This window comes from Bufo gargarizans, chromosome 4 (genome assembly GCF_014858855.1).
Source record: "Bufo gargarizans isolate SCDJY-AF-19 chromosome 4, ASM1485885v1, whole genome shotgun sequence".
Lineage (NCBI taxonomy): Eukaryota > Metazoa > Chordata > Amphibia > Anura > Bufonidae > Bufo > Bufo gargarizans.
Genome location: NC_058083.1, coordinates 112,300,531 through 112,372,619, shown reverse-complemented (window position 1 = coordinate 112,372,619; position 72,089 = coordinate 112,300,531).

Genomic DNA, 72,089 nt, shown 5'->3' with positions numbered 1-72,089 from the left:
TTTTGGTAATTGCAATTTCTGTATAATTATCTTATTCGGTATGTGTTATAAAAAAAGAGAAAAGAATGTTGCCAGCGGAATTTCTGAACATACTGGTTCTGAAAGGAGAAATTTAATTAGTCACACCTCTTTACACAAAACTCGCTCAACATATAAGACATGTCTATGAAAATGTTGTCATGTCAACACTCAGCCATTAAAAAGCCATCCTTGTGGAGATACAAGACTAATGAGGTTAACCATACTTGCTTCAGCAGCTAAATTGTTATTTCTCTCCTATGTCTAAGTATATGAATAGATAAGAATTTATTAGGCTGAGCATTACTGTGTGTCCCGCTGAGCTCTGATAAATACTGATGGAACTGACTGTTGATATTTGTTGAATGCTTTAGACACTTGAGTGATTAGAACTTTTTCACGTTAACTGAGCAAAATAACAACACCTATAAAAGCCTAAATGATATAATACGAACCATTCCACTGCACAGAACTAGATCCTCCAATGAAAAGGAAAAGATTGATCCAATATTACAACAAAAATCCATAGTTTTATTAAATCCATACAAAAAATTATATGGGTTTAATAAAATATGCATAATGTCACCACTTCCAGTACTTAAACACACCTGACTAAACATATAAGGGAAAGTAATGGATATATAAAAATCTAATTATCTAGATTCTTTTGAAATTTACACAACTTTTTTTATTTGTAAGCACTGTCTCTTCATGCAGCTTCAGGGACAGGGGGGTTAGGAGGGTGTTAGCGATGGGGGGTGACTTGTGCGCCAACATATGCCAACCTTTACCTGGGGTGTGGGAGAGGGAGGTGGTCCAAAAACTGTCGGTCATGACTTAGTGTTCTCATGGCCTGGATTAATGTTGAGAGAATCCAAGCCAAACAAATTGACCTTGATCCAAATTTCAGGAATTCAATTTGCTGCGAAGCCGAATTTCCTCACGCTTCATGGTAATGAATCTATTTTTCCTGAAATGGCAGCAAAAAATAAATAAAAATACTCACCTCATCTATTTGTTCGCAGAGAGACTGTCGTGGCCATCTTGATTGAAGATACTGCACAATATGTTGCCACCGTGCACTGCCAGCGTGATGACGTCATTGCTCCAGATTTCAGGGGATGTCTTCAATCAAGATGCTCATGATGGCCTATCTGAGAACAAATGGATGAGGTGAGTATGTTTTTTTTTTAAACCGGATTAACCCCTGAAAGGCCTTAATTTTAATCTCAGATGCCACGATCAGGGATGAACGTGGCATCTGAGGGGTTCAATGACGTGGGGGGGGGGGGGCGGTGTTCCCCATCATTGTGCCAGCTACATACAAAGGAATGCTCTTCGTGACAAAGTAATTCTTCACGAATCGAAATTCTTTGTGAAATTCGATGAAGCAGGCAAATCTAATTTTTCATAACTTTTTCATAACGCACAACACTAGTCTGGATATATGGATTACATTTTGTTCATCTGGCAGGCACCATGTCGCATTTAGTGAGAGTTTAAATTCTAATGAATGGAATGTCAAGCTTACCTGGAAGATCACCCACTCTCGGCTGGATTTTCTGGATATTTTAATTAAGAAAGATGAATGCATTTATTTCCACTGATATTTACTGGAAATTAACAGCATCCAATTCACTTCTGCATGCCTCATCCTCACACTATCCGAAAATCAAGAAAGCCTTTCGAGTCAGTTTCTATGTCTTCGACGCATCTGCTTCAATGATATAGACTTTGAAAACCATGAGAGAGGATATGGTTTGTGGACTATCAAGCAAGGATATAGTCGAACAAAATATTTGTTGCGACTCTTGGGATCCATTGCTGGTAAAGGATCATAAAGGAGGATCAAGGAAAAACTTGTTATAACATGACCTTTAACTCCTGTTGGGGAGAAATAAGGGTGATTTCTCAACTCTATTGGCCTACAGTATGTTACTCACTGATATGGATTTGACATCCTACTTCACTCCATATCCATCTAGTACTTTGAGATGGTCACGTAATTTGGGTGATATATTAACATCTATTCATTATGTTCCACAGTAAGAGGTCAATATATGTGACAGCAAAGGCCCCAAGTTGGGTTCTTTTTCCTGTGATAATTGCTCAGCTTGCTAATACATGGCCTGGGAAAATTCTATACAATAACACTTATAACACTGAATCTATGATTTCCCCCCCCCCACATGTCCCTGTGAGCTTATTTATATTGACGTCGAGTCCATGTTGATCAATTCTGAGACCCAAGCTGGGGAGAAGCTGTTGAAAAATTACAAACTATTCCCCGTCATTTCCAGGATTTTCATTTTTGCAACCCCAGAGGGTCTATGATGAGGGACATTAATCTGGTTATATTGAGGTTCCGAGGTGGGGATCTGTTTTCTTGTATTTTTTTTAGGTTATTAAGGGACTATTACTTACGTATGTGGGATAGATTTTTGTTTCAAGATCTACTAGTGAACTTTTTCCTCATCACAGATTTATTGGTGTTACATGATTCTTTTTATAAAAATTTTGGGTGCTCACCATTTATTTGCACACTTATATATTTTTTCTATGTAATATATTTTATGCATATTTATACACACATTGTCATGTATTTTGCATCTTTTATTATGCAATGCAATTTTATCACAGTACTCTATATGTATTTTGTTGTTATACGTTATTGTAATCATGATTTATACACTTAATTGAAATGTCATTTAATTCTTCTTATTCACTATGGGTTTTATCATGTTTTATATGTTTTTACCTTTCACAATTATGCACAATATACTTATTTAATTTCTTCTCACATGAAACCCTCTTGCTGCTCTCTATGGTATTTGATTCCCTATAATTGACACACACACAATCTAGCCATGGATTTGCGTCAGGTGGGGATGCCGATGGTTTGGTTTGCTGCTAGATGAAGACCGTCTGACGTCAATTACCTGCGGCATTTCAGGCGGGCGTTCTAAGGACGATGCAAAGGATAATGTCGTATTTGCACTGATTTGTCAATATCAGGTGAAGCTCTGTTCATTAATCACACATTTCTATATAATCCCTCAGTTTGTAATTATTATTTACCTCCTGACAAAGCCAGAGGGTGGAACATGCATAAGGGGTTTTACTCCTCAATATCTTTTTGCATAATCGCCATATTGTAGCTTGATATAGCATTCAATTTACTGCATTTGCTACATATTCTGGTGATTAGTCTCTGCCTTTTACTTTTTTTTATGTCATGCTTATTATTTATTCAGAACTAGGTCATCCCTCGATTTATGTACCAATTTTTACTTATTTATTGCCATTACATACTATGCCCTTGACTGTTTGTTATATTGGGTCTATTCCTTATATTGGATATACAGTATATTTATTTACTGCTGGTCAGATATGACACAGTTTTTGCATCTTTCCCTTTATTGTATGGACAGTTCTATGAACTTAGTTTTGAACTACCACTTTATTGTGCACCCTGTTTGAGGGTAAGTTGCTCTATAACCATGATAGATGGGATGCATCATTTAAGTGCCTTATTTTGCTATATATTGAGGTGATTTTACCATGCCCCTTTGTTACTTTTGGCCGTTCAGCCGTATAATGATTTTTATTCTTAATCACATTATTTAGGAGCACAACCTTCCCCCTTATTTTTCATTTCTATTTCTATTTAGATGTTTAACACCATTTCCCTCACAGGTGCACAACTCTTATTTGTTATCATCTATCCACTGCGCGGTTAGATATGTTATAACTAGGGATGAGCGAATCGCATAAAACTTCGTTCTAATACTGTACGGAGCAGGAGCTCTGTACAGTATTAGAATGTATTGGCTCCGATGAGCCGAAGTTATTGCTAGGAACCGAACTGTGTTTTTTTTTACAGTACAAATAAATTTATGAAGTTATTGCAATAACTTCGCTCATCCGAGCCAATAAATTCTAATACTGTACGGAGCTTCTGCTCCGTACAGTATTAGGCCTAGTGCACACGGCCGTGTTTACGGCCGAGAGCGGGCCGTGAAAACCCTGCCGGGATTCCTGCTGACTGCTGGAGCCCACGGCGTCATGGGTTGCTATGACGCCGTGCGCTTCATGCAGCCGCTGCTGGACAGTAATACACTAGTATAGTGTATTACTGTCCAGCAGCGGCTGCATGAAGCGCACGGCGTCATAGCAACCCATGACGCCGTGTGCTCCAGCAGTCAGCAGGAATCCCGGCCGGGTTTCCACGGCCCGCACTTGGCCGCAAACACGGCCGTGTGCATTCGGCCTTAGAAAATCCGGAGATGTGGTGCGGATTGCGGAACAGAATAGAAGCGCGGAATGGTACCCTACGGAAGCACTACGGAGTGCTTCCTAGGGTTCCATTCCATGACTCCGCACCGTAAAAAGATAGAACTTGCTCTATCTTTTTGCAGAACTGACGGATCGTGGACCCATTCAATGGGTCTGCGATTCACATGCGGGCGGCCCATGGTCGGTGCCCATGGCATGGAGGGGCAATGGTTGTGTGAACAAGCTCTTACACTGATGCCAAAGTAAAGAATTGGTGGATAACTTGCTGTCAAATGGGTTGTTTCTATGTGATGGGTCCAGTAAATACTTGCTTTATGCAGAATGTCGATGACGTTACAGACTCAAACTCTTATAACGTCCTACACATAGTTAAGAAGAAAGGCCATCTTTACTGTCATTGATAATGTGGTCCTTTCTACACTACACATGAGCAAATTTATTTTAACCAAATAAGTTCGGGTTGCATCCAAATTGTTGGAGATCTGATTTTCTGAGGGATAGAAAGACAAAATAAAAATAAAAAAGTAAGAGAGACTAGAGAGACATCAGAGTGTCATACATGAATTTTCAGGCCTATTGAAGCACTTTCGATTGGGGTAAAATTAAGTAGGACCCCATATTGCAGATTTGGGTTTGCGGTCCGCAGCACAAGTACAGCGGCACCATGGTCTTGTGAATGTGGCCGAACTCCTTGGATCAACAACCATTCTTCTAGAAATTGTACCATTATTAAATCCCAATAATACATACAGGCCTCTCTTAAACTCTTTTAGTGAGTTCATCATCACCACCACCTCCTCAGGCAGAGAGTTTCAAAGTCTCACTGCTCTTACAGTAAAGAATCCTCTTCTATGTTTGTGTAGAAACCTTCTTTCCTATAGCTGCAGACGATGTCCCCTCGTCACAGTCACAGTCCTGGGAATAAAGAGATTGTGAGATAGGTCTCTGTATTTATACAAAGTTTTTAGGCCACCCCTCAGTTGCCTTTTTTCTACTTTTTAGACTAAATAATTTATTTTATAATCTTTTATGGCATTCATGGCCTACCCATTCTATTATTTTTTTGGGTTCCCCACCTTTGAACCAGCTCAAGCTCCACTATGTTTTTCTTGTACATTGATTCCCAAATTGATACAAAGTAGGGAGGATTTATCAAAATTGGTGGAAAGGAAAACTGATTGTCAGCTGTAGAAACCAATCAGATTGATCCTTTCATTATTCAAAGTAGCTCTGAAAAATGAAAGGTGGAATCCGACTGTTATGGGCAACTAGTCCAGTTTCCCTTTGCACCCATTTTGATAACACTACCTCAGTATTCCACATGTGGCCTCACTAGTGATTTGTAAAGTCACATGCTCATTTCACTAAGTTATAATGCATTTCTTCATATTGTACAGATGTAGACAGTTAAACTTTACACATGATAAAGAGCTTTGCTTTATTATAATAGGTCAAACGTCCTTTGAATTACTGTTCATCTTGAATATTTCCTTCACTGTTAGTTACCAGGGTGGTCACATTTTGTATAGTTACTGCAAGACAGAATAAGCTATTGATTCCTACTGGCAAGTTTAGGACATATAGAAAATCTAATTGCAAACACATACACTTGTTATGTAATTTATATTATTAAGGTGCTTCACATCCAGGCAGAGATTTGTGCTTAAAGATAAGAAATCCAATGTACCAGATATATGAATATGAATCCTTCTATATTGGATACTTTGTGATATCGTACTAAAGGTCAAGAAATAAACATTTCTTTGCTGCTAAACAAAAAGGTTTCAATAAATTACACAGGGTATTGAGCATTGCTGTTTATTCTTTATATGGCACAGTCAGGCCTTTAAATCCCATCAAGAAGAGCAGTGCAATACAAGCGTTAGGGAACGGAGCGCTGTTAATCCATTTCTGAACAAGCTCTTGTGAATGTATGTTTCTGTGTAGGTAAAAGGAGTCCAGCTGATACTCAGATCCTCTCTTTACAAGCGGTCCAGCCTCCAGGGGACATTGTTCATTGCCTTGGCGTCTTCTAATGCAGTGCATTAGTATTATACAGGGAGGCCGCTAACAAAGACAAGTCTCTCATGTATTTGAAAGTACAAGAATTGCTTGGGGAAAGAAAATACGAGTTCATTTATGGGCAGGATTTATGTGAAACCATGCTATTAGATACAAAAAGCTCCAAACCCTTGTAGCCGGGTAGATAAAAACACACTGTTGTGATATACATGAAACATAATACCTTCTACTACAGTAATACAAATAAATACTGATGTCATGCACGGGAGAAAAGTGTATCTTTTAAACTCATTTTTCTACTCTACTCAAATATATAATTATTGTTTTAGTCATCAAAATCAGGCTGACTATTACAAAAGTCTTGCCAAGTCTAGATATTTTATAGTTTTCTTTAACCCCTTAATAACCACTTAGCATGTTTTAATGGCAGGCAGTGCCCGGAGTGAATCTGCAGCAGAGTCTTTAGGAGTTGCTGCAGAAAATACTCCTGCAGTCTATCAGGAGTATGTCAAGTTACTATCTGCCTGTGCCCCAGAGGAGAATACGGAAGCCTTCTATAACTGATAATGGCTTCTCTTTTACAGACTACGCAGTGCTCATTGTGATTATAGAGGAAGCAGATATGACTTTTAGTGATGGACGAACATCTGCCGGGACGGTCCGCGAACGTGATCAAATGTTCGAGAACCGCAAGTTCGCGGCAGGTCCCATTCATTTTAATGGCAAGCGAACCTGAAAAACCTTCAGCTCATATTTGCAGCCAAGAAATAATTACTAGAAGTGCACAAATAGTCCCACAACATGGACAGTGACATACCAGATGTATTATTCGAATTTGCGATCTCCATTCAATTTTTTTTCTTTATGTGAAATATCGGCAATATAATTGTTTTTTCCAATACGTTTTTTTCGCTATATGCACTATAAATGCACTATAAAAAAAAGTATATTATTGGTATATAACACCCTGTTTCTATCAGATTTTGGGGGGGGGGGGGGGTGACTGGTATATCACACCAGTTATAATTATTTTTTCCAATACTGTTTGTCACTGTGTGTAGCAGAGGGAACGCTGCAATACCGCACACAAATGCTGCTGTACTCAAATGCACTATATAGAAAGTATATTATTGGTATATAACCCCCCTTTTCTATCAGATTTTTTGGGGGGCGACTGGTATATCACACCAGTTATAATTATTTTTTCTAATTGCGTTTGTCACTCTGTGTAGCTGCAGTATTGCTGCAAAACCGCCACAACTTCTGCACAATAGAAATCCACTATAATAATCTTCCTATGTTAGAAAGTATATTATAAGTGTATTACATCCCTCTGTACTGCACACCTATCAATAGTACACCTATACCAGTCCTTAAAAGGACTTTTGTGGACCTATTTGATATAGTTTTTGTCCCTAACAGCCTGTCCCTGCTCCACACAGAAACCTTTCCCTACACTGACAAAAGACTGAATGTAAAATGGTGGCCAGATCAAGTCTATTTATAAGGTAGGGGGTATGTCCATGTGCTGAAACCTCTCAATTGGCTGTCCTGTACCACCTGATGGATGTGTCATGGGTCAAAGTTCTTCACAATGTAAAAGAATATGTTCGCATGTTCGGCGAATCACGAACGAGCAAAGTTCGCCACGAACCGACAGCCGGGCGAACCGCAAGGACATCACTAATGCCTTTATTGGAACTGGGCAATCACATGATTGCTGGTTGTTCTACTTGCACACCACAGCTGTGTCATAGCCGCTGTTTTCTTCTGTAACTGAGGCTCTAATGGATTTAACATTTATTGAGGGTAGTTTGCAAATTTAAAGAATAAATAACTATAAAAAAAAATTATTTAGAATTATTCCCATTTCTCAGTTCTGTTGTTTGTATGTTAAATGTTGTGCTGCCATACTTTTATAAGCTTTCTGTATGCTAGCTTTATGGATATGCATCTATGACCATGAATGTGCTAGTCTAAATTTCTTGTAGTATATATTGAGGGTAGCGGACTCTTTTTGACTGAGCAACGCCCATCTGCCTGGGGCTTTTGAGCAGAGTATAAATGTAGCTGGTTCTTACACTGCCCTGAATATTGTAGGCTTAGATAAGTCCAGAGGCAGCTCTGTTAGGCCTCTTGTACACGACTGTGTGTATTTTGCGGTCCGCAAAAAACGGATCCACAAAAAATACGGATGACATGCATGTGCATTCCGTATTTTGTGCAACGGGACAGCTGGCCATTCATAGAACAGTACATAGAACATTTGGGTAGTTAATAACTCAAGTTAAGCATGAAAATAAAAAAAAATAACATTCACTCATGTGTACTGTGTACTGTACTTCTGTGTACTGGCATAAAATTGAATGCCAGTAAAACATTGAGTCTTTCACTGGGACTCCATCAGACTCCCTAGTGAACAATTTAATATGCTTTTGATAAAAGCACACAACCCACAGTGGATATAACACAATTGGATCTCCAGTCATATCAAACATCAGAACAGAAGTACTGGCAGCATGCACCGATACACATCACCAGCACTGATCTTCTGGTATTCAGCACTGGATTATTAGACACTGTAGCTTGTTTAAAACTTTCTACTCTTATATATTGCTAGATAGGGACTAGCAAAAGAGGCATTGTCTCCCTATCAGTATCATATATACATCATCTTATTCATAACAAGTTGTATACATTGATAAAAGACAAGCATTACCAAGTATAACGTTATATATACCCATCTGCTAGATGACATTACAATTCCTGTGTTGCACATTGTACATAAAATGCAGAACTAGAGAAAGAGCTTGATTTTAATATTAAAGGGGCAATCTCATACAAGACGTTTATGATATACAGTGGATATAAAAAGTCTACACACCCCTGTTAAAATGTCAGATTTCTGTGATGTAAAAAAATGAGACAAGGATAAATAATTTCAGAACTTTTTCCACCTTTAATGTGACCTATAAACTGTACAACTCAACTGTACAGGTAGAGGGAAGAAAAAATATAAAAATAAAATAATATGGTTGCATAAGTGTGCACACCCTTAACACCTTAAGGACCCAGGACGAGATAGCTCGTCCTCAAACGCCGGCACAGCGCTCGAGGACGAGCTATCTCATCCTGGAGTCGTTCCTGCCCCCGCGTGCGGCCCCCCCGATCAGCAGCAGAGTTCCGGCTGTTACTGACCGCCGGATCCCTGCTGCATCCACCAGCATTGGCAATAACGCCGATGCCGGTAGATTAACCCCTCATATGCCACGGTCAGCGCTGACCGCGGCATATGGGAGGTTTGCGCTCCCTCACCTGATGGATCGGGTCCCCGCTGTGCTGTGGCAGGGACTTGATCGTTGTCATGGCAGTCCCAAGCCATTCCGAGGCTTGGAGCCTGTTAACTACGGAAGCCTAAGCGGCCCAGCCCCCAGGCTGGGTCTCCTAGGCAACTGTTAGTGTCTTACAGTGTAAGACACTAACAGTTTAATACAGCACAATACAGATGTATTTTGCTGTATTGAAACAAGGATCAGACCCTGTAATGTTGAAGTCCCATAGTGGGACAAAAAATTAAGTGAAAAAAAGTTAATAAAATTAAAGTTTTACAAAAAAATTTAAAGTTTCAAGTAAAAAAAAAAAAAAAATGCGTCATTTTCCAAAAATAAAGTAAAATAAAAATTGTAAAAACAAATAGGGAAAAGACATAAAGACATATTAGGTATCGTTGCATCCGCATCGACCAGCTCTATAAACATATCACATGACCTAACCCCTCAGATGAACACCGTAAAAAATAAAAAATAAAAACTGTGCTAAATAAACAATAAGTCACCTTACATCACAAAAAGTACAACAGCAAGCGATCAAAAAGGCGTACGCCCATAAAAATAGTACCAATCTAACCGTCACCTCAGCCCGCAAAAAAATGAACCCCTACTTGAGACAATCGCCCCAAAAAAAAATACGTCACAGAATATGGAGACACTAAAACATAATTTCTTTTGTTTTAAAAAAGCTGTTATTGTGTAAAACTTACATAAATAAAAAAAAGTATACATATTAGGTATCACTGCGTCCATATCGACCGGCTCTATAAAAAATCTCATGACCTAACCCCTCAGGTGAACACCGTAAAAAAATAAAAATAAAAACTGTGCTAAATAAACCAATTTTTGTCACCTTACATCACAAAAAGTGTAATAGCAAGCGATCAAAAAGTCATATGCACCCCAAAATAGTGCCAATCAAACTGTCATATCATCCCGCAAAAAATGAGACCCTACCTAAGATAATCGCCCAAAAACTGAAAAAAACTATGTCTCTCAGAATATGGAGACATTAAAACATGATTTTTTTTTTGTTTAAAAAATGATATTATTGTGTAAAACTTACATAAATTAAAAAAAGTATACATATTAGGAATCGCCGCGTCCGTATCGACCGGTTCTATAAAAATATCACATGACCCAACCCCTCAGATGAACACCATAAAAAAAAAAAACTGTGCTAAATAAATCATTTTTGGTCACCTTACATCACAAAAAGTGTAATAGCAAGCGATCAAAAAGTTATATGCACCCCAAAATAGTGCCAATCAAACCGTCATCTCATCCCGCAAAAATCATACCCTACCCAAGATAATTGCCCAAAAACTGAAAAAACTATGGCTCTTAGACTATTGAAACACTAAACCATGATTTTTATGTTTCAAAAATGATATTATTGTGTAAAACTTACATAAATTAAAAAAAGTATACATATTAGGTAACGCCGCGTCCGTATCGACCGGCTCTATAAAAATATCAGATGACCTAACCCCTCAGATGAACACCGTAAAAAAGAAAAAAAAGAAACTGTGTAAAAAAAGCCATTTTTTGTCATCTTACTTCACAAAAAGTGTAATAGCAAGCGATTAAAAAGTCATATGCACCCCAAAATAGTGCCAATCAAACCGTCATCTCATCCCGCAATAAATGAGACCCTACCTTAGATAATGGCCCAAAAACTGAAAAAAACGATGGCTCTCAGACTTCGGAGACACTAAAACATGATTTTTTTGTTTCAAAAATGAAATCATTGTGTAAAACTTACATAAATAAAAAAATTGCATACATATTAGGTATCGCCGCGTCCGTGACAACCTGCTCTATAAAAATACTACATGATCTAACCTGTCAGATCAATGTAAATAACAAAAAAATGGTGTCAAAAAAGCTATTTCTTGTTACCTTGCCTCACAAAAAGTGTAATATAGAGCAACTAAAAATCATATGTACCATAAACTAGTACCAACAAAACTTCCACCCTATCCCGTAGTTTCTAAAATGGGGTCACTTTTTTGGAGTTTCTACTCTAGGGGTGCATCAGGGGGGCTTCAAATGGGACAATAACTCTATTTGCCAATAACTCTTGTGGAACACCTAAAGGGTTAACGACGTTTGTAAAATTAATTTTGAATACCTTGAGGGGTGTCGTTTCTTAGATGGGGTCACTTTTATGAAGTTTATACTCTAGGGGTGCATCAGGGGGGCTTCAAATGGGACATGGTGTAAAAAAAAAACAGTCTAGCAAAATCTGCCTTCCAAAAACCGTATGACATTCCTTTCCTTCTGCGCCCTGCCGTGTGCCCGTACAGCAGTTTACAACCACATATGGGGTGTTTCTGTAAACTACAGAATCAGGGCCATAAATATTGAGTTTTGTTTGGCTGTTAACCCTTTTTTTTTACTGGTAAAAATGGATTAAAATGGAAAATTGTCCCAAAAATTTAAATTCAGAAATTTCATCTCTATTTGCCAATAACTCTTGTGGAACACCTAAAGGGTTAACGACGTTTGTAAAATCAGTTTTGAATACCTTGAGGGGTGTAGTTTCTTAGATGGGGTGACTTTTATGGAGTTTCTACTCTAGGGGTGCATCAGGGGGCTTCAAATGGGACATGGTGTCCAAAAAACCAGTCTAGCAAAATCTGCCTTCAAAAAACCGTATGGCATTCTTTTCCTTCTGCGCCCTGCCGTGTGCCAGTACAGCAGTTTACGACCACATACGGGGTGTTTCTGTAAACTACAGAATCAGGGTCATAAATAATGAGTTTTGTTTGGCTGTTAACCCTTGCTTTTTAACTGGAAAAAAAATATTAAAATGGAAAATCTGCCAAAAAAGTGAAATTTTGAAATTGTATCTCTATTTTCCATTAATTCTTGTGGAACACCTAAAGGGTTAACAATGTTTTTAAAATCAGTTTTAAATACCTTGAGGGGTGTCGTTTCTTAGATGGGGTGACTTTATGGAGTTTCTACTCTAGGGGTGCATCAGGGGGCTTCAAATGGGACATGGTGTCCAAAAAACCAGTCTAGCAAAATCTGCCTTCCAAAAACCGTATGGCATTCTTTTCCTTCTGCGCCCTGCCGTGTGCCAGTACAGCAGTTTACGACCACATACGGGGTGTTTCTGTAAACTACAGAATCAGGGTCATAAATAATGAGTTTTGTTTGGCTGTTAACCCTTGCTTTTTAACTGGAAAAAAAACATTAAAATGGAAAATCTGCCAAAAAAGTGAAATTTTGAAATTGTATCTCTATTTTCCATTAATTCTTGTGGAACACCTAAAGGGTTAACAATGTTTTTAAAATCAGTTTTAAATACCTTGAGGGGTGTCGTTTCTTAGATGGGGTGACTTTTATGGAGTTTCTACTCTAGGGGTGCATCAGGGGGGCTTCAAATGGTGTCTAGAAAACCAGTCTAGCAAAATCTGCCTTCCAAAAACCGTATGGCATTCTTTTCCTTCTGCGCCCTGCCGTGTGCCAGTACAGCAATTTATTACCACATATGGGGTGTTTCTGTAAACTACAGAATCAGGGCCATAAATAATGAGTTTTGTTTGGCTGTTAACCCTTCCTTTTTAACTGGAAAAAAAATATTAAAATGGAAAATCTGCCAAAAAAGTGAAATTTTGAAATTGTATCTCTATTTTCCATTAATTCTTGTGGAACACCTAAAGGGTTAACGACGTTTTAAAAATCAGTTTTGAATACATTGAGGGGTGTGGTTTCTATCATGTAAGCTTCACAAAGTGACTTCAGACCTGACCTGGTCCTTAAAAAGTTGGTTTTTGAAAATTTCTGAGAAATTTCAAGATTTACTTCTAAACTTCTAAGCCTTGTAACATCCGCAAAAAATAAAATATAATTCCCAAAATGATCCAAACATGAAGTAGACATATGGGGAATGTAAAGTAATAACTATATAACTTTTTGTAGGTATTACTATGTATTATAGAAGTAGAGAAATTGAAACTTAAAACTTTGCTAATTTTTCCAAATTTCTGGTAAATTTGGTATTTTTTTTTATAAATAAAAAATAAATATTTTGATTCCATTTTACCAGTGTCATGAAGTACATTATGTGATGAAAAAAAAATCTCAGAATGGCCTGGATAAGTCAAAGCGTTTTAAAGTTATCACCACATAAAGTGACACTGGTCAGATTTGCAAAAAATGGCTTACTCCTTAAGGTGAAAATGAGCCCGGTCCTTAAGGGGTTAAACTAATACTTTGATTTTATTACAGCACTCAGTCTTTTTGGGTAAGAGTCTATCAGCATGGAACATTTTGACTTGGCAAGATTTGCTGTAACGGGACGCCGAAAGCGCACTCGGTCTCCCATCAGCCACAGACCTGCTGCTTAGCTTCGGGACCGAGGATCTGTGTTTGGCCTCGTCCCCAGGGCGGCCTTGCTAGCTGGGAGGCTCCCTGCTCCTAGGTCTGCCTTGAGCGCCGAACTGATAACTCGGTGCTCGACTTGTTTGTCTGTCGGTCATGTGATGTTGGCCACGTCACATGACCCTCACTCCTCACTATAAATACAGGCGGCCTGCTGGCTACAGGTTGCCTGTGATTTTAGTCTCTTAGGCTGTGTGTATTCTTAGCTATTCTATTGATTGACCTCCCTTTGCCTCCTCCCTTAGTTTTGACGCTACATCTCAGATTCTGACCTCGGCTCGTTCTCGGATTTGCCACCTGCCTCTTCCCTTTGTATTGACGTGACCTCCCGGACTGACCTCGGCTAGCTGACCCGCCTTTGCCTTTTTCTTCACAGGGTACCTCTCTCTTTTCCACTTCCTTGTCCATTTGTCTACCTGCATCTCGCATACCATTCTCTGCCTAGCTGTCCGGTACCCTCTCTGTTCCTTCCTCCCCTACCCGGCACTTACGGAGGTTAGGGACCATCGCCCAGTTGCGCCCTGTAACCTATGGCGGGTGGTGCAAGTAGGCAAGGACAGGGTTGAGGGTGGCAGTCTAGGGGGTGCACTTCCTTCTACCTTCCCCTCCCGTGACATTTGCCCACTCTTCTTTGCAAAAACACTCCAAATCTGTCAGATTGCGAGGGCATCTCCTGTGCACAGCCCTCTTCAGATCACCCCACAGTTTTTTCAATCGGATTCAGTTCTGTGCTCTGGCTGAGCCATTCCAAAACTTTAATCTTCTGGTGGAGCCATTCCAAAACTGCTTTGGGTGGTTCTCATGCTGAAAGATGAAGTTCCTCTTCATGTTCAGCTTTCTAGCAGAAGCCTGAAGGTTTGGAACTGTTCATAACTCTCTTTAGCTTAACTAAGGCCCCAGTTCCAGCTGAAGAAAAACAGCCCCAAAGCATGATGCTGCCACCACCATGCTTCACTGTATGTATCGTGTGCTTTTGGTGATGTGCAGTGTTGTTTTTGCTCCAAACATTTAGGATTTTGGATTTATGGCCAAAAAGTTCAACCTTGGTTTCATCAGACCATAACACCTTTTCCCACATGCTTTTGGAAGACTTCAGATGTGTTTGCAAAATGTATACTGACCTGGATGTTTTTCTTGTAAGAAAAGGCTTTCGTCTTGCCACTCTACCCCATAGCCCAGACATATGAAGAATACGGGAGATTGTTGTCACATGTACCACACAGCCAGTACTTGCCAGATATTCCTGCAGCTCCTTTAATGTTGCTGTAGGCCTTTTGGTAGCCTCCCAGATCAGTTTTCTTCTCGTCTTTTCATCAATTTTGGAGGGACGTCCAGTTCTTGGCAATGTCACTGTTGTGCCATATTTTCTCCACTTGATGATGACTGTCTTCACTGTGTTCCATGGTATATCTAATGCCCTGGAAATTCTTTGTACCCTTCTCCTGACTGATACCTTTTAACAATGAGATCCCTCTGATGCTTTGGAAGCTCTATGTGGACCATAGCTTTTACTGTGGGATGCAACTAAGAAAATTTCAGGAAAGACCAACTAGAGAAGCTGAACTTTATTTGGGGTTAATCAAAGGCACTTTAAATGATGGCAGGTGTATGCTTGTTATGGAATATAATGGACACTTGCTTGTCACTAACAAAATTGTGTCTGTCTGAGAGACAACCCCCAGTATGCATTCTATGATTGAAACTATTTGCAGCAAAGACTTGAAACTGTCAGGAATTCCTCTGAGTCTATCATACATATGCCTTAAACTTATTTCCAGTTTACATTCCTTCTTGCTAAAAGACCAATCACGTGAGCCCACTCCTCCCACTAATATGGAGGGTATATAATGTGAAGCCCCCACCTAATAAATTTGAGTTATGCTTTGACCTTATCTAGTGTCAGTGTTATTTCTCTCGCTGTGCATGCACGTATCTATCTATCTATCTATCTATCTAATTTGGAGCAGTGTATCAACCTACCTGACCATTGATCAGAACCAGAACATTTTGACTCCTATTTAACATGAAAAAATTCTGAAATGATTTATCTTTGTCTCATTTTTTTACATCACAGAAACCTGACATTTTAACAGGAGTGTGTAGACTTTTTATATATACTGTATACACAGGATATGCGTTAAATGCCCAATAAATTCGGGTCCCAAGTATCTTGAGAGCAGAATTTCCATAGCCTGTTTTCCATAACCAGGCTCTGGAAATAGCCAAGCTCATTGTTCTATTTGGTTTCTGTAGCTACGGACACAGCATACACTGTGAGCTCCACTGTTTGCGTAACTTCCATTTACTTCTATGTGGATTATGGAAACAGTGTAGCACAGCAAGCTCATCATTAAAGATGAGAGACGTTTTGAAAAATTTGAATTGGCCGATTCGATCAACTTTGACAAGAAATTCGATTTGCTTTACGAATTAATTCATCAAGAATTGTGATAAATCAGGTATACCCAGGCCACTCTGCCTAAACTCTGCCTATTCATCCTACTTGGTTGCCTAATCTCAGGGTGAAGGCTTGGAAGTTAAACTGCAGGAAGACTGCAGGGAGAGTGTATCGCCTTCTGCATTACGTTCTAGTGCACCCACATTCACAGTTAATCCATTCTGTAGATACTGTGCCATCAATATTACAGGTGTCATTTATTGCAATCTACATCACTGTGCAGAGCACCAAGATTCATAGCTAAATACTTCTATTAAACAAAAAGAAAAGCATACAGTACCCTTCAGTAAAGCCAAAAACCCATGCGCGCCCCTATAGGAGCTGTTCCCAAATAGCTCCTTAGTGGAACAAGATTCAAGTAGTGGCCCCATGACAAAGTGGGGAGTGTGGTAGCAGCAGTAATAGTGACAGTAGTGGGCCCATGACAGAGGGGGGTAGCAACAGTGGCAGTAAGGCTGCATTCATTTCACTGTTAACTTTTTCGTTCTTCTGATCTGTCACCTATGAAATAGTGGTGACATAGTGGTGAGGTGGAAGCAGCATGAGGAGACCACAGAGTGGCCGAATGACAGGGTTTGGAGTTGACAGCAGAATGAGGAGGTCACAGAGTGGCACAATGACAGAGTCTGGAGTTGGCAGCCATATGAGGAGGCGTAACCAAGTCCTCAATGAAATGGCGAGTAAATTTACAGACAGAGGCTATCCTACTAGGCTTTTGGAAGAAGAACTCACTTTGGCTAAATCGGCTCCCTCTAGATCTACTAAACCTACATCTTCACCCCATACTCCTTTTATAACTACTTACCATCCTTTTGCTCTGAAGATACAAACCACAATTAAAAAACACTGGTCTCTATTAGGGCGATCATACCCAGGGGTGGGATTCAAATTTTTAACAACAGGTTCCCTACTCAGCGGTGGATACGCAGCGCGTCACGAGTCATGACACATATATACATACACCATATATATGCAACACAGTCACGACATATTTACATACACCATATATACACTACACACAAATACACTATATATACACTACACACATACCACTCAACTTTTAAAAAGCCTTAGGCCCCCTCTTTGTTATTACTGTAATGGCCCCCTCTTTATTATTATTATAATGGCCCACTCTTTATTATTAATATAATGACCCCCTCTTTTTTATTAATATAATGGCCCCCTCTTTATTATTAATATAATGGCCCCCTCTTTATTATTAATATAATGGCCCCCTCTTTGTTATTACTGTAACGGCCCCCTCTTTGTTATTACTGTAACGGCCCCCTCTTTGTTATTACTGTAACGGCCCCCTCTTTATTATTATTATAATGGCCCACTCTTTATTTTTAATGTAATGGCCCCCACTTTATTATTAATATAATGGCCCCCACTTTATTATTAATATAATGGCCCCCACTTTATTATTAATATAATGGCCCCCTCTTTATTATTAATATAATGGCCCCCACTTTATTATTAATATAATGGCCCCCACTTTATTATTAATATAATGGCCCCCTCTTTATTATTAATATAATGGCCCCCTCTTTATTATTAATATAATGGCCCCCACTTTAATAACAAAGAGGGGGCCATTACATTAATAACAAAGAGGGGGCCATTACATTAATAATAAAGAGGGGGCCATTATATTAATAATAAAGAGGGGGCCATTACATAGTGGAGTACCGCTTAAAAAAGCTGCTCTTACTCTGTGGGCAAAATAGATGTGTTTCCCTGTGTGTGGCCACCTTAAATATTGTCATCAACCCCATCCATAACTCTTGTTTGGCTAAAAGAATCTAAACATTGGGTCAGGATGAGGGGAAGGTGGAGTAGGCACCTGCTTAGGAGAAATAATTAATACTTACCTCTCTCTCCTTCACAGCTTGTGGCATCCTGGTACAGGCGGTCACCAATGCCTCGCTCACTGTGCCTTCCCGCGCCGCGTCATCGCGTCATCTCGCGAGATCCGCCGCAGGAGGTCACAGTGAGGTACGTGACTAAGTCCTGCGTCGCACCTCAACTGAAGCCGCTCCCCCGGCCCCTCCTCACTTCGCCTGCCCAGCTGCCCTGCACAGTGCGCGTCACACAGGGCCTCTCCTCTCGGCTTCCGCTCCGCCCCCACCCCTATAGCTACGCCACTGGTGCAGGCGCAGCTGCAGGACCGGGTCGGGATCCCTGCTTCTCACCGGTCCTGCGAACCGCCTGTAATTTTAACAAACGGTTCGGCAGAACCGGAGAGAACCGGCTGGATCCCATGCCTGATCATACCCCAATGTCTCTGAATTTAAAAATCCCATTCGTATGTGTTATAAACGCCTGACTAATCTTAAAGATAAACTTGTACAAGCTGACATAGGCCCACTCACACCCAAACTTCGACAAACCACTTTAATATATTGCAAAACAGACAATTTTTTTATACAAAGTTGGCATTTCACCAAGATATTTATCTCACCCAGCATGGGTATATGTAAAATGACACCACAAAACACATTCCCCAACTTCTCCTGAGTACGGCGATACCACATGTGTGACACTTTTTTGCAGCCTAGGTGGGAAAAGGGGCCCACATTCCAAAGAGCACCTTTCGGATTTCACAGGCCATTTTTTACAGATTTTGATTTCAAACTACTTGGCACGCATTTGGGCCCCTAAATTGCCAGGGCAGTATAACTACCCCACAAGTGACCCCATTTTGGAAAGAAGACACCCCAAGGTATTCCGTGAGGGGCATGGCGAGTTCCTAGAATATTTTTTTTTTTGTCACAAGTTAGTGGAATATGAGACTTTGTAAGAAAAAAAAAAAATCATCATTTTCCACTAACTTGTGACAAAAAATAAAAAATTCTAGGAATTCGCCATGCCCCTCACGGAATACCTTGGGGTGTCTTCTTTCCAAAATGGGGTCACTTGTGGCATAGTTATACTGCCCTGGCATTCTAGGGGCCCTAATCTGTGGCAAGTAGTTTGCAATCAAAATGTGTAAAAAATGGCCTGTGAAATCCGAAAGGTGCTCTCTGGAATGTGTGCCCCTTTGCCCACCTAGGCTGCAAAAAAGTGTCACACATCTGGTATCGCTGTACTCAGGAGAAGTTGGGGAATGTGTTTTGGGGTGTCATTTTACATATACCCATGCTGGGTGAGAGAAATATCTTGTCAAAAGACAACTTTTCCCATTTTTTTATACAAAGTTGGCATTTGACCAATATATTTATCTCACCCAGCATGGGTATATGTAAAATGACACCCCAAAACACATTTCCCAACTTCTCCTGAGTACGGCGATACCAGATGTGTGACACTTTTTTGCAGCCTAGGTGGGCAAAGGGGCACACACTCCAAAGTGCACCTTTCGGATTACACCGGTCATTTTTTTTTACAGATTTTGATTACAAACTTCTTCTCACACATCTGGGCCCCTAGAATGCCAGGGCAGTATAACTACCCCACAAGTGACCCCATTTTGGAAAGAAGACACCCTAAGGTATTTTGTGATGGGCATAGTGAGTTCATGGAAGTTTTTATTTTTTGTCACAAGTTAGTTGAATATAAGACTTTGTAAGAAAAAAAAAAATCATAATTTTCTGCTAACTTGTGACAAAAAAATAAAAAATTCTAGGAACTCGCCATGCCCCTCACGGAATACCTTGGGGTGTCTTCTTTCCAAAATGTGGTCACTTGTGGGGTAGTTATGCTGCCCTGGAATTTTAGGGGCCCAGATGCGTGAGAAGTAGTTTGAAATCAAAATCTGTAAAAAATGCCTTGTGAAATCCGAAAGGTGCTCTTTGGAATGTGGGCCCATTTCCCCACCTAGGCTGCAAAAAAGTGTCACACATGTGGTATTGCCGTACTCAGGAGAAGTTGGGGAATGTGTTTTGTGGTGTCATTTTACATATACCCATGCTGGGTGAGAGAAATATCTCAGCAAATGACAACTTTTCCAATTTTTTATACAAAGTTGGCATTTGACCAAGATATTTATCTCACCCAGCATGGGTATATGTAAAATGACACCCCAAAACACATTCCCCAACTTCTCCTGAGTACGGCGATACCACATGTGTGACACTTTTTTGCAGCCTAGATGCGCAAAGGTGCCCAAATTCTTTTTAGGAGGGCATTTTTAGACATTTGGATCCCAGACTTCTTCTCATGCTTTAGGGCCCCTAAAAAGCCAGGGCAGTATAAATACCCCACATGTGACCCCATTTTGGTAAGAAGACACCCCAAGGTATTCAATAAGGGGCATGGCGAATTCATAGTAATTTATTTTTTTTAGCACAAGTTCAGGGCCGTCTTTAATATTGATTGGACCCTGGGCAAAAATTTACTTGGGCCCCCTGGATCCTGCCTTCCCACACCTTAGCAGGCAATCACGCCCTCCACCACAACACACACACAAAAAATCCACACATCTGGTAGAGTACAGTGAATTACTGTAAATACTTCCAGTTCTGAAGACTCCAGCGGCTCAGGATCAGTGCTCTGGGCTGGAAGTGGGCACCGCTCTGCAGGAAGGAGACCAGTGCTCGGCTCACCCTAGTGTTACAGTGCACCCCAGCACCCCACAGTATGCAGTATAGCACCCTATAGTATACAGCACCACACAGTATGCAGTTTAGCACCCCACACTATACAGTACCCACAGTATATAGTAGAGCAGTATAGCAGCCCACAGTATACAACACCTCACTGTATACAGCACCCCAAACTATACATGATACAGCCCCCCACACTATACAGTACAGCAGTATAGCACTCCACACTATACTGCACCCACAGTATACAGTATACAGACACCCACAGTATACAGTACAGCAGTATAGCCCCCCACACTATACAGGCCCCCCCACACTATACAGGCCCCCCCACAGTATACAGGCCCCCACAGTATACAGGCCCCCACACAGTATACAGGCCCCCACACAGTATACAGCCCGCACAGTATACAGCCCCCCACACTATATAGCCCCCCCACAGTATACAGGCCCCCCCACAGTATACAGGCCCCCCCACAGTATACAGGCCCCCCACACAGTATACAGCCCCCCACACAGTATACAGCCCACCACACAGTATACAGCCCCCCCCCACAGTATACAGCCCCCCCACAGTATACAGACCCCCACACAGTATACAGCCCACCACACAGTATACAGTCCACTACACAGTATACAGCCCCCACACAGTATACAGTCCCACACAGTATACAGCCCTCCACAGTATACAGGCCCCCACACAGTATACAGCTTCCCACTATACAGTAGTTTACAGTATATTAACATAACAGCCCCTGTCACCTTTTTCTGATGTAATCTTCACACAAAAAAGCTCCACAGTTAACTTCTGCAACACTCCTGGTAGGACCTGTGATGACACCCGGGGCAGTGGCTAGCAGGGCTCAAGAGGCAGCTGCCTTGGGCCCCCCAGGAGCAACTGGGCCCGGGGCAGCTGCCCCTTTTGCCCCTTGGTAAAGACGGTGTCATTTGTGGGGTGTTTGTACTGCCCTGGCATTTGAGGGTCTCCGCAATCATTACATGTATGGCCAGCATTAGGAGTTTCTGCTATTCTCCTTATATTGAGCATACAGGTAATGAGATATTTTTTTTTTTCGTTCAGCCTCTGGGCTATAAGAAAAAATGAACGGCACAGATTTCTTCATTCACATCGATCAATGTGGATGAAAAAATCTCTGCCCCAAAAAAAAAGGAGGGGAAAGGCGTCTGCCAGGACTTAGGAGCTCCGCCCAACATCCATACCCACTTAGCTCGTATGCCCTGGCAAACCCGATTTCTCCATTCACATCAATCGATGTGGATGAATAAATCATTGCCGGGATTTTTTTTTTTATATACAAAGTGTTTGCCAAAGCATATGAACACCGCCGCCTCCTCAGCTCATATGCCTCGGCAAACGTATCTTTTACTGCAGAGGAGAAATCTCGTCTTGCAGCGCCGCATACACCGACTTTTGTGTAATCTGACAGCAGCGCAATGCTTCTGTCAGAATACACATCAGTGCTGCAGCTAGTCAATTGGTTGGTCCACCTGGAAGGTAAAAAAAAACTAAACAAAAAAGAAAAAACCAGGCCGCAACGGTGAATGGGCCCTAATAGCCCTGTGTGCCTGTCCTGTGAGATGCAATCCCTATGCTAAGTTGTACCTGTGTGTGGTACTTCCGGAAACACTCCCCTAAGCATAGGGCAGGGTGGTCAGGGCAGTCAGGACAGAAATAGCGGGTGTCACGCCTTATTCCACTCCTGCTACAGACACAACATTTTTTTTGGGGGGCGGCCGGTTTGAGGTACCAGCAACGACACTGGGGAAATGTCGCTCGTGTAGACGGCTCACTACACTGGTGGATGGGGCCACCTGAAATTTGAGGAAGGATCCTGTTCTCCCAGCCTTACTGTAGAGAACAAAACTATTATATACAGCCAATTGAATTAAATATACAGACACCTTTTTATACCAGCGTCTGGTCCTGCGGGAAAGGAGATAAGGAGCCAACATCTGGTCATTGAAGTCCACCCCTCCCATGAGCGAATTATAGTCGTGGACACAGAGGGGCTTTTCAATGACACTGGTTGCTCGTTCAATTTGGATTGTCGTGTCTGCGTGAATGGAGGAGAGCATGTAAACGTCACGCTTGTCTCTCCATTTCACCGCGAGCAGTTCTTCATTACATAAGGCAGCCCTCTCCCCCCTTGCAAGACGGGTGGTAACGAGCCGTTGGGGGAAGCCCCTGCGACTAGGTCGCGCGGTGCCACAGCAGCCAATCTGTTCTAGGAACAAATGCCTGAAGAGGGGCACACTTGTGTAGAAATTGTCCACATAAAGATGGTACCCCTTGCCAAATAAGGGTGACACCAAGTCCCAGACTGTCTTCCCACTGCTCCCCAGGTAGTCAGGGCAACCGACCGGCTCCAGGGTCTGATCTTTTCCCTCATAGACACGAAATTTGTGGGTATAGCCTGTGGCCCTTTCACAGAGCTTATACAATTTGACCCCATACCGGGCGCGCTTGCTTGGGATGTATTGTTTGAAGCCAAGGTGCTGGGTAACATGTATAAGGGACTCGTCTACGCAGATGTTTTCTCAGGGGTATACAAATCTGCAAATTTGTTGTTGAAGTGGTCTATGAGGGGCCGAATTTTGTGGAGCTGGTCAAAAGCTGGGTGGCCTCTGGGACGGGAGGTGCTGTTATCACTAAAGTGCAGGAAACGCAGGATGGTCTCAAATCATGTCCTGGACATGGCAGCAGAGAACATGGGCATGTGATGAATTGGGTTCGTAGACCAATATGACCGCAATTCATGCTTTTTGGTTAGACCCATGTTGAGGAGAAGGCCCTGAAAAATTTTAAATTCGGAAACTTGGACGGGTTTCCACTGGAAAGACTGGGCATAATAGCTTCCTGGGTTGGCGGCTATAAATTCAGTGGCATATCGGTTTGTTTCTGCCACAACTAAGTCCAAGAGCTCCGGAGTCAAGAACAGCTCAAAAAATCCCAGGGCCGAACCGATCTGAGCTGTCTCAACCCGAACTCAAGACTGGGCGGTGAAAGGGGGAACTAATGGTGCGGCTGAAGTTGGGGACTGCCAATCAGGGTTTGCCAGCACCTCAGGGACTCTAGCAGGTCTATGGGCCTGTTTGTGCGGTGGCTGCGACGGGGTAACTATTGCACGTGCCACCGTACCAGCTTCAACTGCCCTTCTGGTGCTTGCCATTTCACCATGTTGTATGGCAGTGCTGGTACTAGGTCCAGGATGGGCTGCGCTGCTGGTGTATGCCTCACCACGTAATCCGACAGCGCCAGCCCCACTCTGCTGCCCTTGAAGCGGATCCTGCGCAACCTGTGGTCTAGCAACACGGGGCCGGGTACGCCTGGTGCTATCAGGGACCTCAACCTCCTCGTCCGAACTTTGGGTCAGACTGCCACTGCTTTCTCCAGGTTCATATTCTGACCCGCTAGATTCGTCAGATGAGGGTTCCCATTCCTCATCCGACTGGGTCAGAAGCCTGTAGGCCTCTTCAGAAGAATACCCCTTGTTTGCCATTTCGTCAACTAAATTTAGGGGGTATTCCCTGATAATACCCAAGAAAAAAAGCAAGCCTGTCTTACAAATGGGAGGCTAGCGAAGTACCGGAGGCCACTGCGATTGATAAAAAATATCAAAACTGATTTTTTTTATCACCGAAGCGCTTGTAAAGTGATTGTGCAGTGATTGTGCAGTGACCGGGCGTGGGTGAATGTACGTGTGGGCGACCGATCAGGCCTGATCTGGCAAACACTGCGTTTTGGGTGGAGGGCGAGCTAAGGTGACACTAATACTATTATAGATCTGACTGTGATCAGTTCTGATCATTTACAGATACTATAAAAGTACCAATGCTGATTAGCGATACGCTAATCAGCGAATCAGTGACTGCAGTGTGGTGGGATGGGCGCTAACCGACGCTAACTACCTAACAAAGGGGCCAAAACTATCCTAAAACCTAACAGTCAATACTAGTGAAAAAAAAAGTGACAGTTTACACCAGGGGTCAGCAACCTCCGGCACTTCTAGGAGAGTGCTGAGAACAGCCAAGCAAGTGTGCATGATGGGAGATGTAGTTTCACCACAGCTGGAGTGCCAAAGGCTGCTGACCCCTGGTTTACATTGATCACTTTTTTCCCTTTCACTAGTGATTGACAGGGGTGATCAAGGGGTTAATTGGGGTGATGGGGGGGTGATCTGGGGCTAAGTGTGTGGTATTTGTGTACTTACAGTGATCTGTGCTCCTCTGCTGGGACCAACCGACAAAAAGAACCAGCAGAGGAGCACAGAAGCCATTTAACACATTATATTTATAAATATAATTTGTTAACTGGCTTGTGATTTGTTTTTTTGAAAATCACCAGCCTGCCAGCGATGATCATTGGCTGGCAGGCTGGTGACAAACTTCTCCTCTAACGATTCCCGGCCCGCACTGCGCATGTGCGGGCCGGCTCTGGCCGAAATCAGATGGGTCCAGGAGGAATGAATCGACCGCCTCCGGAACACGATCCTGCGTTAGGTGGTCCGGAGGCGGTTAAACAGGAGATGTGGCGCGGATAATTTAACTGTCCGCAGGGGACACCGTCTATGGAAAAAGTGTACTGAATGTCACTGATATTTTAGGGATGCGCACGCTTTAAACAGGAGATGTGGCGCGGATAATTTTACTGTCCGCAGGAGACACCGTCTACGGACAAAGAGTACTGGATGTCACTGATATTTTTTAGGAATGCGCACACTTTAAACAGGAGATGTGGCACGGATAATTTAACTGTCCGCGGCGGACACCGTCTATGGAAAAAGCGTAATGGATGTCACTGACTATTTTAGTGATTTGAACACTTTAAACAGAAGATGTGGCACAGATAATTTAACTGTCCGCAGGGGACACCGTCTACAGAAGAAGTACACTGGATGTCGCTGATATTTTAGGGATGCACACACTTTAAACAGGAAATGTGGCGCAGATTATTATACTGTCCACAGGGGACGCCGTCTATGGGAAAAGTGTGCTGGATGTCACTGATATTTTAGGGATGCGTACACTTTAAGAAGGAGATGTGGCGCAAATAATTTAACTGTCCGCAGGGGACACCATCTACGGAAAAACTACACTGGATGTCAGTGATATTTTAGGGATGCGCACACTTTAAACAGTTGAAGTGGCGTGGATAATTTAACTGTCCGCAGGGGATACCGTTTACGGAAAAAGTGCACTAGATGTCACTGATATTTTAGGGATGCGCACACTTTAAACAGGAGATGTGGCACGGATAATTTTACTGTCCGCAGGGGACACCGTGTACGGAAAAAGTGTACTGGATGTCACTGATATTTTAGGGATGCGCACACTTTAAACAGGAGATGTTGCACTGATAATTTTACTGTCCGCAGTGGGCACCGTCTACGGAAAAAGTGAACTGGATGTCACTGATATTTTAGGGATACGCACAATTTACAAAGGAGATGTGGCGCGAATAATTTACCTTTCCGCAGTGGCCTACTACACAGTATTTTGCGCAGGATGCCCAGGATTTTTATAAAAATCTTCCTATTACTCTCCCTACACTGTCTATCCCTTCCTATGCACAGCTCTCCCTAGCACTGAGCAATTTAGCGCAGGTTGCGCTACAAACATATATTGTTGCCTTCACACACAATAGTCCTTACAAAGACTTTTGAGTCTATGAAACGTTTTTGTAGAAAAATGAAATTCAATTACACTCCCTTACACTCCCTACACTCAATCATTGTAATGCCAGTAGTCTACTGACATCACAGTGAGGGCAGTACTTACCTGTACGTTTATTGGCTGCTTAGCAGCCGTGAAACATGTGGGGAGGAGACTCGAGCTTTCCGCTTGAGCACATGCGGTACTCGGCCGAGTACCGCCATGTGCTGAGCATAGCGATGCTCGAGCCGAACTGGTATTCTGCCGAGCATGCTCGCTCAACACTAACCTTTAGCCAAACTCTCAGTGATATATTCTTGCATGGCTACTCTTTCGGGTTCAGAAAGATTATACAACTGAGACTTGGGCAACCTAACTCCGGGAATAAGGTTGACGCGGCAATTATACTCCCGATGTGGAGGTAACTCCTGGTCTCCACTTTAAGAGAATACATCAGAAAAATCAGAAATAAACAAAGGTATAACTTTAGTGGTAACAACAGAAAGCGACATGCTAAGACAGTTCGAAATTAGACTACTAGTTCCTTCCCAGGTGAACGAACCAGCGTCTCCCTGAGGCCTAGTAACAACAAGCACTAGGGAACAACCAAATACAAGAGCAGTACAACTTATCTTATAGAAAATGGATGAGTGGGAACACAAGCAAGGTCCACACACCAATTCCCTCAAATCCAAACAGAGAATATCAACCGCATGGTATGAAGTGTAAAACCAAACTAAATAGGTAAGCAGTAATGACTGCCAGCTGCACCTGACAAGAGGTGTGGTAATTACCAAACAACAACACTGAGAATCAAGAGACTGTCAGTTAACCTCACGTGCAGTCAGTCTCTCTGATCTTCTAACCTGTCACAGAAGGTACCGTGACAGCAGGGTAATGAAGAGGAAAGTAATGTAAAGAGTATAGTGGCTCTCTGTCGCCTGTGACTATGAATGGGTGCTACTAAGCCTAATGACTCACCCAGTCAAAAGGAAGTTATAATGTATATAGAGAGGCTGAGCACTCTCCCAATGGACCACACAAAGACTATTCAAAAATAATTATATTTATTACATCAATATATAGGTAAAAAATATATAATAAACAAAATGCACAATTAAAAATATATTCTTTTAAAAATATACATAAGAATAAAACTATTCAGATTAAAAGTATAATTGAATGGCGGTGGCATACAAAAGATTACTATATGCAACTTGGAAGGAAAGGTATGTCCTGATTAGAAGAAAAGAAGATCGATATCACCTCGATATTTTTATCTTCGACAATGTGCAGGAAAATTTTTCGACAATATAAAAGTCAATTTTATAAGGATAAGTTTTCGAATAGTTGTCCAGACTGAAATTCGATATTTGCTTTCGATTCTTTTATCGATTATATTAAATTCAGTCGATATTCCCTGTATGGCAAAACACACACTGTTGTAAAGATGCCGTCTGACTATAGCACACAGTGGCGTCCCACGTGGCTAATGGAGTCAGATTCAGCGGTACCTGTTAGTAGCGGTTCAGCAGGAGCAGTGTGAGCGAAGTGGCCCTCCGTGTAGAGATTCTTTGATGAGAAGATTTTGATTATAACTCTATTCGTTCAAGGGTCGAAAACTTCGCTGTGTGTCAGAAAAGTTCATCAGGGTAATAAAGTCGATTTAAATTGTTGAAATCAGGACGTCCATCAGCTGATGTGCGGGTCTTTTGAAACCAGACGCGTTTCGGGGTCTTTTCCTAGCCCCTTCCTCAGTGGTGACCTGCAGAGGGGAATGACCCCTTTTTATACCCAAAATCCTCCATAATCAGGAAAAATAGAAAATCTGGAATGGATCTGGCAACTTGTTTCAACCAGTTGCATATAAAACCCGATGTGGAATAAGAGGTAAATAAATGCATATCAGATATATCTACAAATAACAATTTCATATACTTGTACAATTTATAGGACATCTGTGTAATCTTCTGAAGAAACGTAGGTGCAGTTTGTTCAACTTTTGTGCGTTTTTTCATGCACTCTTTCAAAATATTATCCCTAGTCTTTGTACATATGTGTGAAATACCAATTTTCAAGGGATATTTCTATCTAAAAATATTTGGCAATATCTAATAAGGATATGTATTGGTATATGGCACAGTCTATGAACCAGCAGTATAATTTTCTAAAAGACGCAGGTGCGTTTTTTTTCAACCCATGCGTTTTTCATGCGTTTTTCATGCGTTTTTATTGATTCTTGTCTGTATTAATTCCATATTGATGGAAAATACCAATATTCAGAGGAAATTCATCTCTAAAGATAGTTGGCAATATCTAACATAGCTATGTGTAAGTATATGGCACAATCAATGAGCCAGCAGTATGATTTTCTAAAAAACGCAGGTGCGGTTTTTTAACCAATGCGTTTTTCATGCGTTTTTTATAGATACTTGTCTATATTGATCACACATATATATATATATATATATATATATATATATATATATATATATATATTTTATGTAATGATCACAGGAGTCTTAATTAATTTTAACACTTAGTATAAAGATATATCATATAAAACAGAAAATTAAATATTATCTTTAAAACTGACTATATATCAGAGTGTAATATATTAAGATTTAGTGGAACCATTGAGTAATTACTATGTATCCAAAACGCAGCTGCGTCTTATATAAAACGCAATTGCGTTATTCTACATAATATATCGCGATATCTGAATAGTGGTTAAAATATGTTTAAAATATGTTAAAAATGGCACTACCTATGCGAAAATGTGATACACAAAATGGTAAAAACATTAAATTAAAAGGCATTAGTCATTGTCCTTTGCTTTTTCGATATATTTTTCGGTCATGGTTGCTATGATTCGATGGGTGTTTTTTTCGATAATTCATCCAATTATTCACTCGATGACTTTCTCAATGGATTTTCTCGATGGATTTTTTAACAACTTTTTCAAAAGCTGTTTCAAAGGAGAAAACCCAGAGGAGAGTTAGATTGGGATTCCTCCATCCGAGAAGGACCAGAGTGGGTAAAACAAACCACCTCTGGGCCTGAGTCAGATGGGGGGCGCCCAACCAGGATGGGTTTTAGAGGAAACCGTAAATTTCTGATTCGGCATTCAAGCCCATCGGTATAATTGAATCGAAATTGAAAATGAATCTAGATTCAACACGGGACATTTGTTTGATAAAGTCCCCGCCTCTCCAAAGGGGTTTAACCCTTTCGATAGCAGCAAAAGATAAGACATTTGGATTTTGATTATGGTGTAATTTAAAATGTCTAGAGACAGTATGTTTGTCTGATCCACTTCTGATTTTCGTAAAATGCTCAGAAACTCTCTCCTTCAGTGTCCTTTTCGTACGTCCTATATATTGTTTATCACAAGGACACTGAAGGATATATATTACATTTTTACTATTACATGTTAAAAAATCTTTAATTTCATGTTTGAAACCATTTGAAGTGGATGAGACTTCCATTGTCTTCTTGGAGAACAGTGTCTTTTTGCAGTTTGAACATGTGTTACATCTAAAAAAGCCTTTTAAATTGAGCCACTTATGAATAGTTGGGTCCGAGGAAGACTTTCCAAATTTAACAGTTGGAGCAATTTTTAAACCTAAATTAGGTGCTTTAGTATAAATCATTTTTGGCTTCCTAGGTAATAATGTTCCTATGATTTTGTCTTTTTGAATAAAATGCCAATGTTTATTTATAATGGTTTCAATTTTTTTGTAGTGTGAATTGAAAGGGAGGATAATGTTAATTCGTTCCAATTCTACCATTTTCCCATGGTCTGTGGGATTCTCTATTTTTTCCAAGGGTTTATTAAAAAAAAGTCTGCCTATCTAGAATTTTTATCTTATTTAAAGAATCCTCGACCAATTTCATTGGGTAGTTTTTTTCCTTAAATTGTAATTTTAATATTTCGGCTTCTTGTTCGAAGGTATCATTGATGGTGCAATTTATTTTTAAGCGTCTGAATTGGCTGCTGGGTATGTTAAGCAGCCACCTTGGCAAGTGACAGCTAGAATGTAAAATAAAGCTGTTTCTAGCCGTTGGTTTTTGATATGTTGAGCATATTAATTTATTTTGTTCAACATTAATGTTCAGATCAAGAAATTCTAGATGCATTTTACTAATTACGGAAGAAAAGCAGAGATTTAATTGATTTGTATTGATCATCTCCAAAAACGAAGCCAGGGACGCTTCATCCCCCTTCCAAATAAAAAACACGTCATCTATATAACGTTGCCATAGCACCAGGTTCGTCCCCAGTAGCCGATTGATGGTGGCATCTTCCCAATCTGCCATAAAAAGATTAGCATAACTAGGGGCGAACCTGGTGCCCATTGCTGTCCCAGTAACTTGAAGATAATAATCCATATCAAAATAAAAATAGTTATGTTTTAAAATTAATTCAATGCCCTCCGCTATAAAATTGATTTGTTCATCACAGAAACGCCTAGTATTTTTAAGTTGATTGATCATTGCTAATATTCCCTGTGTATGATCAATGGATGTATATAATGTCTGAACATCTAAAGTGCCCAAGGTCCATTCAGGGTCATAATTTAACCTTTCTATAATGTCCACTATTTGAGTCGTGTCTTTAATATAGGACTTAGTATTTTTAACGACTGGTTGTAATAAATTATCTATATATTGGGAAAGGTTCGCTGTAAGGGAACCTATCCCTGAAATAATGGGATGGCCTGGCGGTTTCAATGGGTTTTTATGGACTTTGGGCAAGCAATAAAAGGCGGGGAGTCTGCATTGAGTATTTAAAATAAATTTCGCTTCGGATTCTGATAAAATATTATTTTGTGTGCCTTTAATGCAGTAATTATTTAGAATTGTTTTAAAACTTTCTATCGGGTCTGTATTTAATTTGGTGTAAGTCTTTATATCCGCTAATTGTTTTTTGCATTCTTCATTATAATCCAGAGTATTCATAATTACAATAGCACCGCCTTTATCGGCGGGGCGTATTGTAATATTTTCCTTTGATTGTAAGGATTTTATAGCTTGGATTTCTAGATTAGAGAGGTTATTTTTTGTGAACTTGATATTTAGAGACCTTAAATCTTGTTCAACATTTTTACGGAATGTGTTTATTTCCGGACTGATTTCTTGTCTGGGGAATTTTACTGATTTAGGTTTCAATTCAGTATGTATATATTTTGAATTCCTCTCCAGACAAGAGATAATTGGATTTTTAAGAAAATATTTTTTAAGACAAAGTTTGCGAATGTATTTTTCAATCCCTATATATATATATCAAATTTATTTGCTTTAGTGGTCGGAGCAAATTTAAGTCCCTTATTAAGGAGTTTGATTTGAGATTCAGTTAGATTGGCATCACTTAAATTAATTATGGCATCTTGATGTAAATTTATTTCCTGTTGTGCTTGTGGTGTCTTTCGTTTACTCCTCCGTGTTTTTCTCTTCCTGTTTGGTGCACGTGTTTTTTGTGATTTTTCTGTATTATCTCTTGTGGCCATTCGTGTTCTTGATATTGGTGATATCTCTGAGGTGATCTTTCTCGGGGGGCTCTGTGGTCCCAATCCTCCTGTCTGTTCCTCAGATTGTATGGATGTGAAATGGGTGGGGGTGAATAACGTGATTTGTTCGGTGAATGTTTCGTGTGGTTGTGGTGTTGTCTTGTGCGTACTCTGTGGTGTGGTGGTGTCTGATCTAAAAAATGATCACTCATAAGTGCTTCATATCTATTGGAGGTTGGGATAGTGGACCTAGTATGTATTATGTCTTGTGGAAAATTAGTGTCATTAGATATTGTGAATTCTTTACTACGTGTATCTTCTAATTGTAAATGGTCCATACTTTGAGTGTGTGGGACATTTGGGTGCCTTTTTTCATAATTATTACATTTTTTAAATTTTCTTTCAATGATGTCATTCTCCAATTTATCTATGCTCCTGCAGAGTCTTTCCTGCCAGGAATTAAATTCCTCATCTTTTGGAAATTTTTCTATGATTTCTTTCATTTTGGAAATTTTAACCGTGGTTTCATCCAAAATTTGGGTTCTCCTTTTAATAATTAGTTGGATCAGTAATATTGACTGATCAAATAGAAGTTTCTCCCATTCTTTGGTGAAATCGGTATTGACAAGGTCCTGTGCTGGGGTTTTAGATAATTGCAAACCTTTTCTCCTTTGAAACAGCTTTTGAAAAAGTTGTTGAAAAATCCATCGAGAAAATCCCTTGAGAAAGTCATCGAGTAAATAATTGGATGAATTATCGAAAAAACACCCATCGAATCATAGCAACCATGACCGAAAAATATATCGAAAAAGCAAAGGACAATGACTAATGCCTTTTAATTTAATGTTTTTACCATTTTGTGTATCACATTTTCGCATAGGTAGTGCCATTTTTAACATATTTTAAACATATTTTAACCACTATTCAGATATCGCAATATATTATGTAGAATAACGCAATTGCGTTTTATATAAGACGCAGCTGCGTTTTGGATACATAGTAATTACTCAATGGTTCCACTAAATCTTAATATATTACACTCTGATATATAGTCTGTTTTAAAGATAATATTTAGTTTTCTGTTTTATATGATATATCTTTATACTAAGTGTTATAATTAATTAAGACGTCTGTGATTATTACATGAAATATATATATATATATATATATATATATATATGTGATCAATATAGGCAAGTATCTATAAAAAACGCATGAAAAACGCATGAATACCGCATTGGTTAAAAAACCGCACCTGCGTTTTTTAGAAAATCATACTGCTGGCTCATTGATTGTGCCATATACTTACACATAGCTATGTTAGATATTGCCAAATACCTTTAGAGAAGAATTTCCTATGAATATTGGTATTTTACATCAATATGGAATTAATACAGACAAGAATCAATAAAAACGCATGAAAAACGCATGAAAACTGCATGGTTGAAAAAAACGCACCTGTGTTTTTTAGAAAATTATACTGTTGGTTCATAGACTGTGCCATATAGCAATACATATCCTTATTAGATATTGCCAAATATTTTTAGATAGAAATATCCCTTGAAAATTGGTATTTCACACATATGTACAAAGACTAGGGATAATATTTTGAAAGAGTGCATGAAAAAACGCACAAAAGTTGAACAAACTGCACCTGCGTTTCTTCAGAAGATTACACAGATGTCCTATAAATTGTACAAGTATATGAAATTTTCTATTTTTCCTGATTATGAAGGATTTGGGGTATAAAAAGGGGTCATTCCCCTCTGCGGGTCACCACTGAGGAAGGGGCTAGGAAAAGACCCCGAAACGCGTCTGGTTTCAAAAGACCCGCACATCAGCTGATGGACGTCCTGATTTCAACAATTTAAATCGACTTTATTACCCTGATGAACTTTTCTGACACACAGCGAAGTTTTCGACCCTTGAACGGATAGAGTTATAATCAAAATCTTCTCATCAAAGAATCTCTACACGGAGGGCCACTTCGCTCACACTGCTCCTGCTGAACCGCTACTAACAGGTACCGCTGACTCTGACTCTATTAGCCATGTGGGATGCCACTGTGTGCTATAGTCAGACGGCATCTTTACAACAGTGTGTGTTTTGCCATACAGGGAATATCGACTGAATTTAATAAAATTGATAAAAGAATCGAAAGCAAATATCGAATTTCAGTCTGGACAACTATTCGAAAACTTATCCTTATAAAATTGACTTTTATATTGTCGAAAAATTTTCCTGCACATTGTCGAAGATAAAAATATCGAGGTGATATCGATCTTCTTTTCTTCTAATCAGGACATACCTTTCCTTCCAATTTCCATATAGTAATCTTTTGTATGCCACCGCCATTCAATTATACTTTTAATCTGAATAGTTTTATTCTTATGTATATTTTTAAAAGAATATATTTTTAATTGTGCATTTTGTTTATTATATATTTTTTACCTATATATTGGTGTAATAAATATAATTATTTTTGAATAGTCTTTGTGTGGTCCATTGGGAGAGTGCTCAGCCTCTCTATATACATTAATGAAGAGGAAGCTCTGCTTGCATGGAGCACTACCAAACAGCTGATCAACCAATCAAGTGGTCACCATTTCAGTTTTCACCTCAGGTAACAGAAAGGCTAAGTGCAGTGCTTACAGGAATAAGGAGGGGGTGGGGGAGCAGTCCGCCCTGGCTGCCAGCTGTCAGGGGGTGCTGGATGTAATGAGAGCTTTCATCAATACAGATGGAAGTGTTCATTGCTAGACCACAGGGGAGCTGGCGGTCATTTCACTTACTGACCGCTCAGCTCTCCTCACTTCTTCCCTCCTGAAGGCCAACTGCTTCACCATTCAGCTCTGCAGACACAGATCACGCTGCCAGACTATGTAAGAGTACCCCGGGAATCTGCCTGTGCACTCCTCCCACACAGTGCTGCAACATGATCTGTTCCTGCAGAGACGTGCTGAAGGGAGTCTGATCATCAGGAATGGGACAAAGTGATTAGTTACTATTTTTAAATTTTATTAACATTGAGGGGGCACAGTGAGGGCATTACTACTGTTAGGGGGCACAGAGAAATTCTACTGTAAGGGGGGCACAGAGAAGGAAATTACTGCTATAAAGGGACACAGAGAGGGAATTACTGCTGTGAAGTGGTACAGAGGGGGCATTACTACGGTCAAAGTGTTCAATGAGGACATAAGACATAACTGAGGGGCACAATGTGGGCATAAGTAGTACTGTGAGGTGCACAATGTTTTAAAGTATGAGGGGGTGCCAGAGAAAAGACCTACCCCAGGTGCCAAACACCTTAGCCATGCCACTGCTTCTTTCATTCAAATTTGGCAGGTATGTTCACTGGCCCCTGCCTCAAAATACAAATAGTTTTTTTTTCAAAGGTTTTATTTTAAATAAGTGAGGGGGCTAAAAATAATTGCTGTGAGGCCCAATTAGTTTTAGCTATGCCCCTGTCTTGTAACCAAAGATTTTAAAATGAGTGTCACAGTGTCTAAAGCTTGTCATACCCACTATAAAATGGCCTATTCCAGCCATTTCAGCCAATAATCATTTTAAATGTTTCCATGAAAAATGTGGTCAGCCAGTTATGACAGATATGTTACCATCATCTGATCTAATTCTAATGTATATGGCCATATTCATAGTGAATAGGTATACTGCTTTTTAATACCAAAATCATTTAATTTGTACAGTATGAATCCCACATTAAAACCTGCATATTTATGAAGCCTATTGGATAAAATCATTCTGGACCCATTGCAGATCTAAAACAATTTAATAAATGATTAAGCCCACTAAACCAGTATTCATCATCATTCATCATCATGATTTGGAAAGATCAATCTTTCAATTGAAACCATGTCTGTCCATCCCATGTTCACAAATAAGATCTTCATAAGGAAGAATGTCAACCACAAACCTGTTACAAACAGATTTAGATAATGCCAAAAATAAGCAAGTAATTTGATAGCTCTTCTAGATTTACAGAATCATGGGATTAAATTCTTTCTACTTATTCAAAGAGGATTACCCTGGATACATTTATTTGTTTAGAGGAGATTCTTTACAGAACTGAAGAGTTTACAATGATATGACTGATGGAAAATAGAAAATCCGATTCGGCATTAGCCCCTATCATTGGGCACAGATGTGGTAGTAGAGATGATCCAAATGGCACAATAGAAAGTGGTAAATAATCTTTAATCACCTGAGTCATGCTCCAGAAAACCCACTAGAGAAAAGGACACATTTTTTTATTTTACAAAGAAAAGTACTTGAGGGGATAAATAAAGCAGAGTGTGATTTATATGTGTAGCATGCATGGACTTTTTATATAAACGTAAGGGTACTTTCTAGGCATTCGCCTTTGAAGGCTCTTTATCTTGAAGTCTACAGTCATGATTGCAATAAAAGGAATAACTAATTGGTGTCTTGTGAATTATGCTTATTTTTGCACATACAATGACTTCTATGTCACATAATTAGTCGAATAGCCTATCTGTATGACATAGCATAAGTACAATGCTATTAAATGAATATCTTGTTTAGAATACGGGATAAAGAACATTATGTGACATTAACATGTATTTAAAGGGGTTTTGTTTCTATTAAATGTTATTTTAATATAATTCAGCATGAAAAACTCTCTGAGCCTGTTCCATACATAGCAGATGCCAGCTGTATGATACAGCTGACACCTGGCTGCAATGGTCAGGATCAGCAATGACACCAAACCCAGTCACGTAAACCCTCAGATACCCTGGTCAGTAGCGAATGTGGCATCTGTGGGGTTGGACAGAGGGAGGGGACTCCCTCTGCCTTCCGATTGGAGCTCCCGCAGTGAAATCACAAGGCTCAGATTGGTTACCATGACAGCCCTGGGCCTTCTTCAAGATTTTAGGGCTGTCACTATTAACTGCCTATAAAGCTGTGTGCAAGGTAAAGCACAGCAGGCAGTGTCTCAGAATGCCACAGACTGCAATAATATTCTATTATTCCGGTCTATGGAACAAACAATGAAAAGATTGCAGGTTCCAGTCCCCTAAGGGGACTAAAAGTTAATGTGAAGAAAGTAAAAAAAAATAGGGATTGTCTTTTTTATATTGATGACCTATCCTCAGGATTGGTCATCAATATCAGATCAGCAGGGGGCTGACTGCTGGCACTCCTGCCGATCAGCTTTTTGAAAAGACATCTCTCATTCACTGTTCGCCGTCGCAATTGCAGCAACGAGCAAGTGTAATCACAACTTCACTATCCCACCAAATTCAATGGGACTGCTCTATCCTATTCATTTGAATAGGAAGAAATTGTCGTATTGATGTGAATGGGAGACAGCAGAGTTGTAATTATACCTGCTCACTGCTGCAATTGTGTGAGCGAGTAGCTAAACAGAGAAGAGGAGGCAGTGCTCGTACGACCACTGTGTTCTCTTTAAAGAGCTGATCGGTGGCAGTGCCGGCATTAATATAAGGATAGGTCATTAATATAAAAAGCGGACAACCTCTTTAACAATAACACATTAACAATAGTAAAAACTCAAATCACTCTCGCATTTCGCAATTTTACATATATAAATAAATAAATAATACAAATAACATAATAGGAATCCCAAAATGTTTGCACTATTAAAACATAAAAATGTTTGCTCTGTGCGGTGAACGCTAGTGTTGAGTGAATCATACCGAATGAAGTGGACTTCGATTTGAATTTCAGGATAAATTCAATTTGCCACTTAGCTGAATTTACTTGTGCTTTGTGGTAGCGAATTGACCTAAAATAGTTCAAAAAAACAAAAAAATATATACTTACTTGTTCCATTTGCTCAAGACGGCACGGCCTCTGCCATCATGCTTGAAGATCTCGGCCGAAATCTATAAAGAAATGCACTGACTGCGGCATACATGGGGTTTGCGGAGGATACGGGCACCATCCTCCACCACGTCGGGTCTCAACGATGCAGTGACGGGGACTCCATGGCTGAAACGGCAGCCTGATATCTTACACAGGCATCGGGGCTTGCTTTTAAGGATCCAATCCCCATGACTGGATATTATAGGCAGGCTGTCAGTGTATGACTGACAGTCAATGCATTACAATACAGGATGTATTGTTATGCATTGTAGAGGGGATCAGACCCTCAAAAGTTGAAGTCCCACAGTGGGAAAAAAATTAAAATAAAAAAAAGTGAAAAAAAGTGTTTTACATAATGAAAAAAACATTAGGTATATAAAAAATATCATATGATCCACAGTGTTAGGTGAACGCTGTAAAAAATAAAATAAAAACTGTGCCAAAATATCAATTTTTTTTATCACTTTGCCTCACAAACAGTGTGATACCTAACGATCAAAAATTCCTATGTACCCCAAAATAGTACTAAACCGACATCTCATCCCTCAAAAACTTAGCCACTACATAAGACAATCACCCAAAAAATGAAAAAATATGGCTTTAAAAAAATAGCAACACAAAAAGATTTTTTTGTTTTCAAAAATGCTTGTATTGTGTAAAAATTAGACATATTAGGCATCACTGCGTCTATAAAAATATCACATGATCTACCCCCTCAGGTAAAAGTTGTAAAAAAAATAAAAGAAAAACTGTAAAGAAAAATATGGGGTTAGTCAGCACATCCCAAAGCGTAGGTGCATGTCACCATGTATGAAAGCACAAAAACAAACACAATAGCACCCTGCAAACACAAATAATAAAGTAAGTAAAATCGTGCCATACTCACTATAGAAACGGACTGATGACATTGTTCCCATGGATTACCATTATTTCCCTTGGATTACAAGAACTTTTATTGCACCTGTTGGTCACTCTGGCTGAGTTCAAAAATCCCAATCTCAGGCTTTATGGCAGAGTGGCCAAAAAGAAGCTTCTCCTCAGTAAATGACACATTAAAGTTTGCAAAAAAGCACCTAAAACTCTCAGACTGTGAGAGACAAGATTATCTTTCTTATTAAAACAAGATTAAACTTTTTGGCCTAAATGCTAAGCGTTATGTTTGGAAGAAACCAGGCACTGCCCAATACTGCCCAGTGATGCCTTGTGGTGGCAACATTATACTGGTCAGAGGTGAGGGAAAGCTGAATGGAGCAAATTACAGAGATATTCTTAATTAGACCTTAGATCAGACCATCAGAACCCCTAGCCTCCATCAGACCTCAGATCAGACCCTCATCAGATTCCCAAGCTTCATCAGCCTTAGATCAGACCCTCTTCAGACCCCCAAGATCCATCAACCTTAGGTCAGACCCTAAGATGCCCAAGCTCCATCAGCCTCAGATTAGACCACCAACCTCCATGAGCCTCAGATCAGACCCCAGCCTCCATCAGCCTCAGATCAGACCCCCATCAGCCTCAGATCAGACCTCATCAATCTCAGATCAGACTCCCATCAGACCACAAATTAGATATTGAAAAAATAAATAAATAAACTTATCTCACTTGCTCTGGATGGTGCTGCTACACCACACAGTCAGGACACACTAAAGAGTGAGACTTGGAAGAAGACCAGGAAGGGTGAGTAGAGCCAGCACAGAGCTTCCCTCACTGTTAGCAGTGCCTTCCACATGCTAATGCCGGCTTCCATAACGGAAGTGGTTATTAGCATTAGAACTATAGGACGCACTGCCACTTTTCCCCTCACTTTTGGGGGAAAAATTCGTTTTATAGTCCCAAAAATATGGTGTATGTATATATACTGTATATCTGCCTCCGGACCGCCTAACGCAGATCTGCGGTCCGGAGGCGGCAGCTGTGCGCTCAACGACGCATCGGCGCGTCATCTCGCGATAGCCGAGATTTCCTGTGAACGCGCGCACACAGGCGCGCACGTTCACAGGATCAGAAGGTAAGCGAGTGGATCTCCAGCCTGCCAGCGGCGATCGTTCGCTGGCAGGTTGGAGATGCTATTTTTTTAAAACCTAACAGGTATATTAGACGCTGTTTTGATAACAGCGTCTAATATACCTGCTACCTGGTCCTCTGGTGGTCCCTTTTGTTTGGATCGACCACCAGAGGACACAGGTAGCTGTGTAAAGTAGCACCAACCACCACTACACTACACTACACCCCCCCGTCACTTATTAACCCCTTATCACTTCATATAGACTCCCTGATCACCCCCCCGTCATTGATCACCCCCTTTCATTGATCACCCCCCTGTAAGGCTCCATTCAGACGTCCGTATGATTTTTACGGATCCATGGATACATGGATCGGATCCGCAAAACACATACGGACGTCTGAATGGAGCCTTACAGGGGGGTGATCAATGACAAGGGGGTGATCACGCATTTAGACTTCCTGATTAGGGATGAGCGAACTCGAACTGTATAGTTCGGGTTCGTACCGAATTTTGGGGTGTCCGTGACACGGACCCGAACCCGGACATTTTCGTAAAAGTCCGGGTTCGCGTTCGGTGTTCGTCGCTTTCTTCGCGCTTTTGTGACGCTTTCTTGGCGCTTTTTGAAAGGCTGCAAAGCAGCCAATCAACAAGCGTCATACTACTTGCCCCAAGAGGCCATCACAGCCATGCCTACTATTGGCATGGCTGTGATTGGCCAGAGCACCATGTGACCCAGCCTCTATTTAAGCTGGAGTCACATAGCGCCGCCCGTCACTCTGCTCTGATTAGCGTAGGGAGAGGTTGCGGCTGCGACAGTAGGGCGAGATTAGGCAGATTAACTCCTCCAAAGGACTTGATTAACTGATCGATCTGCAGCTGTGGATCATTGAGCTGCTGATCCTCAATTGCTCACTGTTTTTAGGCTGCACAGACCGTTTGTCAGTCACATTTTTCTGGGGTGATCGGCGGCCATTTTGTGTCTTGTGGTGCGCCAGCACAAGCTGCGACCAAGTGCATTTAACCCTCAATGGTGTGGTTGTTTTTTGGCTAAAGCCTACATCAGGGTGAAGCTGTCACACCAAGTGCATTTAACCAGCAATAGTCTGTTCATTTTTTGGCCATATACAAAATCAGGGGCAAGCTGCGCCTGTCACCAAGTGCATTTAACCCTCAATGGTGTGGTTGTTTTTTGGCTAAAGCCTACATCAGGGTGAAGCTGTCACACCAAGTGCATTTAACCAGCAATAGTCTGTTCATTTTTTGGCCATATACAAAATCAGGGGCAAGCTGCGCCTGTCACCAAGTGCATTTAACCCTCAATGGTGTGGTTGTTTTTTGGCTAAAGCCTACATCAGGGTGAAGCTGTCACACCAAGTGCATTTAACCAGCAATAGTCTGTTCATTTTTTGGCCATATACTAAATCAGGGGCAAGCTGCGCCTGTCACCAAGTGCATTTAACCCTCAATGGTGTGGTTGTTTTTTGGCTAAAGCCTACATCAGGGTGAAGCTGTCACACCAAGTGCATTTAACCAGCAATAGTCTGTTTATTTTTTGGCCATATCCCAGTCTAATTCTGTCACTAAATCCATACCGGTCACCCAGCGCCTAAATACTAGGCCTCAAATTTATATCCCGCTAAATCTGTCCCTAGTGCTGTAGCTGGGCGAGTTATTTAGTGTCCGTTCAAGCACATTTCTTGTTCTGGGTTGAAATACAATTCCCAATTTAGCAATTTCATAATTTAGTGGTTTCTGCTATATCAGAGCTATTTGAAATCTATCCCTAAAAGGGTATATAATATTCAAGGTGCACATTGGGTCATTCAGAATAACTTCACACACACCCGCTACTGTGTATTTCCAAGTCTAATTCTGTCACTAAACCCATACCTGTCACGCAGCGCCTAAATACTAGGCCTCAAATTTATATCCAGCTAAATCTGTCCCTAGTGCTGTAGCTGGGCGAGTTATTTAGTGTCCGTTCAAGCACATTTCTTGTTCTGGGTTGAAATACAATTCCCAATTTAGCAATTTCATAATTTAGTGGTTTCTGCTATATCAGAGCTATTTGAAATCTATCCCTAAAAGGGTATATAATATTCAAGGTGCACATTGGGTCATTCAGAATAACTTCACACACACCCGCTACTGTGTATTTCCAAGTCTAATTCTGGCACTAAACCCATACCTGTCACCCAGCGCCTAAATACTAGGCCTCAAATTTATATCCCGCTAAATCTGTCCTTAGTGCTGTAGCTGGGCGAGTTATTTAGTGTCCGTTCAAGCACATTTCTTGTTCTGGGTTGAAATACAATTCCCAATTTAGCAATTTCATAATTTAGTGGTTTCTGCTATATCAGAGCTATTTGAAATCTATCCCTAAAAGGGTATATAATATTCAAGGTGCACATTGGGTCATTCAGAATAACTTCACACACACCCGCTACTGTGTATTTCCAAGTCTAATTCTGGCACTAAACCCATACCTGTCACCCAGCGCCTAAATACTAGGCCTCAAATTTATATCCCGCTAAATCTGTCCTTAGTGCTGTAGCTGGGCGAGTTATTTAGTGTCCGTTCAAGCACATTTCTTGTTCTGGGTTGAAATACAATTCCCAATTTAGCAATTTCATAATTTAGTGGTTTCTGCTATATCAGAGCTATTTGAAATCTATCCCTAAAAGGGTATATAATATTCAAGGTGCACATTGGGTCATTCAGAATAACTTCACACACACCCGCTACTGTGTATTTCCAAGTCTAATTCTGGCACTAAACCCATACCTGTCACCCAGCGCCTAAATACTAGGCCTCAAATTTATATCCCGCTAAATCTGTCCTTAGTGCTGTAGCTGGGCGAGTTATTTAGTGTCCGTTCAAGCACATTTCTTGTTCTGGGTTGAAATACAATTCCCAATTTAGCAATTTCATAATTTAGTGGTTTCTGCTATATCAGAGCTATTTGAAATCTATCCCTAAAAGGGTATATAATATTCAAGGTGCACATTGGGTCATTCAGAATAACTTCACACACACCCGCTACTGTGTATTTCTAAGTCTAATTCTGTCACTAAACCCATACCTGTCACCCAGCGCCTAAATACTAGGCCTCAAATTTATATCCTGCTAAATCTCTCGTTAACGCTGTCCTGTTGTGGCTGGGAAAGTTATTTAGTGTCCGTCAAAGCACATTTTTTGTTCTGGGTTTAAATACAATTCCCAATTTAACAATTTCATAATTTAGTGGTTTCTGCTATATCAGAGCTATTTGAAATCTATCCCTAAAAGGGTATATAATATTCAAGGTGCACATTGGGTCATTCAGAATAACTTCACACACACCCGCTACTGTGTATTTCCAAGTCTAATTCTGGCACTAAACCCATACCTGTCACCCAGCGCCTAAATACTAGGCCTCAAATTTATATCCTGCTAAATCTCTCGTTAACGCTGTCCTGTTGTGGCTGGGAAAGTTATTTAGTGTCCGTCAAAGCACATTTTTTGTTCTGGGTTGAAATACAATTCCCAATTTAGCAATTTCATAATTTAGTCGTTTCTGCTATATCAGAGCTATTTGAAATCTATCCCTAAAAGGGTAGATCATATTGAAGGTGCACATAGGGTCATTCAGAATAACTTCACACACACGCTTCTGTGCATTTCCAAGTCTAATTCTGTCACTAAATCCATACCGGTCACCCAGCGCCTAAATACTAGGCCTCAAATTTATATCCCGCTGAATTTGAATACAATACATTGGGCCAAATAATATATTTGTTGTTGTGGTGAACCATAACAATGAGAAAAACATCTAGTAAGGGACGCGGACGTGGACATGGTCGTGGTGGTGTTAGTGGACCCTCTGGTGCTGGGAGAGGACGTGGCCGTTCTGCCACATCCACACGTCCTAGTGTACCAACTACCTCAGGTCCCAGTAGCCGCCAGAATTTACAGCGATATATGGTGGGGCCCAATGCCGTTCTAAGGATGGTAAGGCCTGAGCAGGTACAGGCATTAGTCAATTGGGTGGCCGACAGTGGATCCAGCACGTTCACATTATCTCCCACCCAGTCTTCTGCAGAAAGCGCACAGATGGCGCCTGAAAACCAACCCCATCAGTCTGTCACATCACCCCCATGCATACCAGGGAAACTGTCTCAGCCTCAAGTTATGCAGCAGTCTCTTATGCTGTTTGAAGACTCCGCTGGCAGGGTTTCCCAAGGGCATCCACCTAGCCCTTCCCCAGCGGTGAAAGACATAGAATGCACTGACGCACAACCACTTATGTTTCCTGATGATGAGGACATGGGAATACCACCTCAGCATGTCTCTGATGATGACGAAACACAGGTGCCAACTGCTGCGTCTTTCTGCAGTGTGCAGACTGAACAGGAGGTCAGGGATCAAGACTGGGTGGAAGACGATGCAGGGGACGATGAGGTCCTAGACCCCACATGGAATGAAGGTCGTGCCACTGACTTTCACAGTTCGGAGGAAGAGGCAGTGGTGAGACCGAGCCAACAGCGTAGCAAAAGAGGGAGCAGTGGGCAAAAGCAGAACACCCGCCGCCAAGAGACTCCGCCTGCTACTGACCGCCGCCATCTGGGACCGAGCACCCCAAAGGCAGCTTCAAGGAGTTCCCTGGCATGGCACTTCTTCAAACAATGTGCTGACGACAAGACCCGAGTGGTTTGCACGCTGTGCCATCAGAGCCTGAAGCGAGGCATTAACGTTCTGAACCTGAGCACAACCTGCATGACCAGGCACCTGCATGCAAAGCATGAACTGCAGTGGAGTAAACACCTTAAAACCAAGGAAGTCACTCAGGCTCCCCCTGCTACCTCTTCTGCTGCTGCCGCCTCGGCCTATTCTGCTGCTGCCGCCTCGGCCTCTTCCTCCGCCTCTGGAGGAACGTTGGCACCTGCCGCCCAGCAAACAGGGGATGTACCACCAACACCACCACCACCACCTCCGTCACCAAGCGTCTCAACCATGTCACACGCCAGCGTTCAGCTCTCCATCTCACAAACATTTGATAGAAAGCGTAAATTCCCACCTAGCCACCCTCGATCCCTGGCCCTGAATGCCAGCATTTCTAAACTACTGGCCTATGAAATGCTGTCATTTAGGCTGGTGGACACAGACAGCTTCAAACAGCTCATGTCGCTTGCTGTCCCACAGTATGTTGTTCCCAGCCGGCACTACTTCTCCAAGAGAGCCGTGCCTTCCCTGCACAACCAAGTATCCGATAAAATCAAGTGTGCACTGCGCAACGCCATCTGTGGCAAGGTCCACCTAACCACAGATACGTGGACCAGTAAGCACGGCCAGGGACGCTATATCTCCCTAACTGCACACTGGGTAAATGTAGTGGCAGCTGGGCCCCAGGCGGAGAGCTGTTTGGCGCACGTCCTTCCGCCGCCAAGGATCGCAGGGCAACATTCTTTGCCTCCTGTTGCCACCTCCTCCTTCTCGGCTTCCTCCTCCTCTTCTTCCACCTGCTCATCCAGTCAGCCACACACCTTCACCACCAACTTCAGCACAGCCCGGGGTAAACGTCAGCAGGCCATTCTGAAACTCATATGTTTGGGGGACAGGCCCCACACCGCACAGGAGTTGTGGCGGGGTATAGAACAACAGACCGACGAGTGGTTGCTGCCGGTGAGCCTCAAGCCCGGCCTGGTGGTGTGTGATAATGGGCGAAATCTCGTTGCAGCTCTGGGACTAGCCAATTTGACGCACATCCCTTGCTTGGCGCATGTGCTGAATTTGGTGGTGCAGAAGTTCATTCACAACTACCCCGACATGTCAGAGCTGCTGCATAAAGTGCGGGCCGTCTGTTCGCGCTTCCGGCGTTCACATCCTGCTGCTGCTCGCCTGTCTGCGCTACAGCGTAACTTCGGCCTTCCCGCTCACCGCCTCATATGCGACGTGCCCACCAGGTGGAACTCCACCTTGCACATGCTGGACAGACTGTGCGAGCAGCAGCAGGCCATAGTGGAGTTTCAGCTGCAGCACGCACGGGTCAGTCGCACTACAGAACAGCACCACTTCACCACCAATGACTGGGCCTCCATGCGAGACCTGTGTGCCCTGTTGCGCTGTTTCGAGTACTCCACCAACATGGCCAGTGGCGATGACACCGTTATCAGCGTTACAATACCACTTCTATGTCTCCTTGAGAAAACACTTAGGGCGATGATGGAAGAGGAGGTGGCCCAGGAGGAGGAGGAGGAGGAAGAGGGGTCATTTTTAGCACTTTCAGGCCAGTCTCTTCGAAGTGACTCAGAGGGAGGTTTTTGGCAACAGCAGAGGCCAGGTACAAATGTGGCCAGCCAGGGCCCACTACTGGAGGACGAGGAGGACGAGGATGAGGAGGAGGTGGAGGAGGATGAGGATGAAGCATGGTCACAGCGGGGTGGCACCCAACGCAGCTCGGGTCCATCACTGGTGCGTGGCTGGGGGGAAAGGCAGGACGATGACGATACGCCTCCCACAGAGGACAGCTTGTCCTTATCCCTGGGCAGCCTGGCACACATGAGCGACTACATGCTGCAGTGCCTGCGCAACGACAGCAGAGTTGCCCACATTTTAACCTGTGCGGACTACTGGGTTGCCACCCTGCTGGATCCACGCTACAAAGACAATGTGCCCACCTTACTTCCTGCACTGGAGCGTGATAGGAAGATGCGCGAGTACAAGCGCACGTTGGTAGACGCGCTACTGAGAGCATTCCCAAATGTCACAGGGGAACAAGTGGAAGCCCAAGGCCAAGGCAGAGGAGGAGCAAGAGGTCGCCAAGGCAGCTGTGTCACGGCCAGCTCCTCTGAGGGCAGGGTTAGCATGGCAGAGATGTGGAAAAGTTTTGTCAACACGCCACAGCTAACTGCACCACCACCTGATACGCAACGTGTTAGCAGGAGGCAACATTTCACTAACATGGTGGAACAGTACGTGTGCACACCCCTCCACGTACTGACTGATGGTTCGGCCCCATTCAACTTCTGGGTCTCTAAATTGTCCACGTGGCCAGAGCTAGCCTTTTATGCCTTGGAGGTGCTGGCCTGCCCGGCAGCCAGCGTTTTGTCTGAACGTGTATTCAGCACGGCAGGGGGCGTCATTACAGACAAACGCAGCCGCCTGTCTACAGCCAATGTGGACAAGCTGACGTTCATAAAAATGAACCAGGCATGGATCCCACAGGACCTGTCCGTCCCTTGTCCAGATTAGACATTAACTACCTCCCCATAACCATATATTATTGGACTCCAGGGCACTTCCTCATTCAATCCTATTTTTATTTTCATTTTACCATTATATTGCGATGCTACCCAAAGTTGAATGAACCTCTCCTCTGCCTGTGTGCTAGGCCTAAATATATGCCAATGGACTGTTGCAGTGGTGGCTGACATGAAGCCTGATTCTCTGCTATGACATGCAGACTAATTCTCTGCTGACATGAAGCCAGATTGTCTGTTACGGGACCTCCCTCCTCTGCCTGGGTGCTGGGCCTAAATTTATGACAATGGACTGTTGCAGTGGTGGCTGACGTGAAGCCTCATTCTCTGCTATGACATGCAGACTGATTCTCTGCTGACATGAAGCCAGATTGTCTGTTACGGGACCTCTCTCCTCTGCCTGTGTGCTAGGCCTAAATATATGCCAATGGACTGTTGCAGTGGTGGCTGACGTGAAGCCTGATTCTCTGCTATGACATGCAGACTGATTCTCTGCTGACATGAAGCCAGATCCTCTGTTACGGGACCTCTCTCCTCTGCCTGTGTGTGTGCTGGGCCTAAATATATGCCAATGGACTGTTGCAGTGGTGGCTGACGTGAAGCCTCATTCTCTGCTATGACATGCAGACTAATTCTCTGCTGACATGAAGACAGATTCTCTGTTACGGGACCTCCCTCCTCTGCCTGGGTGCTGGGCCTAAATATATGCCAATGGACTGTTGCAGTGGTGGGTGACGTGAAGCCTCATTCTCTGCTATGACATGCAGACTAATTCTCTGCTGACATGAAGCCAGATTGTCTGTTACGGGACCTCTCTCCTCTGCCTGTGTGTGTGCTGGGCCTAAATATATGCCAATGGACTGTTGCAGTGGTGGCTGACGTGAAGCCTCATTCTCTGCTATGACATGCAGACTAATTCTCTGCTGACATGAAGACAGATTCTCTGTTACGGGACCTCTCTCCTCTGCCTGTGTGTGTGCTGGGCCTAAATATATGCCAATGGACTGTTGCAGTGGTGGCTGACGTGAAGCCTCATTCTCTGCTATGACATGCAGACTAATTCTCTGCTGACATGAAGACAGATTCTCTGTTACGGGACCTCCCTCCTCTGCCTGGGTGCTGGGCCTAAATATATGCCAATGGACTGTTGCAGTGGTGGGTGACGTGAAGCCTGATTCTCTGCTATGACATGCAGACTAATTCTCTGCTGACATGAAGACAGATTCTCTGTTACGGGACCTCTCTCCTCTGCCTGTGTGTGTGCTGGGCCTAAATATATGCCAATGGACTGTTGCAGTGGTGGCTGACGTGAAGCCTCATTCTCTGCTATGACATGCAGACTAATTCTCTGCTGACATGAAGACAGATTCTCTGTTACGGGACCTCCCTCCTCTGCCTGGGTGCTGGGCCTAAATATATGCCAATGGACTGTTGCAGTGGTGGCTGACGTGAAGCCTCATTCTCTGCTATGACATGCAGACTGATTCTCTGCTGACATGAAGCCAGATCGTCTGTTACGGGACCTCTCTGCTCTGCCTGTGTGCTAGGCCTAAATATATGCCAATGGACTGTTGCAGTGGTGGGTGACGTGAAGCCTCATTCTCTGCTATGACATGCAGACTGATTCTCTGCTGTCATGAAGCCAGATTGTCTGTTACGGGACCTCTCTGCTCTGCCTGTGTGCTAGGCCTAAATATATGCCAATGGACTGTTGCAGTGGTGGGTGACGTGAAGCCTCATTCTCTGCTATGACATGCAGACTGATTCTCTGCTGTCATGAAGCCAGATTGTCTGTTACGGGACCTCTCTGCTCTGCCTGTGTGCTAGGCCTAAATATATGCCAATGGACTGTTGCAGTGGTGGGTGACGTGAAGCCTCATTCTCTGCTATGACATGCAGACTGATTCTCTGCTGACATGAAGCCAGATTGTCTGTTACGGGACCTCTCTCCTCTGCCTGTGTGCTAGGCCTAAATATATGCCAATGGACTGTTGCAGTGGTGGCTGACGTGAAGCCTCATTCTCTGCTATGACATGCAGACTAATTCTCTGCTGACATGAAGCCAGATTGTCTGTTACGGGACCTCTCTCCTCTGCCTGGGTGCTGGGCCTAAATTTATGACAATGGACTGTTGCAGTGGTGGCTGACGTGAAGCCTGATTCTCTGCTATGACATGCAGACTGATTCTCTGCTGACATGAAGCCAGATCCTCTGTTACGGGACCTCTCTCCTCTGCCTGTGTGTGTGCTGGGCCTAAATATATGCCAATGGACTGTTGCAGTGGTGGCTGACGTGAAGCCTCATTCTCTGCTATGACATGCAGACTGATTCTCTGCTGACATGAAGCCAGATTCTCTGTTACGGGACCTCTCTCCTCTGCCTGTGTGTGTGCTGGGCCTAAATATATGCCAATGGACTGTTGCAGTGGTGGCTGACGTGAAGCCTCATTCTCTGCTATGACATGCAGACTAATTCTCTGCTGACATGAAGACAGATTCTCTGTTACGGGACCTCCCTCCTCTGCCTGGGTGCTGGGCCTAAATATATGCCAATGGACTGTTGCAGTGGTGGCTGACGTGAAGCCTCATTCTCTGCTATGACATGCAGACTAATTCTCTGCTGACATGAAGACAGATTCTCTGTTACGGGACCTCTCTCCTCTGCCTGGGTGCCGGGGCCTAAATATCTGAGAATGGACTGTTCCAGTGGTGGGTGACGGGAAGCCAGATTCTCTGCTATGGAACCTCTCTCCAATTGATTTTGGTTAATTTTTATTTATTTAATTTTTAATTTAATTCATTTCCCTATCCACATTTGTTTGCAGGGGATTTACCTACATGTTGCTGCCTTTTGCAGCCCTCTAGCTCTTTCCTGGGCTGTTTTACAGCCTTTTTAGTGCCGAAAAGTTCGGGTCCCCATTGACTTCAATGGGGTTCGGGTTCGGGACGAAGTTCGGATCGGGTTCGGATCCCGAACCCGAACATTTCCGGGATGTTCGGCCGAACTTCTCGAACCCGAACATCCAGGTGTTCGCTCAACTCTATTCCTGATCACTTCCCTGTCATTGATCACCCCCCTGTCATTGATCACCCCCCTGTAAGGCTCCATTCAAACATCCGTATGATTTTTACGGATCCACGGATACATGGATCGGATCCGCAAAACACATACGGACGTCTGAATGGAGCCTTACAGGGGGGTGATCAATGACAAGGGGGTGATCACCCATATAGACTTCCTGATCACCCCCCTGTCATTGATCACCCCCCTGTCATTGATCATCCCCCTGTAAGGCTCCATTCAGACGTCCGTATGATTTTTACGGATCCACAGATACATGGATCGGATCCGCAAAACACATGCGGACCTCTGAATGGAGCCTTACAGGGGGGTGATCAATGACAGGGGGTGATCAATGACAGGGGGGTGATCACCCCATATAGACTCCCTGTTCACCCCCCTGTCATTGATCACCCCCTGTAAGGCTCCATTCAGACATTTTTTTGGCCCAAGTTAGCGGAAATTGTTTTTTGTTTTTGTTTTTTCTTACAAAGTCTCATATTCCACTAACTTGTGTCAAAAAATAAAATCTCACATGAACTCACCATACCCCTCACGGAATCCAAATGCGTAAACATTTTGAGACATTTATATTCCATTCACGCTTTAGGGCCCCTAAAATGCCAGGGCAGTATAAATACCCCACATGTGACCCCATTTCGGAAAGAAGACACCCCAAGGTATTCCGTGAGGGGCATATTGAGTCCATGAAAGATTGAAATTTTTGTCCCAAGTTAGCGGAAAGGGAGACTTTGTGAGAAAATACAAAAGAAAATCAATTTCCGCTAACTTGTGCCAAAAAAAATAAAAAATTCTATGAACTCGCCATACCCCTCATTGAATACCTTGGGGTCTTCTTTCCAAAATGGGGTCACATGTGGGGTATTTATACTGCCCTGGCATTTTAGGGGCCCGAAAGTGTGAGAAGAAGTCTGGGATCCAAATGTCTAAAAATGCCCTCCTAAAAGGAATTTGGGCCGCTTTGCGCAAAAAAGTGTCACACATGTGGTATCGCCGTACTCAGGAGAAGTTGGGGAATGTGTTTTGGGGTGTTATTTTACATATACCCATGCTGGGTGAGATAATATCTTGGTCAAATGCCAACTTTATATAAAAGAATGGGAAAAGTTGTCTTTTGCCAAGATATTTCTCTCACCCAGCATGGGTATATGTAAAATGACACCCCAAAACATATTCCCCAACTTCTCCTGAGTAGGGATGAGCGAACTCGAACTGTATAGTTCGGGTTCGTACCGAATTTTGGGGTGTCCGTGACACGGACCCGAACCCGGACATTTTCGTAAAAGTCCGGGTTCGGGTTCGGTGTTCGTCGCTTTCTTCGCGCTTTTGTGACGCTTTCTTGGCGCTTTTTGAAAGGCTGCAAAGCAGCCAATCAACAAGCGTCATACTACTTGCCCCAAGAGGCCATCACAGCCATGCCTACTATTGGCATGGCTGTGATTGGCCAGAGCACCATGTGACCCAGCCTCTATTTAAGCTGGAGTCACATAGCGCCGCCCGTCACTCTGCTCTGATTAGCGTAGGGAGAGGTTGCGGCTGCGACAGTAGGGCGAGATTAGGCAGATTAACTCCTCCAAAGGACTTGATTAACTGATCGATCTGCAGCTGTGGATCATTGAGCTGCTGATCCTCAATTGCTCACTGTTTTTAGGCTGCCCAGACCGTTTGTCAGTCACATTTTTCTGGGGTGATCGGCGGCCATTTTGTGTCTTGTGGTGCGCCAGCACAAGCTGCGACCAAGTGCATTTAACCCTCAATGGTGTGGTTGTTTTTTGGCTAAAGCCTACATCAGGGTGAAGCTGTCACACCAAGTGCATTTAACCAGCAATAGTCTGTTCATTTTTTGGCCATATACAAAATCAGGGGCAAGCTGCGCCTGTCACCAAGTGCATTTAACCCTCAATGGTGTGGTTGTTTTTTGGCTAAAGCCTACATCAGGGTGAAGCTGTCACACCAAGTGCATTTAACCAGCAATAGTCTGTTCATTTTTTGGCCATATACTAAATCAGGGGCAAGCTGCGCCTGTCACCAAGTGCATTTAACCCTCAATGGTGTGGTTGTTTTTTGGCTAAAGCCTACATCAGGGTGAAGCTGTCACACCAAGTGCATTTAACCAGCAATAGTCTGTTTATTTTTTGGCCATATCCCAGTCTAATTCTGTCACTAAATCCATACCGGTCACCCAGCGCCTAAATACTAGGCCTCAAATTTATATCCCGCTAAATCTGTCCTTAGTGCTGTAGCTGGGCGAGTTATTTAGTGTCCGTTCAAGCACATTTCTTGTTCTGGGTTGAAATACAATTCCCAATTTAGCAATTTCATAATTTAGTGGTTTCTGCTATATCAGAGCTATTTGAAATCTATCCCTAAAAGGGTATATAATATTCAAGGTGCACATTGGGTCATTCAGAATAACTTCACACACACCCGCTACTGTGTATTTCCAAGTCTAATTCTGGCACTAAACCCATACCTGTCACCCAGCGCCTAAATACTAGGCCTCAAATTTATATCCAGCTAAATCTGTCCCTAGTGCTGTAGCTGGGCGAGTTATTTAGTGTCCGTTCAAGCACATTTCTTGTTCTGGGTTGAAATACAATTCCCAATTTAGCAATTTCATAATTTAGTGGTTTCTGCTATATCAGAGCTATTTGAAATCTATCCCTAAAAGGGTATATAATATTCAAGGTGCACATTGGGTCATTCAGAATAACTTCACACACACCCGCTACTGTGTATTTCCAAGTCTAATTCTGGCACTAAACCCATACCTGTCACCCAGCGCCTAAATACTAGGCCTCAAATTTATATCCCGCTAAATCTGTCCTTAGTGCTGTAGCTGGGCGAGTTATTTAGTGTCCGTTCAAGCACATTTCTTGTTCTGGGTTGAAATACAATTCCCAATTTAGCAATTTCATAATTTAGTGGTTTCTGCTATATCAGAGCTATTTGAAATCTATCCCTAAAAGGGTATATAATATTCAAGGTGCACATTGGGTCATTCAGAATAACTTCACACACACCCGCTACTGTGTATTTCCAAGTCTAATTCTGGCACTAAACCCATACCTGTCACCCAGCGCCTAAATACTAGGCCTCAAATTTATATCCCGCTAAATCTGTCCTTAGTGCTGTAGCTGGGCGAGTTATTTAGTGTCCGTTCAAGCACATTTCTTGTTCTGGGTTGAAATACAATTCCCAATTTAGCAATTTCATAATTTAGTGGTTTCTGCTATATCAGAGCTATTTGAAATCTATCCCTAAAAGGGTATATAATATTCAAGGTGCACATTGGGTCATTCAGAATAACTTCACACACACCCGCTACTGTGTATTTCCAAGTCTAATTCTGGCACTAAACCCATACCTGTCACCCAGCGCCTAAATACTAGGCCTCAAATTTATATCCCGCTAAATCTGTCCTTAGTGCTGTAGCTGGGCGAGTTATTTAGTGTCCGTTCAAGCACATTTCTTGTTCTGGGTTGAAATACAATTCCCAATTTAGCAATTTCATAATTTAGTGGTTTCTGCTATATCAGAGCTATTTGAAATCTATCCCTAAAAGGGTATATAATATTCAAGGTGCACATTGGGTCATTCAGAATAACTTCACACACACCCGCTACTGTGTATTTCCAAGTCTAATTCTGGCACTAAACCCATACCTGTCACCCAGCGCCTAAATACTAGGCCTCAAATTTATATCCCGCTAAATCTGTCCCTAGTGCTGTAGCTGGGCGAGTTATTTAGTGTCCGTTCAAGCACATTTCTTGTTCTGGGTTGAAATACAATTCCCAATTTAGCAATTTCATAATTTAGTGGTTTCTGCTATATCAGAGCTATTTGAAATCTATCCCTAAAAGGGTATATAATATTCAAGGTGCACATTGGGTCATTCAGAATAACTTCACACACACCCGCTACTGTGTATTTCCAAGTCTAATTCTGGCACTAAACCCATACCTGTCACCCAGCGCCTAAATACTAGGCCTCAAATTTATATCCCGCTAAATCTCTCGTTACCGCTGTCCTGTTGTGGCTGGGAAAGTTATTTAGTGTCCGTCAAAGCACATTTTTTGTTCTGGGTTGAAATACAATTCCCAATTTAGCAATTTCATAATTTAGTCGTTTCTGCTATATCAGAGCTATTTGAAATCTATCCCTAAAAGGGTAGATCATATTGAAGGTGCACATAGGGTCATTCAGAATAACTTCACACACACGCTTCTGTGCATTTCCAAGTCTAATTCTGTCACTAAATCCATACCGGTCACCCAGCGCCTAAATACTAGGCCTCAAATTTATATCCCGCTGAATTTGAATACAATACATTGGGCCAAATAATATATTTGTTGTTGTGGTGAACCATAACAATGAGAAAAACATCTAGTAAGGGACGCGGACGTGGACATGGTCGTGGTGGTGTTAGTGGACCCTCTGGTGCTGGGAGAGGACGTGGCCGTTCTGCCACATCCACACGTCCTAGTGTACCAACTACCTCAGGTCCCAGTAGCCGCCAGAATTTACAGCGATATATGGTGGGGCCCAATGCCGTTCTAAGGATGGTAAGGCCTGAGCAGGTACAGGCATTAGTCAATTGGGTGGCCGACAGTGGATCCAGCACGTTCACATTATCTCCCACCCAGTCTTCTGCAGAAAGCGCACAGATGGCGCCTGAAAACCAACCCCATCAGTCTGTCACATCACCCCCATGCATACCAGGGAAACTGTCTCAGCCTCAAGTTATGCAGCAGTCTCTTATGCTGTTTGAAGACTCCGCTGGCAGGGTTTCCCAAGGGCATCCACCTAGCCCTTCCCCAGCGGTGAAAGACATAGAATGCACTGACGCACAACCACTTATGTTTCCTGATGATGAGGACATGGGAATACCACCTCAGCATGTCTCTGATGATGACGAAACACAGGTGCCAACTGCTGCGTCTTTCTGCAGTGTGCAGACTGAACAGGAGGTCAGGGATCAAGACTGGGTGGAAGACGATGCAGGGGACGATGAGGTCCTAGACCCCACATGGAATGAAGGTCGTGCCACTGACTTTCACAGTTCGGAGGAAGAGGCAGTGGTGAGACCGAGCCAACAGCGTAGCAAAAGAGGGAGCAGTGGGCAAAAGCAGAACACCCGCCGCCAAGAGACTCCGCCTGCTACTGACCGCCGCCATCTGGGACCGAGCACCCCAAAGGCAGCTTCAAGGAGTTCCCTGGCATGGCACTTCTTCAAACAATGTGCTGACGACAAGACCCGAGTGGTTTGCACGCTGTGCCATCAGAGCCTGAAGCGAGGCATTAACGTTCTGAACCTGAGCACAACCTGCATGACCAGGCACCTGCATGCAAAGCATGAACTGCAGTGGAGTAAACACCTTAAAACCAAGGAAGTCACTCAGGCTCCCCCTGCTACCTCTTCTGCTGCTGCCGCCTCGGCCTATTCTGCTGCTGCCGCCTCGGCCTCTTCCTCCGCCTCTGGAGGAACGTTGGCACCTGCCGCCCAGCAAACAGGGGATGTACCACCAACACCACCACCACCACCTCCGTCACCAAGCGTCTCAACCATGTCACACGCCAGCGTTCAGCTCTCCATCTCACAAACATTTGATAGAAAGCGTAAATTCCCACCTAGCCACCCTCGATCCCTGGCCCTGAATGCCAGCATTTCTAAACTACTGGCCTATGAAATGCTGTCATTTAGGCTGGTGGACACAGACAGCTTCAAACAGCTCATGTCGCTTGCTGTCCCACAGTATGTTGTTCCCAGCCGGCACTACTTCTCCAAGAGAGCCGTGCCTTCCCTGCACAACCAAGTATCCGATAAAATCAAGTGTGCACTGCGCAACGCCATCTGTGGCAAGGTCCACCTAACCACAGATACGTGGACCAGTAAGCACGGCCAGGGACGCTATATCTCCCTAACTGCACACTGGGTAAATGTAGTGGCAGCTGGGCCCCAGGCGGAGAGCTGTTTGGCGCACGTCCTTCCGCCGCCAAGGATCGCAGGGCAACATTCTTTGCCTCCTGTTGCCACCTCCTCCTTCTCGGCTTCCTCCTCCTCTTCTTCCACCTGCTCATCCAGTCAGCCACACACCTTCACCACCAACTTCAGCACAGCCCGGGGTAAACGTCAGCAGGCCATTCTGAAACTCATATGTTTGGGGGACAGGCCCCACACCGCACAGGAGTTGTGGCGGGGTATAGAACAACAGACCGACGAGTGGTTGCTGCCGGTGAGCCTCAAGCCCGGCCTGGTGGTGTGTGATAATGGGCGAAATCTCGTTGCAGCTCTGGGACTAGCCAATTTGACGCACATCCCTTGCTTGGCGCATGTGCTGAATTTGGTGGTGCAGAAGTTCATTCACAACTACCCCGACATGTCAGAGCTGCTGCATAAAGTGCGGGCCGTCTGTTCGCGCTTCCGGCGTTCACATCCTGCTGCTGCTCGCCTGTCTGCGCTACAGCGTAACTTCGGCCTTCCCGCTCACCGCCTCATATGCGACGTGCCCACCAGGTGGAACTCCACCTTGCACATGCTGGACAGACTGTGCGAGCAGCAGCAGGCCATAGTGGAGTTTCAGCTGCAGCACGCACGGGTCAGTCGCACTACAGAACAGCACCACTTCACCACCAATGACTGGGCCTCCATGCGAGACCTGTGTGCCCTGTTGCGCTGTTTCGAGTACTCCACCAACATGGCCAGTGGCGATGACACCGTTATCAGCGTTACAATACCACTTCTATGTCTCCTTGAGAAAACACTTAGGGCGATGATGGAAGAGGAGGTGGCCCAGGAGGAGGAGGAGGAGGAGGAAGAGGGGTCATTTTTAGCACTTTCAGGCCAGTCTCTTCGAAGTGACTCAGAGGGAGGTTTTTGGCAACAGCAGAGGCCAGGTACAAATGTGGCCAGCCAGGGCCCACTACTGGAGGACGAGGAGGACGAGGATGAGGAGGAGGTGGAGGAGGATGAGGATGAAGCATGGTCACAGCGGGGTGGCACCCAACGCAGCTCGGGTCCATCACTGGTGCGTGGCTGGGGGGAAAGGCAGGACGATGACGATACGCCTCCCACAGAGGACAGCTTGTCCTTACCCCTGGGCAGCCTGGCACACATGAGCGACTACATGCTGCAGTGCCTGCGCAACGACAGCAGAGTTGCCCACATTTTAACCTGTGCGGACTACTGGGTTGCCACCCTGCTGGATCCACGCTACAAAGACAATGTGCCCACCTTACTTCCTGCACTGGAGCGTGATAGGAAGATGCGCGAGTACAAGCGCACATTGGTAGACGCGCTACTGAGAGCATTCCCAAATGTCACAGGGGAACAAGTGGAAGCCCAAGGCCAAGGCAGAGGAGGAGCAAGAGGTCGCCAAGGCAGCTGTGTCACGGCCAGCTCCTCTGAGGGCAGGGTTAGCATGGCAGAGATGTGGAAAAGTTTTGTCAACACGCCACAGCTAACTGCACCACCACCTGATACGCAACGTGTTAGCAGGAGGCAACATTTCACTAACATGGTGGAACAGTACGTGTGCACACCCCTCCACGTACTGACTGATGGTTCGGCCCCATTCAACTTCTGGGTCTCTAAATTGTCCACGTGGCCAGAGCTAGCCTTTTATGCCTTGGAGGTGCTGGCCTGCCCGGCAGCCAGCGTTTTGTCTGAACGTGTATTCAGCACGGCAGGGGGCGTCATTACAGACAAACGCAGCCGCCTGTCTACAGCCAATGTGGACAAGCTGACGTTCATAAAAATGAACCAGGCATGGATCCCACAGGACCTGTCCGTCCCTTGTCCAGATTAGACATTAACTACCTCCCCATAACCATATATTATTGGACTCCAGGGCACTTCCTCATTCAATCCTATTTTTATTTTCATTTTACCATTATATTGCGAGGCTACCCAAAGTTGAATGAACCTCTCCTCTGCCTGTGTGCTAGGCCTAAATATATGCCAATGGACTGTTGCAGTGGTGGGTGACGTGAAGCCTCATTCTCTGCTATGACATGCAGACTAATTCTCTGCTGACATGAAGCCAGATTGTCTGTTACGGGACCTCTCTCCTCTGCCTGTGTGTGTGCTGGGCCTAAATATATGCCAATGGACTGTTGCAGTGGTGGCTGACGTGAAGCCTCATTCTCTGCTATGACATGCAGACTAATTCTCTGCTGACATGAAGACAGATTCTCTGTTACGGGACCTCTCTCCTCTGCCTGTGTGTGTGCTGGGCCTAAATATATGCCAATGGACTGTTGCAGTGGTGGCTGACGTGAAGCCTCATTCTCTGCTATGACATGCAGACTAATTCTCTGCTGACATGAAGCCAGATTGTCTGTTACAGGACCTCTCTCCTCTGCCTGTGTGTGTGCTGGGCCTAAATATATGCCAATGGACTGTTGCAGTGGTGGCTGACGTGAAGCCTCATTCTCTGCTATGACATGCAGACTAATTCTCTGCTGACATGAAGACAGATTCTCTGTTACGGGACCTCTCTCCTCTGCCTGTGTGTGTGCTGGGCCTAAATATATGCCAATGGACTGTTGCAGTGGTGGCTGACGTGAAGCCTCATTCTCTGCTATGACATGCAGACTGATTCTCTGCTGACATGAAGCCAGATTCTCTGTTACGGGACCTCTCTCCTCTGCCTGTGTGTGTGCTGGGCCTAAATATATGCCAATGGACTGTTGCAGTGGTGGCTGACGTGAAGCCTCATTCTCTGCTATGACATGCAGACTAATTCTCTGCTGACATGAAGACAGATTCTCTGTTACGGGACCTCCCTCCTCTGCCTGGGTGCTGGGCCTAAATATATGCCAATGGACTGTTGCAGTGGTGGCTGACGTGAAGCCTCATTCTCTGCTATGACATGCAGACTAATTCTCTGCTGACATGAAGACAGATTCTCTGTTACGGGACCTCCCTCCTCTGCCTGGGTGCTGGGCCTAAATATATGCCAATGGACTGTTGCAGTGGTGGCTGACGTGAAGCCTCATTCTCTGCTATGACATGCAGACTAATTCTCTGCTGACATGAAGACAGATTCTCTGTTACGGGACCTCCCTCCTCTGCCTGGGTGCTGGGCCTAAATATATGCCAATGGACTGTTGCAGTGGTGGGTGACGTGAAGCCTCATTCTCTGCTATGACATGCAGACTGATTCTCTGCTGACATGAAGCCAGATTGTCTGTTACGGGACCTCCCTCCTCTGCCTGGGTGCTGGGCCTAAATATATGCCAATGGACTGTTGCAGTGGTGGCTGACGTGAAGCCTCATTCTCTGCTATGACATGCAGACTAATTCTCTGCTGACATGAAGACAGATTCTCTGTTACGGGACCTCCCTCCTCTGCCTGGGTGCTGGGCCTAAATATATGCCAATGGACTGTTGCAGTGGTGGCTGACGTGAAGCCTCATTCTCTGCTATGACATGCAGACTAATTCTCTGCTGACATGAAGACAGATTCTCTGTTACGGGACCTCCCTCCTCTGCCTGGGTGCTGGGCCTAAATATATGCCAATGGACTGTTGCAGTGGTGGCTGACGTGAAGCCTCATTCTCTGCTATGACATGCAGACTGATTCTCTGCTGACATGAAGCCAGATTGTCTGTTACGGGACCTCTCTCCTCTGCCTGTGTGCTAGGCCTAAATATATGCCAATGGACTGTTGCAGTGGTGGCTGACGTGAAGCCTCATTCTCTGCTATGACATGCAGACTAATTCTCTGCTGACATGAAGCCAGATCGTCTGTTACGGGACCTCTCTGCTCTGCCTGTGTGCTAGGCCTAAATATATGCCAATGGACTGTTGCAGTGGTGGGTGACGTGAAGCCTCATTCTCTGCTATGACATGCAGACTGATTCTCTGCTGTCATGAAGCCAGATTGTCTGTTACGGGACCTCTCTGCTCTGCCTGTGTGCTAGGCCTAAATATATGCCAATGGACTGTTGCAGTGGTGGGTGACGTGAAGCCTCATTCTCTGCTATGACATGCAGACTGATTCTCTGCTGACATGAAGCCAGATTGTCTGTTACGGGACCTCTCTCCTCTGCCTGTGTGCTAGGCCTAAATATATGCCAATGGACTGTTGCAGTGGTGGCTGACGTGAAGCCTCATTCTCTGCTATGACATGCAGACTAATTCTCTGCTGACATGAAGCCAGATTGTCTGTTACGGGACCTCTCTCCTCTGCCTGGGTGCTGGGCCTAAATTTATGACAATGGACTGTTGCAGTGGTGGCTGACGTGAAGCCTGATTCTCTGCTATGACATGCAGACTGATTCTCTGCTGACATGAAGCCAGATCCTCTGTTACGGGACCTCTCTCCTCTGCCTGTGTGTGTGCTGGGCCTAAATATATGCCAATGGACTGTTGCAGTGGTGGCTGACGTGAAGCCTCATTCTCTGCTATGACATGCAGACTGATTCTCTGCTGACATGAAGCCAGATTCTCTGTTACGGGACCTCTCTCCTCTGCCTGTGTGTGTGCTGGGCCTAAATATATGCCAATGGACTGTTGCAGTGGTGGCTGACGTGAAGCCTCATTCTCTGCTATGACATGCAGACTAATTCTCTGCTGACATGAAGACAGATTCTCTGTTACGGGACCTCCCTCCTCTGCCTGGGTGCTGGGCCTAAATATATGCCAATGGACTGTTGCAGTGGTGGCTGACGTGAAGCCTCATTCTCTGCTATGACATGCAGACTAATTCTCTGCTGACATGAAGACAGATTCTCTGTTACGGGACCTCTCTCCTCTGCCTGGGTGCCGGGGCCTAAATATCTGAGAATGGACTGTTCCAGTGGTGGGTGACGGGAAGCCAGATTCTCGGCTATGGAACCTCTCTCCAATTGATTTTGGTTAATTTTTATTTATTTAATTTTTAATTTAATTCATTTCCCTATCCACATTTGTTTGCAGGGGATTTACCTACATGTTGCTGCCTTTTGCAGCCCTCTAGCTCTTTCCTGGGCTGTTTTACAGCCTTTTTAGTGCCGAAAAGTTCGGGTCCCCATTGACTTCAATGGGGTTCGGGTTCGGGACGAAGTTCGGATCGGGTTCGGATCCCGAACCCGAACATTTCCGGGATGTTCGGCCGAACTTCTCGAACCCGAACATCCAGGTGTTCGCTCAACTCTACTCCTGAGTATGACGATACCAGATGTGTGACACTTTTTTGCAGCCTAGGTGGGCAAAGGGGCCCACATTCCAAAGAGCACCTTTAGGATTTCACCTGCCATTTTTTACAGATTTTGATTTCAAACTTCTTCTCACGCATCTGGGCCTCTAAAATGTCAGGGCAGTATAACTATCCCACAAGTGACCCCATTTTGGAAAGAAGACACCCCAAGGTATTTTGTGATGGGCATAGTGAGTTCATGGAAGTTTTTATTTTTTGTCACAAGTTAGTGGAATATGTAAGAAAAAAAAAAATCATCGTTTTCCGCTAACTTGTGACAAAAAATAAAAAGTTCTATGAACTCACTATGCCCATCAGTGAATACCTTAGGGTGTCTACTTTCTGAAATGGGGTCATTTGTGGGGTGTTTGTACTGTCGGGGCATTGTAGAACCTCAGGAAATATGACAGGTGCTCAGAAAGTCAGAGCTGCTTCAAAAAGCGGAAATTCACATTTTTGTACCATAGTTTGTAAACGCTATAACTTTTACCCAAACCATTTTTTTTTTACCCAAACATTTTTTTTTATCAAAGACATGTAGAACAATAAATTTAGCGAAAAAATTTATATATGGATGTCGTTTTTTTTGCTAAATTTTACAACTGAAAGTGAAAAATGAATTTTTTTTGCAAAAAAATCGTTAAATTTCGATTAATAACAAAAAAAGTAAAAATGTCAGCAGCAATGAAATACCACGAAATAAATGCTCTATTAGTGAGAAGAAAAGGAGGTAAAATTCATTTGATGGTAAGTTGCATGACTGAGCAATAAACGGTGAAAGTAGTGTAGTGCAGAAGTGTAAAAAATGGCCTGGTCATTAAGGGGGTTTCAGCTAGTGGGGTTGAAGTGGATATATAGAGTGCTCCTCCACTGTGCTGTAACTACTATGTAGAGTATGTCGACACTTTCATGACATGAAGGCATGAAGAAAGCAACAGTGCACACCTGAAACAAGGCCCTGCAAAAAAAAATGCCCTTAGAAAAATATTTTATTATTCAGATTTTCAGTTTATATTCTACGATTACATATAGTAGAAACTTTTATTATAATTACTGTAGGATTGCACTAAATCACAAGTGGGGCAGAAAGGCATATATTCACTGCAGTTTTACATGACGAAAAGCACTCTACAATAAAATTTATACAGAGCTGTCATTCTTATATATAAGCAAGGATTAAAAAACATTACAAACTTGCTGGTCCACTGATATCTTGATGATTTATTCCAGGAGACCCTTAAATGGGCACAGAGTCATTTGTGAGAGCTTTGAATAAGCTATAAACCTCTACACAAATATTCAGATTTTTGTTTTTCCTGTCATGCTGAAGGTTATCTCCCTGGTTGCTCTTGAAATCAGCTGACAGCCATTTCCCATGATGCTTTAAGTGCTGTCAAACTGTCTATCATGCTGTCACCTGACCAATCGTTCCCATGCTTCTCCCAGGCTTTCACTATGATAAACTGAAAGGCACTATTATCTGCCTGTTGTGAAGGGGAGCTGTTTAGGCTTTGATAAGATATCACTAGTCCCAGGTGAAGGGAGGCTGACAGCACATCAAGACAAGACAACACATAAAAACAGTGAACATGGGACCACAAGGTTTACAAACATCTGTTGTCATTATTTATTATCCCTGTTCAGTCGAGGCTTTTTTCTTGCTCTTTGCTTATTGAATGTGAGACTTCATCGTCAAGTGAACAGCTACATATTAGCAAACTGAGTGCAAAATCTGAACTGTAAAGATACAGCAGGGTGGTGAATATAGATTCAAACTGAAACTCAATGATTACTGAAGGATGGATGGATGGTTATATCTGTTTCGCTATCACCATCTCGGTTAGATTTTTCCTGCAGAATATTTTTCTTTGCATCTATCATAAATTGGTGGCATACAATGCAGCCACAACACAGCAAACATGTGGAAGTTGTAGTTGACTACTATATTGGACCTAGAGCTGATGATCTGTGTACCTGTCTATACTTCCGAGACGGTATTTGCAATTGTCATGTTTTAAGTTTAATGTTATATATTGTTCAATTATTGGCCAAGTGTTCCAGCTAAAAGAAGGTATGGTTGGTAATGGTTGATAGGAAAAAGGCTAACCACTCTATTCCTCCCATGTTGGTAGGAGTATGCTGGTCCTACTTCCTGTCAGAAGGGGGGATTCAAGTATAGCTAGAGAGAGGAGTGGAGTGTTCCTGTTCAGATACTGATGTGGGGGTGTGAGACATCACATGTCAGAACTTCTACTCCTAGGAACCATATCAAATGTGAGACCAACATTCCAGAGAGATCTTCAGAAACACCAGTATTGCTTCTAGAAAGTATCAGTGCGACAAGACAGCAGAGTAATCTGCAAAATACAGCCTTACAGACACTGCTGCAAGATGAGGGGCTACACCTCAGACACTTTACATAGTAACATTGTAACATAGTTTATAGGGCTGAAAAAAGACATCTGTCCATCTAGTTCAGCCTGTTATTCTGTAAGTTGATCGAGAGGAAGGCAAAAAAAATAAAATCTGAATAACTCCCTGGATCAACGACTACTCTCTAGTAGCTATAGCTTGTAATATTATTACACTCCAGAAATACATCCAGGCCCCTCTTGAACTCTTTTAGTGAACTCACCACCTCCTCAGGCAGAGAATTTCATACTCTCACTGCTAAACTTACTGTAAAGAATCCTCTTCTATGTTTGTGTAGAAACCTTTTTTCCTCCAGACGCAGAGGATGTCCCCTCGTCACAGTCACAGTCCTGGGTATAATTAGATGATGGGAGAGATCTCTGTACTGACCCCTGATATATTTATACATAGTAATTAGATCTCCCCTGAGTCGTCTTTATCTAGAGTGAATAACCCTAATTTTTATAATCTTTCAGGGTACTGTAGTCCACTTTAGTTGCCCTCCTCTGAACCCTCTCCATGTGTGGTCTGACTAGTGATTTGTAAAGTGGTAGGACTATGTTTTCATCACTGGCATCTATGCCTCTTTTGATGCAACCCATTATCCCATTGGCCTTGGCAGCAGCTGCCTGACACTGGTTTCTACAGCGTAGTTTGCTGCTCACTAAAATTCCTAGGTCTTTTTCCATGTCAGTGTTACCCAGTGTTTTACCATTTTAGTATGTACTGTTGACTTGCATTATTCTTTTCCATGTGTTTAACCTTACATTTGTCAGTGTTAAACCTCATCTGCCACTTCTCTGCCCAAGCCTCCAATATATCCAGATCTATCTGTAGCAGTATACTGTCCTCTTCCCTGTTAATTACTTTACACAGTTTAGTGTCCTAAAGAATTATTAGGAACACCACACTAATACGGTGTTGGACCCCCTTTTGCCTTCAGAACTGCTCAGGTAGCCCGTGGCATTCAAACGATGGCCAATTGACACTAAGGGGCCTAAAGTGTGCCCAGAAAACATCCCCCACACCATTACACCACCACCACCAGCCTGCACAGTGGTAACAAGGCATGATGGATACATGTTCTCATTCTGTTTACGCCAAATTCGGACTCTACCATTTGAATGTCTAAACAGAAATCGAGACTCATCAGACCAGGCAGCATTTTTCCAGTCTTCAACAGTCCAATTTTGGTGAGCTCGTGAAAACTGTAGCCTCTTTTTCCTATTTGTAGTGGAGATGAGTGGTACCCGCTGGGGTCTTCTGCTGTTGTAGCCCATCTGCCTCAAGGTTGTGCGTGTTTGTGGCTTCACAAATGCTTTGCTGCATACCTCGGTTGTAACGAGTGGTTATTTCAGTCAATGTTGCTCTTCTATCAGCTTGAATCAGTCGGCCCATTCTCCTCTGACCTCTAGCATCAACAAGGCATTTTCGCCCACAGGACTGCCGCAAACTGGATGTTTTTCCCTTTTCACACCATTCTTTGTAAACCCTAGAAATGGTTGTGTGTGAAAATCCCAGTAACTGAGCAGATTGTGAAATACTCAGACCGGCCCGTCTGGCACCAACAACCATGCCACGCTCAAAATTGCTTAAATGACCTTTCTTTCCCATTCTGACATTCAGTTTGGAGTTCAGGAGATTGTCTTGACTAGGAGCACAACCCTACATGCGTTGAAGCAACTGCCATGTGATTGGTTGACTAGATAATCGCATTAATGAGAAATAGAACAGGTGTTCCTAATAATTCTTTAGGTGAGTGTATATTGAAGAGAATAGGTCCCAATACTGACCCCTGTTGTACCCCACTAGTGTCAGTGACCCAATATGAGTGTGTACCATTAATAACCACCCTCTGTTTTCTATCACTGAGCCAGTTACTTACCCACATACAGACATTTCCCCCCTGTCAAAGCATTCTCATTTTATATATACTAATCTTTTATGTGGTACAGCGTCAAATGCTTTGGAGAAGTCCAGATATGCAACATCCATTGATTTGCCGTGGTCAAGTCTAGAACTTACCTCCTCATAGAACAGCCGACTCAAGCCTCTTGCACATGTTGCAATGCCCAGGTGAGTACATGGTCCACGTTACTTATTGAATCACATCCATTTCCATTAATTTCTAAAGGCATTTCTGTCAATTATAAAGTGGTGCCCTACTTTTATGTATTGGTCTCTGATTCTCTATGCACAGTTCAGTGACCTGACATAAAGATAAATAGAAATATTCTGAGTAGGCTTCCTCTTATGCTCTATAAATAATCACAATTGGGTGGTAGGATGAGGAAACCAGCATAAAAAACATCTGACTTTCTCCTGGAGCTAGTTCCCTGAACTCTTTTTATGGCAGAAAAACAGGACATTGGGATTAAAACAGAACTAAAGAACACTGCACACAAACACCAAAACCTTATCCCAACTGTGAAGCATGGTAGAGGTATCATCAGGTTTGAGGCTGCTTTGTTACCTCAGGATGCCTTTGGATCATCAAGGAAACAATGAATTGTAAGGTGCATCAAAACATTTTATAGGAGAATGTACATGCAGCTGTCAATGAGCTCAAGCTGAAGAGATTTTGGGTGATGTTGAAAACTGTGACTCAAAGCACAAAAGAAAATGAAGTAAAGAATGGTTGTGAGGAATATGGATTAATATTTACTGTTAGCCATGTCCTCAGACCCACCATTTGCTGAAAGATGGAAATCAAGCTCCACAGGGGGCCCTGCACCCCGCTTCAAAGCCACAGTCAGATAGCAGAAAACCCCTAGCAGGCCACATGTGGTTACATTTCACACCTTCAGTCAGACAGCACGTATCCTGCAGGAAAACCCCCCAGCAGGCGGTATCAGCCCTTGCCAGGATCAATGATACCTCCCAGACATGTTGGCACCTACATTTCATAAGCAGTTATGAATCGCCCGGCCATCGCACGTGCGAACCGGATACATTTTTGTGTCCCGGTGGACACGGTGAACATGCCCATGGGCTTTGTTTGATGGGGGGATGCCAGGGAAGGGAGATATCCATATCTCCCCACAGAAACCAAATAACGGTACCATGCTTAGACTCTAGTTGTAGTCGGAACCCAGGCGAATGAATTGGACCAGAACCATCTTCCTACGACATTGGTCTGGGGCTATGAGCCCTAAGGGGTGTTATGGGTCATTTGCTCCCAGCACCAGAGAAGGAGGGGTGGATTCTACCCATAGGTGAGGAGGGGCCGGCTACAGGTCATAAGCCCATGCAAGCAGCGGATGGTGTCTTTCTCTGAAGAAGGGTCACATCATGTAATGTGTTTAGGGGGACCCAGGAACCAGCTGACTTCACTGCCCTTCATGTGACTACAGCAACGGACATCTCACAACCCAAAGGATCTGTCATCTTACCCGGTAACTGACTTTTGCTCTGCTAAACCCTGATGTAACTATATCACTTGTAGCTGTAACCTCAGACCACTCTATATATTCTCTGTGTATATTGTGTCTCTTCTAGTGTGCCCTTAAGGCGATTAAATATATAATTCAATCTTGTGCTATCTTGTATCTCGATCACGAATCCCCACGTCTGTGTTTCGGCTTAGTTATAAGCTACCCCGGGTTGGTTTCTCACCCTATATAATCCCGTTAGTAGACCGGGCTTATATCAAATGAGAATACTCGGACTGAGACAGCGCTGTTTTCACTGCAGCAGTGAAAAGGCTCTCTCCGCTTGTTGCCTCTCTGTGCCCGCGTGGACAGGAGGTGTATGTGTAAACTGTACCAAGCTGACCTTACCTGCTCCTCTGGAGAACATAACCTCACGCTTTGGTAACCCGTGACCATACCACGTCTCGTGAGTTCGACGTAGGTGACGTCAAGCGAGCACGAGTTGTGGTATTCGTCACAATGGTTGAAAAAGAAGATTTGTGTTTTGGAATGACCAAGTCATAGCCTTGACTTTAACTCTATAGGTGCTGTTGCATGATCTAAAGAGGGCTTTGCATTCAAGAAGTCCCTAAAATATTGATAAACTGAGACACGTTTGCTGGTAGTGATGAGTGGCAGTGGCAATATTCGAATTCGCAATATTTTGTGAATATTTTGTAGAATATTCGTCATATATTTGTGAATCCGTGAATTCAAGATTATATTCTTGATTGCAAAAATCGGCAATGTATTATTCGTGCAATGCGTGCAAAATACCGACATTGGGTAGGCAACTTTTCTATTGGTTGCTAGGGATGTTGCTAAGCTGTTAGAAAGCCTTCTCATTGGCCTACAAGCTAGAAGAAGGGAGGGATGATCACCTGATATGTACTGTGTTAAAAAAATTATAAAAAAAGATGAATATTCGTCATTACAAATATATAGCACTATATTCTAAATATTCGCTTTTTGAATATTCGCGCTTAACACTATTTGCTGGGTGGAATGGTCCAAAATACTTGTCAATGAGACTCCAGACTCAAGTTGCAGCATATGGAGCTGGTGCTGCTCCTGCAGTGGAGTGTGAGCACAGAGTGTCCCCCTAGCCAGGTCTTTGTGAGGAAGGATGGTGGTGCACATGGAGAGCGATCAACAAACTACTCAGCATGTCTCTATAGTAGTCAATTTTTTCACACACAGAAGACAAAATGTTCTTCCCATTATCAATAACCATGGTTCCTATCTCCAGTTGGCAAGGACACAGCCAGTGTTTGATTTCTTTATCGATGATGCCGTATGACCACTGTGAACTGTGCCTAGAGGGGAGGGTGAGGACAAGGTGGAGGATGAGGAGGCAGAGGAAGACATTGGTGCAGAAATACTAGCATTACAATGTGGAGGTGGCATTGCCATCACCTGGCCAAGTTGCTGTTGTGCCTGAGCCAGAGCCATATTTAAACAGTGGGTTGTGAACAACATATATTGTCTCTGACTATAGGTACAACTCTATATGTAAATGTTGGTTGGAACTCTACCAGACACTGTGAGGCCCAAGGACTAGCCTACCTTCTGCTCAATGTACCTGTGCAGGACTGGCATAGCTTTTTAGGAAAAGTAATGGCTTGGGACTCTCCACCTTGGTTGGGCACAAGCCAGGTGCAGATTCAGTTTCTGTACCATTGGATGAGTGCAGGCATACTGTTGCCTTTTTTAAATTACCTTGGTGATCAATTGCTAGCGAAACAAGGAAAGCAAAGGAAAAACAGCTTCCTTCTGCTGATGTTGACGAGCCCTGACTGCTTGAGAAAGGGGGGAGGGCACTCTCGCTACTTTATGGTGAGGCTCTATGTGTTGACGTAGTACCGTGGAGCCAACATTAGCAACCCCATCATGCCTCACCTTCTGCCCACTCATCCTGCCTACCGCCACGCTAACATCCCCCAGTGACTTGGTGAAAAATTCTCACACTGTGTGGTGCCTGACGCTGCTTTTATGAACCCGTGCACTGCTAATTAGTGTTGATCGAGCATGCTTGACCGAACACCAGTTCGGCTGGAGCATCTCGATGCTCGGCACATGGCGATATTCAGCCGAATACTGAATGTGCTCGAGCGCAATGCTCGAAGTCTCCTCCCAGCACGTTTATTGCCTGCTACGCAGCCAATAAACGTACAGGTATGTACTGCTCTCACTGTAATGCCGTAGCCATGTTGGTTACTAGCATTACAGTGATTGGCTGGCCGGAACGCGTCATCGGGTGCTATATAGCACCTGACGACGCGTGTTCGATCAGTCTTAGGGAGAGTTGTGCTGAAGAAGGGACAGACAGTGTAGGGAGTGATATAGGAATAATTTTATTAGAAAAAACTATTTTTTGTGTGTGGCAGCAGCAATATATATTTTTAGCCCAACCTGCGCTAAATTGCTAAAACTTAAGACCCAAAAGTCCTTTTAAGGACTATTGTTGTGTGTGGCAGCAGCAATATCAATTTTTCGAGAAAACTGCACTAAGTAGCCAAAACTTTACAGACCCAAATGTCCTTTTAAGGACTGTTGTGTGTGGCAGCAATATCTATTTTTAGCGCATACTGCGCTAAATAGCGTGCAATAGTTAGACCGCTGCAGACAGTTACATTAGCTGCGCCACATCTCCAGTGTAAAGTGTGCGCATCCCAAAAATATCTGTGACATCCAGTGTCCTTTTTCGATAGACGGTGTCTGCTGCGGACAGTGACTTTAGCTGCGCCACATCTCCAGTGTAAAGTGTGCGCATCCCAAAAATATCTGTGACATACAGTGTACATTTTCAATAGACGGTGTCCGCTTTTGACAGTGGCATTACCAGTGCCACATCTGCAGTGTAACGTGTGCGCTGAAAAAATGTATCTGTGACATACATACTTTTTTCGTAGACACTGCGGACAGTGACATTACCGGTCGTACCTCTCCTGTATAACGTTTCCTCATCCCAAATACCAAATATAATTTTTTAGCCACTGGTGACAGTGAAATTTATTAACCTGTCAACTAGGTAGGGAAGGGGTATATCACAGCCAAAAATTTGTTAATGTCACCCGACAATGTAACAAAAAAATTAATGAAATGTATTAACCTGTCAACTAGGTAGAGCAGGGGTATATCACAGCCAAAAATTGGTGAATGTCACCCGACAATGTAACAGAAACATTAGTGAAATTTATTAACCTGTCGACTAGGTAGAGCAGGGGTATATCAGCCAAAAATTTATGAATGTCACTCGAAAATTTAACAGACAAATTTGTGAAGTTTGTTTACCTGTCTTCTAGGTAGAGAAGGGGTATATCACAGCCAAAAATTGGTGAATTTCACCCGAAAATATAACAGACAAATTAGTGAAATTTGTTTACCTGTCTACTAGGTAGAGCAGGGGTATATCACAGTCAAAAATTTATGAATTTCACCCAAAAATGTAACAGACAAACTAATGAAATGACAAAATAAAATAAAATACGAACAAATAAAATAAAAAAATCTTGATGTATGAGGTGGAGGTCCATATAGAGAAGGAGGTTGAGGAGGTGGTGGACGTAGTGGTGTCGGTGGAAGTGGCGGTGGAGGAGGATGAGGTAGCCAACACTGGTTTTTGGTTTTAATTATTATTATTATTATTTTTATTAGGATACACCCCAAAAGAGTGGGAAATATCCAAAATACAACAATGAGCAATTGCTCTGTAGTATAACAATGGCTGGGTAAGGCCGGTATACATGCCTGGTTCATTTTATTGAACATGAGATTGTCCACATTAGCTGTGGACAGGCGGCTGAGCTTATCTGTGATAATGCCCCCTGCTGTCCTAAACACACATTCAGACAATACACTGGCTGCAGGGCAGGCCAGCACCTCCAAGGCGTAAAGGGCAAGCTCGGGCCATGTGCCCAATTTAGAGATCCAGAAATTGAAGGGGGCAGACCCGTCATTCAGTATGTGTAGGCGTGTGCACACATACTGCTCCACCATGTTGCTGAAATGCTGCCTCCTGCTAAGACATTTCATATCAGCTGGTGGTGCTGGTTGTTGTGGCATGCTGACAAATCTTTTCCACATTTCGGCCATGCTAACCCTGCCTTCTGAGGTGCTGGTGGTGCCCTAGCTGCGTTGGTGACCTCTTCCTCCTCCTCTGCCTTCGCCTTGTGCTTCCACTGTGCCCCCGCTGTCAGGTGGAAGTATCATTAGCAGCGCGTCTACCTACGTGCACTTGTACTCGCGCATCTTATGATCATGCTCCAGTGACAGAATTAAGGATGGAACGTTGTCCTTGTAAAGGGGATCCAGCAGAGTGGCCACCCTGTAATTAGCACAAGTTAGAATGTGGGCAACTCGGCTGTCGTTGCAGAGACACATAATCTCTCATGTGTGCCAGGCTACCCAGATGCAACAAAAAGCTGTCCTCTGTGGGAGGTGTATCGTCTGTGTTCTCTGTATCCCCCCAGCCACGCACTAATGATGGCCTTGAGCTGGTTTGGGTGCCACCCTGCTGTGAACACGGTTCCTCCTCCTCCATCTCCTCATCCTCATTCTCAACCTCATCATCCTCCAGAACTGTTCCCTGGCTGAACAATTGTGTACCTGGCATTTGTAAGTGCAGGAACCCACCCTCAGAGC